Source organism: Cetorhinus maximus, chromosome 23 (genome assembly GCF_964194155.1).
Source record: "Cetorhinus maximus chromosome 23, sCetMax3.hap1.1, whole genome shotgun sequence".
NCBI lineage: Eukaryota > Metazoa > Chordata > Chondrichthyes > Lamniformes > Cetorhinidae > Cetorhinus > Cetorhinus maximus.
Genome location: NC_135901.1, coordinates 55691689 through 55760217, shown reverse-complemented (window position 1 = coordinate 55760217; position 68529 = coordinate 55691689). Strand labels below are relative to the sequence as shown.

The 68529-nt window shown below is 43.2% G+C and overlaps 2 gene segments (V, D, J or C); both read right to left on the bottom strand.

Moving 5' to 3' along the window:
- Positions 1-40290: 40290 nt before the first annotated feature.
- On the bottom strand, positions 40291-52614 carry LOC144698058 (Ig heavy chain C region-like). The segment is given in 5 exon segments: positions 40291-40765; positions 41260-41565; positions 45178-45489; positions 46400-46699; positions 52596-52614. Coding segments are annotated over 5 exon segments (1329 nt in total).
- A 33-nt stretch (positions 52615-52647) lies between these two features.
- On the bottom strand, positions 52648-54401 carry LOC144698343 (igW heavy chain V region W26-like). The segment is given in 3 exon segments: positions 52648-52686; positions 53800-54168; positions 54295-54401. Coding segments are annotated over 2 exon segments (399 nt in total).
- Positions 54402-68529: the final 14128 nt, after the last annotated feature.

The following is a 68529-nucleotide window of genomic DNA, read 5'->3' as shown; positions in this document are numbered from 1 at the left end:
ACTGAGGCAGCGAGTTAAAGCTTCAAATTGCCAACACTGAAATGACAATTGTTCTCTGTCAGTTTCACTCTTCGAAAAGAACAGGTGAGACATTGATTGTTGAAACATGGAAACAGTCTGATCCCACCCACTGCAGACACATCCATGTCACCAGGAACCAGCTGTCATACAGCTGGGTCTCCCTTCGAGCTTTTTGGTGCCTTGCCTGTTATTGGTTTTCATTCCTGTTCTGCCAGATTTGTGCACAGATGTAGTGCAGTTGTGTTGAAAGGTTACAGACCTGAAATAAAAAATATGTTTTTCTCGCCACAGACGCTATCAGATCTGCTGAGAATTCCAGAATTTTCTGGTTTCTTTTATTTCAGAAATCCAACATCTGCAGCATTTTGATTTTCTTTAACTAATTAGTGCAAAGAATGTGGAACCCATGACGAGAAGAGTTTGAGGCCCAATTTTCAGCTGAAAATGTGTAAGTAAACTCGTCGGAACAAGCTGAAAATTGAACTCTATTGCCCCAGTACTGACACAGCAACACAGTCGCACTAGTGCGAGACCATCCAGATACTTTACGTGTACAAAGGGATTTATTCAGTTTGCAAAGCAGTAAACACACCAACTTTAATATTCAAAGGATTTAATCCACAGTCAGAGCATTCCTACTGGCAAGACACGGTTTAAATGTTCCATGTATTGTGAAAAATACCCCATCTGCTGAGACTCCATTGAGTTCAGATCTAAGTACTACATCCAGGAGAGAATTATGGCGGATACAGAGCATTTTAATTGCTGTATCAATTGTTTCGACAATTTTATATCATCGCCCTATGGCACCCATCGTATTCTGATTACTGAACTTGGGTATCGATTTTACAACGTTACCGTTCAATGGCGGAGTGGACACCCAGCAATCGCTGCGGGACAGAATGTGTCCTATCCTCATTAGAGCAGCAACTCCGCACATGCGCATTGCGGTGTATGATTGGAACATGCGCATTGTGGTCTCTTTCATGAGCATGCGCAGTGCGGATCTGTGACTTAAGCTGCTCAGAGCGGGTGAGAGAATGTCGAGTGGAACAAACTAACAGTTAGTGGGTGTGTGAGGAGAAATGGAGCCAGCGGAGTGGGCAGGGAGGCTTCATAAAGACACAGTGCAGGCCGAAGACCCGAAATAACAAGGTACCGGTCTTGTGTTTGCAGAAAACGGGCCGAAAAAGTCTGGATTTCTCTCTTCGCCAGGCCCAGGGTAACGGCCGCCATCTTTATAGGGGGCAATGTGCAGCAGGGCGCATGCGCGGTCATCCTGGTCCAGATAGCAGGAGAAGACAATGTTGTGCATTTATATCCATGGATTTTGGAAACTCCTTTTACAGGGGGTTAGAAGGGGAGGATTTAGACAAAGTAATCTCAGACCAAGAAAAATGTTTGTCTCTTCGCAATTTCTATCCTGCACTGACAATGACGGATTTTGTTAATTCCATTCACAGGATACCAGAAGATGAGGTTTTGCAGATTGGAAATTCAAACCAATCATCACATCAGAGTCTGCAAGAATCAGTCGATTCATCCGGACCTGGATATTATCGGTCTCTGAGTGTAAGCATTGACTTCCAGGTCATTACTGCTCACTGTGTGAACTTTTTTCCTCATATCCCCCTTGTAGATCTTCACAAAATCTTTAAACTGTCTCCCATAACCCTTTTACGATCAGTTAACGGAAATAGTTTTTCTTTATCTACCTCATATATACCTCAGGACCCTTCCATCCTTCATAAGGTGTGGTGATCACTGGTTTGTACAGACCCAGATGTTCTGTGTCCGTGTGTGTGACATCATCACACATCGACAATTACACAGTGACATCATCACACGTCGACAATTACATGGTGACATCATCCGCTCCCCGGGTATTTCCTCAACTGGGAGATTTTTCTCTGACTCCAGTGATTCTGATATCTTTCCAACTGCAGGCTCCAGCAGGAGATTTTAAAATTGAAAACTGAAATTGTTTCAGAGGTGAGTATTTTTCACCACTCAGCTACAACTTTTAGTTTAGGTTTTAGTTCTACGCTCTGTGTCTGTGAGAGGTTCCATGACTGGTGTGACTCATTTACCGTGGTTCTGAATCCATGTCCATCTATTGCTCTGTTTCACCTCTGCCCTCCCTGATCACCTCTCTGCCATTGTCTAACTCCCTCTGTCCCTAATACTGGGTGTATTTTAGCTCTGTTTAGGGTTTTACTGCTACTTCTACCAACTGTGTCTCAATGAGGTTTCCTCTGCTGCCCATCCCGACCATGTGTTGCTGTCTTACCAGCTTTATCTTCCCACAGTACCTTCCATAGTCAAGAATTGTTTTTCCTGCACTATAGTCCATTTCTCTTCCACTTCTGAGCTTATGTTAACCAAACAAATTCTGCAGCATGTTTATTCCCTGCAAATGATTCTGCACACCCTGAAACATTAACTCTGTTTCATTCTCCACAGATACCAGCAAACATTGTGACCCCCAGTTGCCTGTCGGGAAGATGATGTTTGACCTTCTTGAACCGCTGCAGTCTGTGTGGTGAAGGTGCTCCCACAATGCTGTTAGGTAAGGAGTTACAGGTTATTCACCCAGTGGTAATGAAGGAACAGTGATATATGTTCCAAATCAACAATAATATTTTGTGTTTATATCGCACATTTAATGTTATACTGTTTTCTGCGATATTTCACGGAAATGTTGCGAAACAAGGTTTGACCCTGAGCCACAGGAGGAGATGTTCGGGCAGGTGACCAATAATTTGGTCAAAGAGGTCGGTTTGAAGGAGCATCTTAAAGGATGAAAATGAAGTAGAGAGGTGGAGAGTTTAGGGAGGGAATTCCAGAGCTTGGCCCTTGGAAACTGACAGAATGGCAATCAGGGATGGAGTGATTAAAATCAGGAATTCTCAGGAAGTCTGAATTCGAGGAGCGTGGATATCTCGGGGGGCGTTGTGAGCCTGGAGGAGGTTACAGAGATAGGAATGATCACAACCATGGGGAAAACAAGGATGAGAATGTGAAAATTTAGGTGCTTCTTAAATGGGTGCCTTCAAATCATTTGTATAGTTTGTGAATGGCTGTGGGCCAAGCAGTGATCCTTGGAGTACCCCACAAGTAACAGCCTGTCATCCTGAGAATAAGACGTTTATTCCGACTCTCTGTTTCCTGTCTGTTCACCAATTCTCAATCCATTGCAGTATATTACCCCAATCCCATGTGCTTGAATTCTGTTTACTGACATCCTGTGCTTTGTTCTCTAACCTCCTCCCTCTGTCTCTCCCAATCCCCTCTCTCTTTTTCTCTCTCTGTCACATTGAATTCTCCAGCCCAGCGAGTTGTGGATGCTCCATCATTGAATATATTTCAGGCTGAGATGGGGAGATTTTTGGTCTCTGAGGGAGTCGAGGGATATGGGGAGTGGGTGGGAAAGTGGAGTTGAAGCCCAAATTCAGCCATGATCATATTGAATGGTGGAGCAGGCTTGACAGGATGTTAGATCTTTTCTCGTTCTTATTTCTTGTGTTCTTATAGAGGCCAGAGTCTTGTGTAGGCCCAGACCGGGCGGCAGGTTCCCTTCCCTGATGGGCATTAGTGAACCACTTGGGTTTTTATGACAATCCAGCAGTTTTCATGGTCACTTTTTCCTAGTGCCGGCCCCACAAATTCCCAGATTCATTCAGCTCAATTTCACAACCTGCCTTTGTGTTTTTGTGGGTTCTCTATCACTCCCTTTTTTCTGTTTTAAATCAATTTCATAGGGTGTTAGGAGAGGATTTTCAGTCGGGAAACTCAAACCAAACATCACTTCAGGATCTGAATGAGTTGCCAATTTATTGTAACCTGAATATGATTGGATTTTGAACATGGAAGGAAAAAGCACCGTTCACAGTGGGGAGAAACCGTACATGTGTTCTGTGTGTGGACGAGGCTTCAGCCGATCATCTGGCCTGTTGAGACGCAAGCACAGTCACGGGGAGAGTCCGTGGAAATGTGGGGAGTGTGGGAAGGGATTCAGAACCCCATCTGAGCTGGAAACGCATCGGCGCAGTCACACTGGGGAGAGACCGTTCACCTGCTCCGAGTGTGGGAAGGGATTCACCCAGTCATCCAAACTCCTGAAACACCAGCGAGTTCACACTGGGGAGAGACCTTTCAAATGCACAGACTGTGGGAAGTGCTATAAAAGCTCCTGGGGTCTGATGTCCCATCAGCGTGTTCACACTGACGAGAGACCATTCAGCTGCTCTCAGTGTGGGATTGGGTTCAGGTGGTCATCTCAACTCACTGTACACCAGCGCACTCACACTAGGGAGAGGCCGTTCACCTGCCCTCAGTGTGGGGTGAAATTCACTGATTCCTCCACCCTGCTGACACACCAGCAAGTTCATGAGTAACGACAGTGATTGGATTTTGCTGTTAATCACATCCAGGACTGAACTGTGTTCAATGGGGTTTGTTTATGCTGATGTTAGTAAACCCCAACTCGGTTATAAGCTTTAATGACCTGGCTAAAAATCAAATCAATCAGCTTTGTGCTGAATGCAAACTTTGTTTTAATAGCTCTAACACAAGTCAGTTCCTTTTGAGGGGCTCTCCCTCTCTCTCTGTCTCCTCCATCCTCACCATCAACAAGTGTGAGGAGCTCATGGAGCTTCTTTGTCACTAAGATTGAGACAATCTGATCAGCTGCCTCCCTCCCTTCCACTAACCCACCGGGACAAAGTGTCTCTAAAGATCCCCCTTGTCTGAGCCCTGAACCCACATCTTTCTTCAGATTCTCTCCCATCTCTCTTCCTGCCCTCTCAGTGTTCATCTTGTCCATGAGACCCACCTCCTGCTCCATCGACCCTATTCCCACTAAACTGCTGATTACCCAACTTCCCCATGTTCGCTGAGATTGTTAACATTTCTCTCTCTTCAGTTACTGTCACTCTCTCCTTCAAATCTGCCATCACCACCCCCTCCTCAAAAAACAACCCTTTCACCCCACCGTCCTTACTGCCCCATCTCCAACCTCCCTCTCTTCTCCACACTGTTCCAACATGCTGTCACCTCCCAAATACTGGGATTCTCAGTGTGAACAGGGTAGGATGTGTTTGGAGACAGGATGTCCCAGTTCTCCACCCTGGGATTGTCAGTGTGAACAGGGTGGGATGTGTTTGGAGACAGGATGTCCCAGTTCCCCACCCTGGGATTCTCAGTGTGAACAGGGTGGGATGTGTTTGGAGACAGGATGTCCCAGTTCTCCACCCCGGGATTCTCAGTGTGAACAGGGTGGGATGTGTTTGGAGACAGGATGTCCCAGTTCTCCACCCCGGGATTCTCAGTGTGAACATGGTGGGATGTGTTTGGAGACAGGATGTCCCAGTTCTCCACCCTGGGATTCTCAGTGTGAACAGGGTGGGATGTGTTTGGAGACAGGATGTCCCAGTTCTCCACCCTGGGATTCTCAGTGTGAACAGGGTGGGATGTGTTTGGAGACAGGATGTCCCAGTTCTCCACCCTGGGATTCTCAGTGTTAACAGGGTGGGATGTGTTTGGGGACAGGATGTCCCAGTTCTCCACCTTTAAAGGGACAGGGAGAGGACCAGCTGGACTGAATGACGCTGCTTTATGACATCACTGCAGTGCCTAGTAACCATTCTCCCTGAGCCCTGCTGATTATGGGCTGGCTTTAGCTCAGTGCTGTTACAGGGAGGGAAACAGGAGGAGGATTCGAGCCGTGTGGAGCTCAGGATTAATGGGGAGAGAAACAGGATCAATTTCTACCTGACTGCGTTAGAAATGTCATTGTCCCGGATACTCCCTGTCCCTCAGTATCTGTCTCCGGGGGACAGGCTGATGGGTTTACTCTGTATCTAATCCATGCTGTGTTTTCTTGGAGAGTGTTTGATTCTGACAATAGTTGCTCACCTCGATGATGATGAGATAAACACATCAGCTTCTTCCCTAGACACAGATCCTGAAGGACAAGAAGTGTCTGTAATATTCTGGACCATGTCCTTGACCCAGTGTTGAACTCCTTGCTCACATATCCTTTCATCCTGCTTAGTTCTGATGAAAAGATCCCCAGTTTCTCCAGTCTCTCCTCATGGGAAAGAGAAGTTGCAATTAAGTTAGAAACTCAGACAGGAGTTTCACAGCAGACAGGTCACCATGAGAAAACATTTCATTCCACAGTCAGTTGTTATCATCTGGAATACACTGTCTGAAAGTTTAAAAGCAAAATACTGCAGATGCTGGAAATCTGAAACACAAACAAAAATTGCTGGAAAAACTTCTAAGGCATTGACATCTTTCTTCAAATAAGGTGACCAGTATTTACACAGTACTCCAGATGTGGTCTTACCAGTGCCCTGTATCACTGAAGCATAACCTCCCTACTTTAGTAATCAATTCCCTTCACAATAAACAATAACATTCCATTAACCTTCCTAATTACCTGCTGTACCTGCAAACTAACCTTTTGTGATTCATACACAAGGACACCCAGATCCCTCTGAATCTCAGAGCTCTGCAATCTCCCACCAGTTAGATAAGCTTCTTTATTCTTCCTGCCAAAATGAACAATTTCACATTTGCCCACATTATACTCCATCTGCCAGACCTTTGCCCACTCATTTAACCTATCTATGTCACTTTGCAGCCTCTTTAATGTCATCTCCACAATTTACTTTCCTACCTATCTTTGTGTCATCAGCAAATCTAGCCACCAATCCTTCATCCAAGTCACAGCCACATTCTCAAGGGCAACTAGGGATGGCCCCGCCAGAAAATCCCACAGCCCATAAATGAATTTTTTATAAGTTCAATGGTGCTGCGGTTACCTAGCAATCACCAAGAGGCAGAATGTGCTCTATCTGGATGTGATTAATAGTGACACTAACAGGAGAATTGGGCACATTTAGGGGAACAGAGAGCAAATAGAAACTATTTATGCTGGTTAGGCAGTCTTTCCTCATCTCATTCTATCAACATAACCATCTATTCCCTTCTCCCTCTTGTGCTTGTCCAGTTTCCCCTTAAATAATATTGGATGTGATTCCATCATTGGACAACACTTACTAAACAATCCTGATTGTGCCAAGAGTTATACAAACAACCAATTTAAGATTATCAGTCAGACTCACTGTGTGGCTCACTTACACATGCTAGAAGCTACATATATTCACACACAGGGCCCTGTGCTTTGCAAAAAAAGAACACATCCATGCATTGCGCCTTTCCCAACTAAACAAAAGCTATACGATTCACTTTACCCTGTGGGTGTACCTACACCACATGGACTGCAATGGTTCAAGAAGGCAGCTCACCACCAACTTCTCGAGAGCAACTAGGGATGGGCAATAACTGCTGGCCCAGCCACTGAAGCCCACACCTCACGAATGAATTAAAAAAACTTTCACCGCTCCCAGTGGTAGTGAGTTCCACTTTCTCAACACTCTTTGGGTGAAGAAGTTTCTTCTGAATTCCCTATTGGATTTCTTGTTGACTGTCTTATTTTGATGGTTATGCTCTTCCCCACAAGAGGAAATGTTCTCTCTGTATCCACTCGAACAAAACCTCTCATCATCTTAAAAACCTCGACTAACCTCAGCCTTATTTTCTCAAGAGAAGACAGACCAAGCATGTCAATCCTTTCCTGATATATTTACCTTCACATTTCTGGTACCATCATTTTAAACCTGCTCTAGGCCTGATCCAGTGACTCAATATCTTTTTCTATAATATGATGACCAGAACTGCCCTCTTCATTATGGCTGGTAAGATTTAGGTTCGGGAGTCACAGATTACCCAAAAACGGGGTCGAGCTCAGAAGCGATTTGAAAGTAGTTTAGTGAGAAGCAACAATTTAAATATTGTCTGACAGGTGAGAAGGGTTTACTGGTCCCGGAGGACAAACGGACGGATGATGCAGAGTGAGTGCTGGTCTCTGTAGCTGGTGGTGACAGTCTCCTCTGAACGGTTAACTGGTGTGAGCCAGAGTGTGGGTGTTGGGTTGAAGCCAGTGTGGATCACGTCAATATCTCTGTGCTCTCAAGAGCCTGTTTTAACCTTTACACAGACAGTTGGTTTACGGATGGGTCATGAGATCCAATTGTATCAGGGTTAGAAATGTCTTGTTTCAGGGCCTGTGCTAGAGACATGTCCTTGGCAGAGATAACAGGCCTGTCCTGTGTTTGTCAGCCAGCAAGCTGCTATGGAAGCTTTCTTCATGAGAGAGAAAATAAAGCTACTTCTTCAATATTCCATATACTTCTGAAAATGTTATAAGGTTATTAGGCAGTGATTTCTTACAGTCCAATACTTGGATTGAACTTGTCTCCATTCCTGTGTCGAGGGGATTTCTGTATCAGGCGGGAGGGGTAACATTTGGGAACTCTCGATTCTCCACCAATTCCCATTCCCCTTCCTGATGGATAACGGAGGTGTCACTGTGAACAATGTGCAAGTCAGTAAGAATTGTCAGCAAGGATTAATCAGCACTTTCTAATTGGAGATGTTAATCAGTGGAACCTCTCAGGCACTTAATTGTAGAGTTTGTACCAAAGATCAATTTAGGATTGAAGTAAAAGTTCAGAATCTTGTTGTAAAGTAATTTCTGATGAGAGTTCCTGAATTATGGGGAAAGATCAGAGATAGCGGTTCTTAAAGGGACATTGCAGCCCCGACAACACAATCAGCTATAGATCCAGAATATTAAACTCCAGCCCAGTTACAAGGATTATTAACATCAGCAGAAACAAACCCCAACTGTCAGAATGAGCATGGTTCAGTCCTGGATGTGATTAACAGCAGCAATAACAACAGAATCCAACTCCTGCAGTCACTTCTGAACTCGTTGGTATCTCTGCAGGTGTGGTGACTGAGCGAATCCCTTCCCACACTCGGAGCAGGTGAATGGCTTTTCTCTGGTGTGAACTTGCTGGTGTACATAGAGGCTGAATGAAGATCTGAATCTTTTTCCACAGGAAGTACAGCTGAATGGCCTCTCCTCAGTGTGAATTCGCTGGTGTTTCAGGAGGTCAAAGGACCGAGTGAATCTTTTCTCACATACAGAGCAGGTGAATGGCCTCTCCTCAGTGTGAATGCGCTGGTGTACAGTGAGGTGGAATGAAGACCTGAATCTCTTTCCACAGGAAGTACAGCTGAATGGCCTCTCCTCAGTGTGAATTCGCTGGTGTTTCAGGAGGTCAAAGGACCGAGTGAATCCTTTCTCACATACAGAGCAGGTGAATGGACTCTCCACAGAGTGAACTCGCTGGTGTGTGAGTAGGTGAGCTGACTGAGTGAATCCCTTCCCACACTCGGAGCAGGTGAATGGCCTCTCCCCAGTGTGAACTTGCTGGTGCACATTGAGGTTGGATAAAGACCTGAATCTCTTTCCACAGGAAGTACAGCCGAACGGTTTCTCCCCAGTGTGAACCTGCTGATGCTTCAGCAGGTCAGAGGACCTAGTGGATCCTTTCCCACATACAGGACAGGGGAACGGCGTCTCCCCAGTGTGAACCCATTGGTGTGTTCGCAGGTGGGATGACTGAGTGAATCCCTTCCCACACTCGGAGCACGTAAATGGTCTCTCCCTAGTGTGAATTCGCTGGTGTACCAGCAGGTCGGATGATGTAGTGAATCCCCTTCCACATTTAGGGCAGGTGAATGCTCTCTCCTCAGTGTGAACTTGCTGGTGTCTCAGCAGGTGGGATAACTGAGTGAAACCCTTCCCACACTCGGAGCAGGGGAATGGCCTCTCCCCGGTGTGACTGCGTCGATGTTTTTCTATCTGGGATGGGTAATTGAATCCTTTCCCACGTTCCTCACATTTCCATGGTTTCTCCATGGTGCAGGTATCCCTGTGTCTCTCCAGGTTGGATGATCAGTTGAAGCCTTGTCCACACAGAGAACACGTGTACAGTTTCTCCCCACTGTGAATGGTGTGATGTGTTTTCAGGCTGTGTAACTGGTTAAAGCTCTTTCCACAGTCAGTTCACTTGAACACTCTCACTCGGGTGTGTGTGCGTCTCAGTGCTTTTCCAGTCACACTGATGTTTGAAATCTTTCCCTACAGACAGAACAGACAAACGATTCTCTGTCCACATTCAAAGGTGATGATATTCAGGTCCTGATGAATCGAGTGACTCTGTCAGATCTTGATGTGATGTTTGGTTTGAGTTTCCCATCTGCAAATCCTCCCCTTCTAATTCTCTGTAAAAGGAGTTTACAAGAGCCATCACTGTCAGTACAGGATAGCAATTCAGAACACACAATTCTAGTTTCTATGGACCATTTTTTCCTCTCTTGTTTACTCAAAGCTGCAAATCCCCGTCCCACATACTCTCCCTCCTCCCTGTGCTGAAATCCAAAGAGTTCTGGATAATTCTTTCTGTATCTTTTAAACAAACTTGTACAACTGGAGATAACAACATGTCTGATCATTCACTTCAGTGATTACTCGTGACAAAACATTAATCTGAAACCCGCTGACCGACCACACAGAATAGCAGATGTTAACCTTGTGTCCAAAACTCACAGTGTGGAGATTTAATGAGCGATTGTGAAGGTGGTTTCTTCAAACCTCCCAGGGTTTCCTTCCTTCCTTCTCTTCCTCTCTAACTAAGTTAAACCTGGGATCAGTCTCATGGCCCATTCTGGTTACTGCTTCTCTTCCTGATGACTAATTAACTCCAATTAAACACTGAGAAGACTGAAGACACTGTTTTCAGTCCCTGCTCCAATCTCCATTTCCCAGATACCAACTCCACCCCTCTCCCTGGGAACAGGCTGAGATTAAACCAGTCTGTTCACTCGGTGTTATATTTGATCTCGAGATGAGTTTCTGACCTCATATCTGTGCCATCACTAAGATCGCCTGTTTCCAACTCTGTAACATCACCCAACCTCATGATGGCTAAAAATCTAATGAAGAGGGAGAAAATTGATTGTGAAAGTAAATTGGCAAGAAATATAAAAACAAATATAAAGAGCTTCCACAGGAATATAAAAGGAAAGAGAGTAGCTAAAGTGAGCCTGTTTCCACCTCTGTAATATCACCCGACCTCACCCTGTCTCAGTGTATCTGTTGCTGAAACCCTCATCCTTGCCAGTGGTACCCCCAGACTCGACTATTCCAACACACTCCTGGCCGGTCTCCCATATTCTACCCTCCATAAACTTTAAGTCATCCAAACGTTTGCTGTCCTTGTCTTCACTCACAGTGAGCCCCGTTCCCCTAACACCCCTCTGCTTCCTGACATGCCTTGGCTCCTGGTCAAGCAGCAATTTGATCTTAAATTTCTCGCCCTTGTTTTTAATTCCCTCTATGGCTTCAGCCTTCCCTATCTCTGTAAATTCCTCCAACCCCAAAATCCTCTGTGATATCTGCGCTACTCTGAGTCTGGCCTTGTACATTCCCTATTTTAATCGCCCCACCATTAGTGAACTTCAGTTCCCTCGTTCCCAAGCTTTGAAATTCTCTCCCTATACCTTTCCCTCTGTCTACCTCACTTTCCTCCTTAACACTCGAGTATTGTAAAAAAAAAAGAGACATCCTGTCAAAACTTTCTATCTTGTACTCATCAGGACAGACGCAAGAACACTGAATTTCAAAGATTATCAGCCGGGCTCATAATGTGGCTCACTTATACTTGCTGGAAGCTACATATATTCATACACAGGGACCTGTCTTTACAGGCAGGAGGATCATGTCCAGGCTTGGAGCCTTTTGTTGAATTAGGAACATAGGAACAGGAGGACATTTAGCCCGTTGACCCTGCTCCGCCATTCAATAAGATCATGGCTGATCGAGCACTTCAATGCCTTTTACCCACACTATTCACATAATCGCTTTGATTATTGTTAATCAGGAATCTATCAATCTCTACCTTAAACATTCTCAATGACTGAGCTTCCATGGCCCTCTGGGTTAAAGAATTCCAAAGATTCACAACCCTCTGAGAAAATAAATTTTTCCTCATCTTGGTCCTAAGTGGCTTCCCCTTATTGTAGATTGTGTCCCCTGGTTCTGGACAAAATTAAACAAAAGCATGGGGGATGGTTGTTCCCTGGTGCATTCTCCATGGCAGAGCTTTAACCAATCAGAGCTGGCTGGCCAACCAGTCACCACCCTTTCCTCATGCAGTATAAATTGTTTGCTTTGAAATTTAGTATTCTTGCATTTGTCCATATGAGGACATCATGAACATCTTCAATAAAAGCAAAAAACTGCAGAAGATGGAAATCCAAAACAAAAATAAAAATACCTGGAAAAACTCAGCAGGTCTGGCAGCATCTGCGGAGAGCAACTCAGTTAAAACAACTTCAATATGTCTTTTTTCACCAATATCTAAGTTCTGTACTACTGAGTGACTGTGGGTTTACATTTCTTTTGTTGCTGATCTTGAAGTGCCGCACATTGTATGAATATCTCCCTCGGGTCCGAATGAAATTCCTGTTGCTCATTTGACGCTGTAAGGAGGCGGTTCAACCAACAGAGGACGCTGGTGAGAAGTCATCGCAGCTACCATGACTCAGGAGAGAATCGAGGAGGACCCACTGTCAAAGAACGGAATAGCCCCAAACATTACATTGCTGTAGTGTTTCCATCCCTCCCTCCTCCTCAAACCTTAAAAAAAAGAGAGGAAGAGGCAGTGCCTTCAGGAGTGCACCAGACCTGTGAGGGACACTCTTCTGAAAGTGGATTTTAAAGAAAAAGCAGCTGATTGGTGAGTAATCCAGGGAGCAGACTCGGAGGGAGGAGCACTGGAGCGGTAAGTATAAACCTAGCTTACCTCGGGGATTCGCGGCCTTGTCTCCAGGAAGCAGACTCGGAGGGAGGAGCACCGGAGCGGTGAGTATAAATCTAGCTTACCTCGGGGATTCACGGCCTTGTCTCCAGGGAGGAGCACCGGAGCGGTGAGTATAAATCTAGCTTACCTCGGGGATTCGCGGCCTTGTCTCCAGGGAGGAGCACCGGAGTGGTGAGTATAAATTTAGCTTACCTCGGGGATTCACGGCCTTGTCTCAAGGGAGCAGACTCGGAGGGAGGAGCACCAGAGCGGTGCTCTCGGGTCACAGAGTAACTGAAGCCAAAACTGAAAAAGTGATGTCACAGCAAAGCTGTGACCTGATTGGTTGGTAGGAAATTTGCACCAAATTTGAAAAAAAAACACTGCAAAGCTAATTAATAAATTAATTATCTAAGTAGAGATGGCTGGGCAGGTGATGTGCTGTAGCTGTATGATGTGGGGGCTGGCAGATCCCATTGCGAGCCACAGTGACCACATCTGCAGCAAGTGTTTGTTGCTGGAGGAACTCCGGCTCAGAATTGATGAGCTGGAGTCCAAGCTCCGGATGCTATGGCACATCCGGGAGGGGGAGAGTTACCTGGACACTTTGTATCAGGAGGCGGTCACACCCGGTAGATTAAGTACCTCAAGTCCGGTAAGTGGTCAGGGTCAGGAGGGTGTGACTGCAAGTGAGGCAGGTAGAGGGATCCTGTGTTCAGGAACAGAGGAGCCTCAGTTCTTGACCTTGTCCAACAGGTACGAGGTACTTGCTCCCTGTGTGGATGAGGAACAGGGCTGTAGGGAGGATGAGCCAGCTGACCACGGCACCGTGGCGCAGGAGGCCATTCAAGAGGGGGGAGCAAAAAGACAAGTGGTAGTTGTAGAGGATTCTATAATTAGGGGAATTTATAGCTTCCTTTGGAAGCAGGATTGAGAGTCCCGCATGGTATGTTGCCTGCCCGGTGCCAGGGTGAGGGACATCTCTGACTGGCTTGAAAGGATATTGGAGAGGGAGGGGGAGGATCCAGTTGCTGTGGTCCATGTCGGGACAAATAACATAGGTAAGACTAGGAAAGAGGACCTGTTTGGGGATTATCAGGAACTAGGAACTAAATTAAAGAACAGGTCCTCAAGGGTTATAATCTCCAGATTACTACCCAAGACACGTGAAAATTGGCATCGGGGCGCGAGAATAAGGGAAGTAAACACATGGCTAAAGGAGTGGTGCGGGAAAGAGGGGTTCCATTTCGTGGGGCGCTGGCATCAGTATTGGAACAGGAGGGATCTGTACCATTGGGACGGTCTCCACCTGAACCGATCTGGGACCAATGTTCTAGCGAAAAGGGTAAATAGGGTGGTCAAAAGGACTTTAAATTAGAAAGTGGGGCGGGGAGGAAAGGGTAAAACTCCAAGAAGTATGACTAATGGGAAACAAAGCAGCAGGTTAGCGTGTGGGGGGGGGTGGATTCAACTTCATGGAAAATTATGAAAAAACTGAAAAGAAAGGAGAGCCCAGGAGAGGCTATTAAAGTCTCCAGAACACAAAATAGGACGGAGTGTTTGGAAAGGGCTAGGAATCTAACTTCAAGCACATCAGATAAAGGGACGACAATGAGAAAGGGGACAGGAAATACAGGACTGAAAGTGTTGTATCTGATTGCACGCAGTATACAAAATAAGGTAAATTAACTTGTGGCGCAGATTGAAATTGGCATGTTTGATGTGGTGGGCATCACGGAGACATGGCTGCAAGGGGATCAGGACTGGGAGCTAAATATCCAAGGATATACATCCTATCGAAAAGATAGGCAGGTTGGGAGAGGGGGTGGGGTTGCTTTGTTAGGAAGAAATGAAATTAAATCGATAGCAAGAAATGATGTAGGGTCAGATGATGTAGAATCTGTGTGGGTAGAGTTGAGGAACCGCAAAGGTAAAAAAAAACATAATGGGAGTTATGTACAGGCCTCCGAACAGTCAGGATGTGGGGCACAAGATACACCAGGAGATAGAAAAGGTGTGTAAGAAAGGCAAGGTTACAGTGATCATGGGGGATTTCAATATGCAGGTAGACTGGGAAAATCAGGTTGGTAGTGGATCCCAAGAAAAGGAATTTGTGGAATGTCTACGAGATGGCTTTTTGGAGCAGCTTGTGGTGGAGCCCACTAGGGAACAGGTAATTCTTGATTTAGTGATGCGTAATGAGGCAGATTTGATAAGGGACCTTAAGGTGAAGGAACCCTTAGGAGGAAGTGACCATATTATGATAGAATTTACCCTGCAATTTGAGAGGAAAAAGCTGGAATCAGATGTAATGGTATTACAGTTGAATAAAGGCAACTACAGAGGCATGAGGGAGGAGCTGGCCAGAATTGACTGGGAGATGAGCCTAGCAGGAAAGACAGTGGAACAGCAATGGCAGGAGTTTCTGGGAGTAATTTGGGAGACACAGCAAAAATTCATCCCGAGGAAGAAGAAGCATACTAAAGGGAGGACGAGGCAACCATGGCTGACAAGGGAAGTCAGGGACAGCATAAAAGCTAAAGAGAAAGCATACAATGCGGCGAAGAGTAGTGGGAAACTAGGGGATTGGGAAGCCTACAAAGACCAACAGAGGACCACTAAAAAATAAATAAGGAGGGAGAAGATTAAATATGAGGGTAAACTAGCCTGTAATATAAAAGAAGATTGCAAGAGATTTTTACTTATATAAAGGGTAAGAGAGAGGCAAAAGTGGACATCAGGCCGCTGGAAAATGACGCTGGAGAAGTAGTAGTGGGGAACAAAGAAATGGCGGAGGAACTGAATAGGTACTTTGCGTCAGTCTTCACATTGGAAAACACGAGTGACATCCCCAAAGTTCAAGAGAGTCGGGGGGCAGAGGTGAGTATGGTGGCCATTGCCAAGGAGAAGGCGCTAGGAAAACTGAAAGGTCTGAAGGTGGATAAAGAACCTGGACCAGATGGATTACACCCCAGAGTTCTGAAGGAGATAGCTGAAGAGATAGTGGAGGCGTTAGTGGTGATCTTTCAGGAATCACTGGAGTCAGGGAGGGTGTCAGAGGACTGGAAAATCGCTAATGTAACCCCCGTGTTCAAGAAGGGAGTGAGCCAAAAGATGGGAAATTACTGGCCAATTAGCCTGACCTCGGTCGTTGGTAAGATTTTAGAGTCCATTATTAAGGATGAGATTTCGGAATACTTGGAAGTGCATGGTAAAATCGGGCAAAGTCAGCATGGTTTCATCAAGGGGAGGTCATGCCTGACAAATCTTAGAATTCTTTGAGGAGGTAATGAGTAGGTTAGACAAAGGAGAGCCAATGGATGTTATCTACTTGGACTTCCAGAAGGCCTTTGACAAGGTGCCGCACAGGAGGCTGCTCAGTAAGATGAGAGCCCATGGTGTTAGAGGCAAGGTACTAGCATGGATAGAAGATTGGATGTCTGGCAGGAGGCAGAGAGTGGGGATAAGGGGGTCCTTCTCAGGATGGCGGCCGGTGACTAGTGGAGTTCCGCAGGGGTCAGTGTTGGGACCACAACTTTTCAGGAACTGAGGGCATCCTGGCTAAGTTTGCAGATGATAAAAAGATAGGTGGAGGGACAGGTAGTATTGAGGAGGTGGGGAGGCTGCAGAAGGATTTGGACAGGTTAGGAGAATGGGCAAAGAAGTGGCAGATGGAATGCAACGTGGGGAAGTGTGAGGTCATGCACTTTGGTAGGAAGAATAGAGGCATAGACTATTTTTTAAATGGGGAGAGAATTCAGAAATCTGGAGTGCAAGGGGACTTGGGAGTCCTAGTCCAGGGTTCTCTTAAGGTTAACTTGCAGGTTGAGTCAGTAGTTAGGAAGGCAAATGCAATGTTGGCATTTATTTCGAGAGGACTAGAATATAAAAGCAGGGATGTGCTGCTGAGGCTTTATAAGGCTCTGGTCAGACCGTATTTAGAATATTGTGAGCAATTGTGGGCCCCGTATCTCAGGAAGGATGTGCTGGCCCTGGAGAGGGTCCAGAGGAGGTTCACAAGAATGATCCCAGGAATGTAAGGCTTAACACATGAGGAACGTTTGAGGACTCTGGGTCTATACTCGATGGAGTTTAGAAGGATGAGGGGGGATCTGATTGAAACTTACAGAATACTGAAAGGCCTGGATAGAGTGGACGTGGGGAAGATGTTTCCATTAGTAGGAGAGTCTAGGGCCCAAGGGCACAGCCTCAGAGTAAAGGGAAGACCTTTTAGAACAGAGATGAGGAGAATCTTCTTTAGCTAGAGAGTGGTGAATCTATGGAATTCATTGCCACAGAAGGCTGTGGAGGCCAGGTCATTTAAGACCGAGATAGATAGGTTCTTGATTGGTAAGGGGATCAAAGGTTATGGGGAGAAGGCGGGAGAATGGGGTTGAGAAACTTATCAGCCATGATTGAGTGGTGGAGCAGACTCGATGGGCCGAATGGCCTAATTTCTGCTCCCATGTCTTATGAACTCGCTGGTGTATCAGCAGTGGGATGACCAATTGAATCCATTCCCACATTCCCCACATTTCCAGGTTTTGTCCCCACTCTGAACGGTGCTTTTTTCTTCCATGTTCAAAATCCGAAGATATTCAGATTATGATAAATTGGGCGATTCCGTCAGATCCTGATGTGATGTTTGGTTTGAGTTCCTTGACTGCAAGTTCTTCCCTTCTCCTACCCTCTGAAATTGGTTTAAAACAGAATAAAAGGAGAGAGAAAATCCACAAAAACACAAAGGCAGGTTGTGAAATTGAGCTGAATGAATCCGGGAATTTGTGGGGCCAGCACAAGGAAAAAGTGACCATGAAAACTGTTGGATTGTCATAAAAACCCAACTGGTTCACTAATGTCCTTCAGGGAAGGGAACCTGCCACTCAGTCTGGGCCTACACAAGACTCTGGCCTCTATGGGAGGGGGGAGAGAGAGAGACAAAGAGAGAGACAAAGAGAGAGAGAGAGAGAGAGAGAGTGAGCGAGTGAGAGAGTGGTCAGAGCAGGAGAGAGCAAATGAGAGGCATGTAATTTGCCTAAAACCCAACCAGAGCTTTGACGGAACCTCCACCTATAGCAGGGGTGGGGAATCCACGGCCCGTGGGCTGGATCTGGCCCGTTGCTCAATTTTATCCGGCCCGCAGCAAGAGTTCTAAAAGTAAAATTAGCTCCGATGCTTTGTGTAGAGTCTGAACACAGCACCAGATCTCCCTATTGCCGAAATGACTTTGTTTTCTTGCTGTCTCAGTCTCTATTTTTAGTGAGATCTGTACAAACTCATCATGACAGCACGGCTGCTCGTTTGTCTCTGTAACTGACCACGATGCTGTGGGAAAACAATGAAGTCCCGGGTGAACTTTCAGACAGTGTTAGACTTCTGGGTTAGGAAACTCGCCGTCCAATTTCGACAAAAAGAATGGCACCTGGAACGGTGAGAAACATTATGTTTGGCTGTGGTTGATGTTCTGTGGGAAGAGCTCCAAATCAGCAGATGACAAGTTGACAATGCAGTTCTATGTACTAAAGTTCCAGCCACAATGTTAATTTTTCTGTGTGTGTGGCCCGCAACTGATTTTGTCTATGTGTGAATGGCCCGTGATAAGAAAAAGGATCATCAACACTGACCTGGAAGGACCAGGGTAGCAGGTATATGTGAACACCATCACCTCCATGTTCCCCTCCAAGTCACACACCCTCCTGACTTGTCTGACATCCAGTACTGGATGAGCAGAAATTTCCTCCATTTAATTATTGGGAAGACTGAAGCCATTGTCTTCAGTCCCCACTACAAAGTGCAATCCAGAACCAACGATTCCATCCCTCTCCATGGCAACCAGACTGTTCACAACCATGGTGAAATATTTTACCCCAAGATGAGCTTCCAGCCACAAATCCACATCATCACCAAGACCGCCTATTTCCACCTCAGTAATAAAAACAGAAATTGTTGGAAATACTCAGCAGGTCAGGCAGCATCCGTGAAGAGAACAAGAGTTAATGTTTCAGGTTCTGATGAACCTTCCTCAGAAATGGGGAAAGATAGAAATGTAATAGGTTTTGAGTCAAGGAAAAGGAGATTGTGAGGGAAGAACAAAAGGGAAGGCCTGTGATCGGGTGGATCCACCTCAGTAACATCGCCCGGCTTTGCCTCTGCCTCAGCTCAACCATTTCTGAAACTCTCATCCATTCCGTTGTTCCCTCTAGACGTGACTCTGCTGACACTTTCCTATCCAGCCTCCCACATTCAACCTCCATAAACTTGAAATCATCCAAAACTTCACTCTCTGTAATCACAGACTCATAGAATTGTTTGAGCAGTGAAGATCATTCGGCCCTTCCTGTCTGTGCCAGCTCTCCAAATGAGCAATTCACTTAGTGCCATTCTCTCAATTTCTCCCTGTAACCCTGCACATTCTTCCTTTTCAGGTATCATCCAATTTCCTCTTGAATACCTCAATTGAAGCTGCCTTCACCACACTCTCAGACAGCACATCTTAACCACTCACTGTGTGAATAAGTTTCTCCTCATGTCTACATTGATTCTTTTTTCTTAAATCTGTGCTCTCTCGTTCTCGATCCTTCTACCAATTGGAGCAGTTTCTCCCTCTCCACTCTGTCCAGACCCCTCAGATTTGAAGATGTATTCAAAATCATAAGTAAGTCTCACTCCCACATCACCACTCTGCTCATTGCCCTGCACAGGCTCCCAGTGAAGCAACACCTCAATTTTAAAATTCTCATCCTTGTTTTCAAATCCCTCAACAGTTTCTCCCTCTGTTTTTCCAGTCCCTATGATGATTAAAATCATTTCCCACAGACATAACAGACAAACCTTATTCCTTCCATATTCAATGCTGATGATAGTCAGGTCCCGATGAATGGAGTGAATCTTTCAGTTCTTGATGTGATTCTTGAATTGAGTTTCCCGTCTGTTAATCCACCCTTTCTAATGCCCTGTAATAGAAATTTACAATAGCCATCACTGTCTGTCCAGGATAGAAATTGAGAAGAGACAAACATTTCTCTTGGTTTGAGTTTGCTGTGTGTAAATCCTCCCCTTCTAAACCCCTGGAAAAGGCGTTTCCAAAATCCATCCCTGTCAATCCAGGATAGAAATGCGCAACATTCTCTCCTCCTGCCACCTGGACCAGGATGACCGCGCATGCGCCCTGCTGCACAGCCGCTCCCCCGGGCCGAGCAGATGGAGATTCAGCCATTTCCAGTCTGTTCGCTGCAAACGCGGGACCGTTAGTTTCTTATTAAGGCTCTGCGGCCTGCACGAAGTGTTTATTAAACCTCCCTGCCCAGTCCACTGGCTCCATTCCTCCCGCCCACCCACTAACTCTGTTATTCTACTCCAGTCGCCATTTTCTCACCCACTCTCTGCGGCTCCAGTCACAGGACTGCATATGCGCATGCTCAGCCCAGATCCCGCAATGCGCAGGTGCCAATCACACTCCGCCATGCGCATGCGTAAGACCCTGGCGCTCTGGATAGGGCACATTCTGTCCCGCATTGAATGCTGGGTGAGAGGACGTTGTTGCATAAACAATAAATTATGATAATCCGATGCCGTAGCTGCCCCTGCAATGAGGACAGGGCACATTCTGTGTCGCTCCGAATGCTGGGTAATAGTCCCGCCATGGAAAAGAGAGTGTTGAATAAATAATTATGTTTTGTGATTTCATTGCGATGGAACCATAGGGGCAAGATATCAAATGATTAAATCCCTTGATTGATAAACCGAACTGCACACGCCCTGCACCATAGTTCTGTCCTGAATGTAATTACCAGCAGTTAGATGTGAACTCACTGGAACCTCAGTAGATCGGGTGAACATTTGATTTTTTTCCCCCCAGACAGGGGACATTTCAACTACGTCTTGCCATTATGAATGTGCTGATTATGAGTGAAATGCTTTGAACTTTTAAAGATGGATTGTTAATATAGTTAAAGGGCAATAATGAACCAAATGGCAATTTTTATGACAATGATCATCACCGTTACTGACACTGGCTGTCAATTACACACTTTGATTGATTCGTTGAATTTAAATTCCACCAGCTGTGATCCTGATTCCCAACGAGAAAATGCTGAAAGTACTCAGTGGTCATGCCGAGGCTGTGGAAAGAAAAACAGTTAATAGTTCAGGTCACTGAACTTCAAACAGAGCTGGAAAATAAGTTAGTGGTTCAACCGATTTTAGGAAAATACACAGACAGGGAAATGAGGGGAGGGAGGAGAACAAAAGAAAAGGTTTGTGATTGGATGAATTCAGGAGAGATGAAATAACAAAAGGGATGATGATACAAGACAAAAACTATTGTAATGGAATGAGTAAATAAACAAAAGGTAGGAGAGTCATTCTGTACCTGTTGTCTATTTCTGCTCTGATTTGAAATGTGTTGTTTTGCTGTTGACCCATATGACTTCTATCCCACAGTGAAAACTCTTAATCCTTCTCCACCAGAGGTTTTATTGAGCAAACACACGCAATCATACAAGAAAAGTGTCATCATTTTTAAACATTGAAATACCAAAACATAGAAATATTTACAACCCAGAAGCTGGCCATTCGATCCATCATGTCCATGTCGGCAGAAAAAGAAGAAGCTGAAGAAGGGTCATTCAGACTCGAAACATCAGCAGAAACAGACCACCATGAAAATGGTTCAGTCCTGGATGTGCTTAACAGAAAAATCTATTCCGTGCCTTACTCGTGAGCTCGCTGGTGTTTCAGGGGGCTCGATGACTGAGTGAGTCACTTCCCACATTCAGTTCATGGGAATGCTCTCTCTCCAATGTGAATGCGCTGGTGCACAGTGAGGTTAGATGATTGTCTGAACCCAGTCCCGCAGTGAGAGCACCTGAATGGTCTCTCGTCAGTGTGAACTCACTGGTGTGTCATCAGGGTGAATATTTGAGTGAATTCCTTCCCACACTCGGAACAGGTGAATGGCCTCTCCCCAGCGTGAGTGCGCAAATGAGTTTCCAGCCTAGAAAGGTAACTATATCCCTTCCTACCATCCCCACATTACCACAGTTACTCCCCGATGTGATAGCGCATGTGTTTAAACAGGTCAGATGATCAGATGAAGCTTCATCCACATACACAACATGTGTACGGTTTCTCCCCACTGTGAACGGTGCTTTTTCCTTCCATGTTCAAAATATGATGATATTCAGGTTACGATTATTTGGGTGACTCCAACAGATCCTGGTGCGATGTTTGGTTTCAGTTTCTCGACTGCAAATCCTCTCCTTCTAATACCCAGTGAAATTGATTTAAAACAGAAAAAAAGGAGTGAGAGAGAACCCACTAAAACACAAAGGCAGGTTCTGAAATTGAGCTGAATGAATCAGTAATTTGTGGAGCTGGCACAGGGGAAAAGTGACAATTAAAGCTGCTGGATTGTCATAAAAACACTGGTTTATTAATGTCCTTCAGGGAAGGGAACCTGCCACCCGGTCTGGGCCTACACAGGACTCTGGTCCATGTGGGAGGAGAGAAAGATGGGGCAAGGGAAATGGACTATGCACGTCTATAACTCAACCAGAATGTTGACAGAATCGTCCCAGCTCAAAGCCCACACCAGCCAGAATACAAGGGCAGTGGGTGCATGGGAAAACCATCATCTCCAGGACACACACCAGCGAGTTCACACTGGGGAGAGGCCATTCACCTGCTCCGTATGTGAGAAGGGGTTTAACTGATCATCTAACTGCTGAGAAACCAACGAGTTCACAAGTGACAGCAGGGGCTCGATTCTCCTGTTATTGCTGCTCTTAATCACATTCAGGACTGAACCATGTTTATCCTGACAGTTGGGGTTTGTTTCTGCTGATGTTAACAATCCCTGTAACTGCAGTAGAGTTATATATTCTGGCAATCAGATTACATTACTTTTTAACATTTACTCTTCAAATTAAGTACCTTTCTTCTGCCTGTTCGCAAGGTTTTGAAAGATGGAACCAAACAGTGATTTACTTGAACAAAAAAAAAAATACCTGGAAAAACTCAGCAGGTCTGACAGCATCTGCAGAGAGGGATACAGTTAACGTTTTGAGTCCGAATGGTTCTTCATCAGAACTAGGGAATAATAGAAAAGACGTGAAATATAAGCTGTTTTAAGGTGGGGGTGGGGGGGTGGACAGGTAGAGCCAGTGATAGGTGGAGATTGCCAAAATATGTCATTAAGAACTGGAGCATGCGCAGACCGTGGAGACAGAAGGTAAGAGCGCTTGAACGAGCCGATTTAAAATGCAGGTTTTACAAAGACTGAGTGCGGATTCAGAGCCGAAAATAAACGCGTAAAGAAAAATGGGGCCGATGGGTGGGCTGGGAGGCTTCATAAACTTCATAAAAAAATTAGTAAAGACAAATGTAGGCCACTTACTGTCCGAAAAAGGAGAATTTATAATAGAAAACAAGGAAATGGCATAGCAATTAAACAACTACTTTAGTTCTGTCTTCACAGAGGAAGACACAAATAACTTCCCAGAAATACAAGGGACCCAAGGGTCCAGTGAGAAGGAGGATTTGAAGGAAATTAGCATTACTAAAACAATCGTGCTGGAGAAATTAATGGAACTGAAAGCTGATAAATCCCCAGGGCACCATAATCTCCATCCCAGAGGACTAAAGGAGGTGACCATGGAAATAGTGGATGCGTTGATTGTCTTCTTCCAAAATTCTGTACATTCTGGTTGAGTCCCAGCAGATTGGAGGGTGGCAAATGTAACCCCACTATTTAACAAAGAAGAGAGGGAGAAAACATGGAATTACAGATTGGTTAGCCTGACCTTGGTAGTAGGGAAAATGCTAGAGTATGTTATAAAAGATGTGATAATAGGACACTTGGAAAATATCAACGGGGTTAGACAAAGTCAACATGGATTTATTAAAGGGAAATCATGTTTGACAAATGTACTTGGAGTTCTTTGAGGATGTAACTAGCAGGATAGATACGGGAGAATCAGTGGATGTGGTGTATTTGGATTTTGAGGAAGCTTTTGATAAAGTCCCAAACAAGAGGCTAATGTGTAAAATTAAAGCACATGGGATTGGGGGTAATATATTGACATGGATTGAGAATTGGTTAGCAGACAGGAAAGAGAGAGTAGGAATAAGTGGGTCTTTTTTGGAGTGGCAAGCAGTGATTAGTGAGTTACCACAGGGATCAGTGCTTGGACCCCAGATATTCACAATATATATCAATGATTTCAATGAGGGAACCAAATGTAATATTTCCAAGTTTGCTGACGAGACGAACCTTGGGAATGCGAGCGATGATGAGGGTGTTAAGAGGCTTCAAGGTGATTTAGACACGTTGAGTGAATGGACAAATACATGGCAGGTGCAGTATAACGTGGATAAGTGTGAAGGTATCCACTTCGGTAGAAAAAACAGAATGGCAAAGTATTATTTAAATGGTGATAGATTGGGAAATGTTGATGTTCAAAGGGACCTGCGTGTCCTTGTACACCAATCACTGAAAATAAGCAAGCAGGTGTAGCAAGCAGTGAAGAAGGCAAATGATATTTTGGCATTCATTGCGAGAGGACTTGAGTACAGGAGCAAGGATGTCTTGCTGCTGCTGTACAGGGCCTTGGTGAGACCACATCTGGAGGATTTGTGTGTAATTTTGGTTTCCTTACCTCAGAAAGTATATACTTGTCACAGAGGGAGTGCAGCGAAGGTTCACCAGACTGATTCCTGGGATGGCAGGATTGGGCCAACAAGGCCTGTATTCATTGAAGTTTAGGAGAATGAGAGGAGATCTCATTGGAATGTGTAACATTCTGACAGGGATGGACAGACTGGATGCCACAATTGTACCTCAACTGAAATTAGTTGAAAACCCCAACGATTACTGCCCTATTGTTTTTGCACTCAGAAATCTGTCTACATATCTGCTCTTCTAACTCCCTTCCACTATTTGGGGGCCTATAGTGCACGCCTATCTGATGTGATTAAAGAGGCAGTGGCAGCATTTATATGAACATGAAAGAGAATAGTAGCAGACTTCAAGAGGATACAGTGAGCCTGGTGAAATGGACAGACTCATAGCAGGATAACTTCAATTTTGTGATATGTGTCGTGATCCATTTTGAATGTTAGACTGAGGAGGGCAATATGAATGAAATTTTCCAATGTTACAGTGGGTGCATAGAACAGGGAAAGTTGCAGTTTCATTTCTGTCTTGCATTCTATCTCTTTAAGATTCAATTTTGGGCTTTAGCCCTGAAAATTTCATCCTGAAAGCTGTTAACAATTGCTGTAGGGAAATTTGTCAAAAGCATTTTTCCTTCAGGAATTCATGCATTGTGGAAATGTGAATTATCTTTGTAGAAAGAGGATATGCGGGGGTTTGAATGGACATTCCGGTTTTAGGTTCATTAAACTGCAAATTCAATGATGTCCCTTTGAAATACGCTGGTTACAGCAAGTACCCCGAGACAATTAAAAGATTTCACACTGTCTGGCGAACTGTCAATTCTTCAGAAACATGAAGGAAGCAAAGAGATTGTAAAATACAAAAGGTGAGCTTGCAGCTAACCATTGATTTGAAGGTGTGAGTCTTGTTCAGAATGTGTCACATATTTTTAAACCTGGAAACCTGGGCTGATCCGGAAAGCAGGAATTTTTCAAAAGCCACACTGGGTTGCTGCGAATTAAAATACTTTTTTCTCTAAGAATAAAAAAATGAATCTGAAATTTTAAAATATCTCCTGGATGGAATGATTCACACCCTTCTGCTTCTGCAAAACCCATGCCTGTGTGTGTGTGTGTGTGTGTGTGTGTCTGTGTGTGCCTGTGTCTGTGTGTCCAAAAATTCACTGTAGTTACTAATGCTTTAAGATAACATGATATAATGCCACATAGGCAGCATTGCAAGCAGTGTAGCATAAGATTGAAAAGGGATAATAAAACCTTAAGTGAAAGGGAAAACCTGTGTTAAGATGGAATTCAATGAAGGCAAATGTGAATTCACCCACTTTGAACTGAGAAAGGATTGAAAGATTACTTCTTTAAATGTCACAAAGCCTGAAACAGGTCCAAAGAGCCTTGAGGGTCCATCGGTTTGAGTGCAGCATAGCTTTACCGGGTTGATACCTGGATTCCAAGGGTTAGAATTTAATAGGATCAGGGTGATTTGATACAAGTTGTCAAAATATTAAAAGGACCTTATGGGTTAGATGAGGAGAAACTATTTCCACACGTTGAGGAATCTTGGACAATGGGGTCATAGTGTAAAAATTAAAGCTTTCAGAAGTGAAGTTGGAAACACTTCCCCATGTAAAGGGCCGTAGAAATTTGGAACTGTCTTCTGGAAATTGCAGTGGATACTGAGTCAATTTTTAGTTTTTAAATATAAGAATGACCTGATCTGATGCTTTCAGAAATCCAGGTATTTTTCGGTACATCTCTGTTACTTGCTGACTGTGTGTGTCCGTGTGTATATCTGTTCGATTGTGTGTGTGTGTTTATTTGTGCATCTATTTGTGCATATGTGTGTGCATTTGTACCTGTGTGTGTGTGTTTGCGAATCTATTTGTTTGTGACTGTTTCTGTGTGGGCATGTGTGTGTGTCCGTTTATGTGTGTGCATGTGTATGCCTGTTTCTGTGTGTGTTCTCATGTGTGCGTGTGGGTGACTGTGATGTCTGTGTGTGTGTCTGTGTCTCTGTGTGTGTGTATTTTGCTCTCTCTGTACCTAAGCATCCACCGACATCATTTCACCATTTTAATTTGGTTCATGGTGGCCATTTTTACACCAAATTCCTGTTTCATCACAGCAAGACTTCCTTAATATTGTACAGCAATTTATGGGACAGCGTAGAGGGAGCTTGACCCTCTGTATAACCCTGTGTTGTTCCTGTTATGAAAGTGTTGGATGCGACAGTTTTACTCCGTATCTACTTCAGCGTTATACCTGTCCTGGGAGTGCTTGATGGGGACAGTGTAGAGGGTGTTTTACTCTATATATTAATCCGTGCTGTACCTGTCCTTGGAGTGTTTGATGGAGGCCGTTTAGCAGGAACTTAACTCTGTACCTAACCCCGTGTTGTACGAGGCCTGGAAGTGTTTCGTTGGAACTGTGCATTGGGACCAATATTCTGTGCACAATTATACCTTGTGCTATAGCTGTCCTTGGAGTATTTGATGGGGACAGCGTAGAGTGAGTTTTCCTCTGTGTCTAGCCCTATGCTGTACCAGAACTGGGAGTGTTCGACCAGGAAAGTGTAGAGGGAGCTTTACTTCATTTCTAACTCGATGCTGTCCCTGTCCTGGAAGTGTATCTGGGGATAGTTCAGACAGTTTGTGCTTTCATTTGTGTCTAACGCGATGCTCAGTCAGTAATGGGAGTTTGTTGGGAGCAGTGTAGACGGAGCTTTACTCTGTTCCTAACCCGTGCAGTACCTCTGTACTGTAAGCAGAGGAACTCACCTTGAATTTGTCAGCCTTGCTTCGTGGAATACTTTTGTATTGGTTGGGAATCTTGACCCAGTGAAATTTTTGCCACTATTATAAGAATATATATTATAACACCTTCTGGTAACATTAAGGTTCCCTGAGTACTGAGTGGAACAAATCATTCCAAAATATATTATTCCTTGGTGATTGTATTGTCTAAATCCAGCTGTGAATTCTCTCCCAGTGTTATTAGTTTTGCACTGACAGGGAGGGGAATAGAATTCCGTCTCCCAGTGATTTTCCAGATTTAACAATTAAAGGTTTTAAATGGAATCTTTATGGGGGACATTGAGGTGATGAGGCGTGGGGGGTGGGGGGGTGGTGTGGGGGGGTGGTTAGAAACCTCCCAAATCTAGAGCACAATTGATGTCAAGGAGCGGACAGGACAGGAGAAGGCAAAATAGGGAAGCTTATATCAGACACTGAGAGCTCCCACACACAGGCAAGCACAGGCACAGAACAACACACTCACACATACATACACACTCTCACATGATGGTGCAGCCAATCATTAGGAAGGCAAATGGACTGAGTGTCTTTATTGCCAAAGAGTTGGAGCACATGAGCAAGGAAATGTTTGATGAGGGCAATTTTAGAGGGATTTGCTCTGCAGCTACCCCATTCTCTGCATACCCTGGGAGTGTTTGATGGGGACAGTGTAGAGGGAGCTTTACTCTGTATCTAACCCCATGCTCAACATACCCTGGGAGTGTTTGATGGGGAAAGTGTGGAGGAAGCTTTACTCTGTATCCAACCCCGTGCTGTACCTGTTCTGGGAGTGTGTAATGGGGACAGTGTAGAGGAAGCTTTACACTGTATCTAACCCCATGTTGTACGTGTCGTGGGGTGTTTGATGCAACAGAGTGGAAGGAAACACTTCCACACGAAAAGGGTCGTAGAAGTTTAGAACTGTCTTCGCAAATTGTAATGATACTGAGTCAAATTTTAATTCACAAATCTACGATAGACATGATCTGATCCCTTTCGAAAATCCAAATTTGCCACTGTTCCTCTCTGTCCCTTGCTCAGTGTGTGTGTGCGTGTGTCTGTGTGCGCGTGTGTCTGTGTGCGCGTGTGTCTGTGTGCGCGTGTGTCTGTGTGTGCGTGTGTCGGTGTCTCTGTGTGTGTGTCCCTGTTGCTCTACCTGACAGCCTGTAGGTCTTCACATACATCATTTGGCCATTTTAACCAAAGTTCTGTTTCATCACAGCAAGTCTTCCTTAATTTTGTACACCAATTGAAGGGACTTTGTAGGGGGATCTTGACCCTCTCTATCAAACAATCACCAAATCACAGAATCACACAGTGCAGAAGAGGTCCTTCGGCCCATCGAGTCAGCACCGACACGTGAGAAACACCTGACCTACCTACATAATCCCATTTACCAGCACTTGGCCCATAGCCTTGAATGTTTTGACGTGCCAAGTGCTCATCCAGATACTTTTTAAAGGACGCAAGGCAACCCGCCTCCACCACCCTCCCAGACAGCGCATTCCAGACCGTCGATAACCCTGTGTTATACCTGTGCTGCAAGCGTCTGATGGAACAATGAAGAGGAAGGTTTATTCTGTTTCTTATTTCTGCTGTACCTGTCCTGGGCATGTTTGAAAGGGAGATTGCAGAGGGAGCTTCACTCTGTACAGTCCCTGTCCTGGAAGTGTTTGAGAGGAGATTGTAAAGGAAAATTTACTCTGTATCTAACCCTGTGCTGTACCTGGTCTGGATGTGCTTGATGGGGACTGTCCAGAGAGTGATTTATTCGACATCAAGTCCCTTGCGGTTTCTGCTTTGTAAGTGATTGATGGGGAGAGTGTAGAGAGAGGTAACTCTGTGTCTAACCCCATGCTGCACCTGTCCTGGCAGTGTTTCATGGGGACAGTGTAGATGGAGATTTACTCTGTACGTAAACCTGTGCTGTAGCTCTCCAGGGGCTGATTAATGGTGACTCTGTATGGGGAGCTTTAACCTGTATCTAACCCCAAGCTATATCAGCCCGAGTGTTTGAGGATAGAGTGTAGAGAGAGCTTTATTCCATATCTAACCCCGCGCTATGCCTGCTCTGGGAGTGTTTGATGCGGACACTGCAGAGTGAGCTTCACTATCTATCTCACCCCGTGTTATACCTCCCCTGGGTGTGATTGATGGGGAAAGTGTAGATGAAGCATTGCTCTGTATCTAATCCCGTGCTGTACCTATCCTGTGAGTGTTTAATGGGGACAGTGTAGAGGGAGATTTACTCTATATCTAACCCTGTGCTGTACCTGTCCTGGATGTGTTTGATGGGGACAGTGTAGAAGGAGGTTTACTCTGTCTCTAACCCTGTGCTGTGCCTGTCCTGGAAGCGTTTGATGGGGCTGTGTACAGGGAGCTTACTCCCCACTTGCCTGGATGAGTGCAGCTCCCACAATACTCACGAAGCTTGACACCATCCAGGACAAAGCACTACAATTGTTTGACACCCCATCCACAAACATTAACTCCCTCCACCACCGACGCACAGTAGCAGCAGTGTGTAGCATCTGCAAGATGCACTGCAGGAATTCACCAAGCCTCCTTAGACAGCACCTTCCATACCCACGATCATTACCATCTAGAAGGACAAGAACAGCAGACACATGGGAACACCACCACCTGGAAGTTCCCCTCCAAGTCACCCACCATCCTGACTTGGAAATATATCACCGTTCCTTCACTGTCGCTGGGTCAAAACCCTGGAACACCTTCCTAAGAGCACTGTGGTTGTACCTACACCACGTGGACTGCAGAGGTTCAAGGATGCAGCTCACCACCACCTTCTCAAGGGCAATTAGGAATGGGTAATACATGTTGGCCTTGCCAGTGACACCCCATGAATAAATTTTTAAAAATAGCCCCGTGCCGTACCTGTCCTGGGAGTGCTGATGAGGGCAGTGCAGAGGGAGCTTTATTCTGTTTCTAACCCCGTGCTGTACCTGTCTTGGGAGTGTTTGATGGGGACAGTGCAGGGGGAACTTGGATCTGTATCTAGCTCCCATGCTCTACCTGCCTTAGGAGTGTTTCTGGGGACAGTAGTTCAGACAAACAGAGCTTTCCTATGCATATAAGCCGGTGCTCATTCAATACTAGGAGTGCTTGATGGGAGCAGTGTAGAGGGAGATATATCCTGTATCTAACCCGTTCTGTCCTGTCCTGGGAGTGATTGAAGGGGACAGTGTAGACGACACGTTACTCTGTACCTAACCCATGCAGTACTTGTCCTGAGAGTGTTTGATGGGGACAGTTTGGAGGGAGCTTTAATCTGTATCTAACCCCGTGCTGTACCTGTATTGCGTGTGTTTCATAGGGACAGTGTAGAAGGAGCTTTACTCATTCTCTAAACCTGTGTGGTACCTGTCCTGGGAGTGTTTGATTGGGGCAATGTAGAAGGATCTTTCCTCTGTATCTAACACCGTGCTGTACCTGTGTGGGTACGTTTGATGGGGACAGAGTAGAGGGGTATTTACTCTGTATCTAACACTGTGCTGTACCTGTGTGGGTGCGTTTGATGGGGACAGTGTAGAGGGAGATTCACTTTGTCTCTAACCTTGATCTGTGTCTGCCCTGGGAGTGTTTGATGGGGACATTGTAGAAGGATCTTTACCCTTTGTCTAACCCCGTGCTGTACCTGCCCAGGGAGTGTTTGATGGGGGCAACGTAGAGGGAGATTTACTCTGTATTTAACCCATTGCTGTACCTGTCTTGGGAGTGTTTCATGGTGACAGTGTAGAGGGAGATTTACTCTGTATCTAATCCTGACCTGCACCTGCCCTGGGAGTGTTTGATGGGGACAGTGTGGAGGGAGATTTACTCTGTACCTAACCCCATAGAGTACCTGCCCTGGGAGTGATTGATGGGGGCAATGTATAGGGAGATTTACTTTGTATTTAACCCCGTGCTGTACCTGTCCTGGGAGTGTTTGATGGGGACAGTGTAGAGGGAGATTTGCTCTGTGTCTAACCCTGACCTGTGCCTGCCCTGGGAGTGTTTGATGGGGGCAGTGTAGAGGGAGCTTTACTCTGTGTCTAACCCTGTGCCGTACCTTCCCTGGGAGTGTTTGATGGGGGCAGTGTAGAGGGAGCTTTACTCTATATCTAACCCCGTGCTGTACCTTCCCTGGGAGTGTTTGATGGGGGCAGTGTAAAGGGAACTTTACTCTGTATCTAACTCCGTGATGTCCCTGTCCTGGGAGTGTTTGATGGGACAGTGCAGATCGAACTTTACTCTATTTCCAACCTTGTGCTATACTTGCCCTGGGAGCTTTCCGAGGACAGTTCAGGCAGACAGAGTTTCACTCCGCATTTAACCCTGTGCTGTAACAGTACTGGGAGTGTTTGATAGGACAGTGCAGATGTAGCTCCAACCTGTGCTGCAAGTGTTTGAGAGGAGGTTGGAAAGGAAACTTTATTCTGGATGTAACCCTGTGCTGTCCCTGGCCTGGAAGTGCTTGATGGGGACTTTCTAGGGAGAGATTTATTCTACATAAAATCGCTTGCAGTTCCTGTACTGGGAGTGTTTGATGGGGACAGTGTAGAAAGAGCTTTATTCCATATCGAACCCTATGTTGTACCTGTCCTGGGATTGTTTGATGTGTCGGTTTAGAGTGAGTCCACTGAGTTTCTAACTCTGTGTTGTACCTGTACTGGGAGTGTTTGATGGGGACAGTGTAGAGGGAGCTTTACTCTGTATCTAACTCTGTGCTGTACCTGTACTAGGAGTGTTTGATGGGGACAGTGTAGAGGGAACTTTACTCTGTATCTAACCCTGTGCTGTACCTGCCCTTGGGGTGTTTGATGGTGACAGTGTAGAGGCAGATTTACTCTGTATCTAACCCTCTGCTATACGTGTCCTGGAAGTGTTTGATAGTGACAATGTAGAGGGAGCTTTACTCTGTTTCGAACTCTGTGCTGTACCTGTCCTGGGAGTGTTTGATGGGGACAGTGTAGAGGGAGACAGAACGCAATGTATTGGTTAAGGGTTTTCTACAGTTTAGACGGAGGTGTAGAATGCTCTCCCCCAGGGGCTGATCTCAGGACCTCTCACATAGAGACCCCTCGAGCCTGGTCGATCATTCCCTACTCAGCCTTCAGTGTCCCTCCTCTGGATATTTCACCTGTGGATTCATACAACACACACAGCAAAATCTATGATATGATGGGAAGCAGCAAACACTGTTACACTCAGTACACACGGTACCTTAATGCTGCAATGTTATAAAATCTAGTCAGGTAACTGTCATCGCACAGGGACAACATTTCGCTGGCTCAACATTCTCCCTCTCTCCCTCCCTCTCACCCCATCCCTCACCCCTGCTCCCTCTCCCTCCCTCTCGCCCCGTCCCCATCCCTCATCCCTGCTCTGTCTCTCTCCCTCTCAGCCCGTATTTCTGTCGCCCCCTCTCTCTCTGTCACACTCTATCTTTCTCTTGCCGGCTCACTCTCTCTCTCCCCCTCTCGCTCTCTCTCAGTTTCTCTCTCTCCCCCTCTCTATCCCCATCTATCTCTCTCTGTGAGAATCTGTCAAAAATCCAAAAACATCTGTCAGACATTTTAGGTTTGTTCACGGTGGCCAAGTTATGTTCGCTCAGCACTGGGACATTTATGACAGAGTTGACTCCTCACTCATTAGTAATTTAAATGTGACAGAGACACAGCTTTTCAGCGCACGTTTCTCCCTCCATTTTCCCTCCATTTTAAATATGGGGAAGGGATCTCACACCTTTTTAAAGACGGAGAAGGGATCTCCCTCCTTTTTAAAGACAGAGGAGGGATTTTTCTCCATTTGAAAGATGGAGAAGGGTTCTCCCTCCACACACTCACTCTCAAACACACACTCTCTCCCACACACACATTGTCCCTCACACTCACTGTCCCTCAAACACACATTCTCTTTCACACACACACTCTCCCTCACATAAACCCACTCTCCCTCACACACTCTCCCTCACTCGCACACTCTCCGCATCACACACACAATCCCTGCCTCACACACACTCTCTCTCCTTTACACACATGCTCTCTCCCTCACACACAATCTCGCTCACACACACACTCTCCCTCACACACACATTCTCTTTCACACACACACTCTCCCTCACACAATCCCACTCTCCCTCACACACACTCTCCCTCACTCGCACATTCTCTGCCTCACACACACACACCCTCTGCCTCAAACACACACATTCTCTCGCTCACACACACACTCTCTCCCTCATACACAATCTCCCTCACACATACACTCTCCCTCACACACACACTATCTTAAACAAATTCTCTCTCTCACACACTCTCCCTCAAACACACACTCTCTCTCTCACAAACACTCTCTCTCACACACGCACTCCCCCTCAAACACACGCTCTCCCTCACACTCATTCTCTCTCTCACACACACACACCCTCTTTCACACACACTCTCCTTCGCACACAAACTCCCTCACACGCTCTCCCTCAAACACACACTCTCTCTCACACACGCACTCTCCCTCAAACACGCACTCTCCCTCAAACACACACTCTCTGTCACACAAACACACTCTCTCTCACACACACTCTCCCTCAAAAACACGCTCTCTCTCACACACATACTCTCCCTCACAAACACTCTCCCCCACACACACTCTCCCTCACACACACACTATCTCAGACAGTCTCTATCTCACAGGGAGAGTGAATCCCTGGAGTGATGTTCAGTTAGCTCAGGGAGATTGTGTCAGAGGGAATGGAGCATGGAGAGAGGATCCCTGGGGTGATGTTCAGTCAGTTCAGGGAGATGGTATCAGAGGGAATGAGCTGATCAGGGAGACAGTTCATTATCAAAGCTGAAGGGAGAATGACAGGGCTAATGGACTTAACAGAAAAGGTGGAAGTGCACGGCCAATGTGTTTACCTGGACGTGGACCGTGTATCGGTTTAACAGAAAGGGGTGGGTTTGGGTTGGGTGCGGGAAATCACTGTTTGTGTATTTAAGAGAAAATGCGAAGCCAGTGTCTCAGTATCCGATCGGCTCCAGGATCTGGGAACAAGCCTCATGTTTATGTTTACTTGCTGCATAACGTGGAACCCCGTCTTTGGCATTTTCGCGGTTCTGTCCCCCCGGAATGTCCAAGAGACCTAAAGCTCTGTAATAATTTACAGGATTTGCACTCGATCATATATCAGTGCCAGGCACTTCCCAGTCTCTGGAGACTCTCCTTGGTTTGTGCTCCCTGTTCTGCCTGTGTTATTTATTTAGCCCGTGGATCCCCGCCTTCAAAGTGTTTAATCGGATAATGCAGAGGGATCTTTACCCTGTTTATGACCCTGGCTGCACCAACCGTGGGAGTGTTGAATGGGGCACTGTTAAGGAAGTTTTCTGCTTAAATATCCTGTCGTGTATCAGCCTCTGATGAAGCCGATTCCTGCTCTTTAGAATTGCCTGACATATGACTGTGGCCACCCAGAGTATGAGTGAAATCACTGAGGTGACCCTCCCAGTTCAATCATTCTACCTCTGGCAATTGCCAGAAACAGGCAGAGGTAAAGGCCTCGATACACCGATGGGCGGCCTAGTGGAGACTTGTGGGCAAATAGATCCCAGACAGGACCAGTAAAACTGGGAGAAACGTGTAATAGGGAAAATGGAACAGTGTCGATGGGTCTTGGAGAAAGGAATTCAGCAAAGTCACAGTTAGTTCACTTTTCATTCCAGATTTATTCGCAATGTCAGAGGATATTTTACAGGAAAGTTTATTTTAAAGTTAACAGAAGTGAGTATAACGCCTGAGGTCACATTGAGAACAGAACACATGCGCTCTAAGTTGGTAAACTGTATGTACCACTGGAACATAGATCAGAAAGAGAAAACAGCGGCTTAACGGAAAGGGAAGGGAACAATAGTGAATAAGGAATGAGAAAAGTTACTTAATTACAATTGAAATCCTAACTCCAGGGAAATTAGATGCTACAATTACATTACAACCATTATCATCTCGCACATTTCATACAGGGAAACGGAAATACTGTTACAGGTTCGGTTACAGATTCGGGATCACCAAGAGAACATATTTTAAATTGGAATACAGAGATCTTAATGAACAGCTGAGGAAAAGCTACTGGGTCCGAAATTCAACCGATCACTTGATCTGTAAAAGAGGGAGAAAATAATGAAGCAGATGTTTATGATCTGGTGCATTTATGTTATAGTTTTTAGTTGTTGAAACATTTAGAAAGTTTTCAAACCGCTTCTGTCAGATTGTAGTGTTAGTGGATTGAATCTTCTCACCTTCACCAGAGTGACGGCAGTGCTATAGAAAATGCTCAGGAAGAACAAGACAATGAATGTGGAAGCGGTTGTCCAGATGTTCCCGTTATCGTCCTCATTTTCTTCAATCCACATGCGGTCTGTGGAATCTGCAGGGATAGAACCGAGAAATTTTAATTACATTCTTATTAATCGAGGGTGTCTTGCTGTTTTTTTATATATATATTAATTGTATTGTATCTTCCTCAAGCAATTGGTTTGTTCTCTAATTCAATTTTCAATACATATCTATTAATGAATTAGTGACTCTCAGCAATCTCTGTCTGTTACTAACTCCACAGCTGTTCTCACTTTACATTCCTCATCCTTTCCCTATTGGAAAACGTGTTCTTTTCCCCTTCGACACCAGTTTATTTTGGAACAAATTTCGTACTGACCTATCTTTTGATTATATTATGATGGAAATTGCAGGAGGTTTACCAATTGATAACAATTATTTTAATGATAGGTACTGATAGCTACTAATTCCGAGACTCTGAACTCTGTAAGATATCTTTGGTGAATTTTCATCTTATTTGTTTATTTGTGATGGGAATGTTTGGCATATAATTAACTTAAATCAATTTACAATTAAAACATTGCTTCAGTGTGTTTCCTGGGTCTTTATGTGCTCCCAGAAATTTTTGGAAGATGTGTCCGTTAACAAAATATATTTGTATTATTCTTTCGTCTGTAGCTTGGCATTTGCCTTTGTTTTTTAATATTTGCATATGTGTGCAGGAGTATCTCTTGCTCTGCCTTTAACTGTGTTTATGTGCCATGTTATATGAGGGTTGATGTGTGTGTTCATGTGGCATGAGTGTTGATATGCTTATTTATGTGTGGCGCTCCTGTGTGTGTATGTTTGTTCATTTGTAAATGTGTGTGTATCAGTGTGTTAATGTGACTTTATGCGTTAATCTTTATGTTCACTTATTAATGTCTGTGTTAAAGAGTTTGTTTATTTCCATGCCTGTTAATATATCTGATATTGTGCCTTTTTATATTCTATGTTGGCTATGTTAATAATGGTGACCCCATGAGCGTGTGAGTATGTTAAGGTGTGCGTTTATGTATGCGTTGATGGATATTTATAACGATGTGTTTATGTATGTTTACGTGTCCATGTGTACTAAAGCGTGTGTTTATGTTTTTGTTTTTTTATGAGTGCGTGAATATATTCAGTTGTTTCTTGTTCTGTGTTTCTGAAAATGTTAGGTCTGATCATCTGTGTGTCTGTGTGCCCGTGTGTCAATGTTTTAATGTGTTTGTAGAAATGCCTATGTAAGTGTATTATTGTGTGTGATAGTGTGTCTTTAGATCTATATTGTTGTGTTCATTGAAGCATAGTAATGAACATGTTCATGTGTATGTTTACATGTCCTGTATGAGTCTGCAAACGGGGTTGTGTACATCTGTATTTGTGTCTGTTGTGTGTGTATATATGCATATGTGTTTGTGTGCGTACACATGTTTGTAAGTGTGTGACTGTGAGGGCATGTGTGTGAGAGAGTATCTGCGTTTTTAGGTGTGTGCGTGTGTGTGTGTGTGTGTGTGCGTGTCTGTGTGCATGTGTGTGTGTGTGGTGTTTGTGTGTGCACCTGTGTATGTATGTGTGTTTGACTGTTTGCTGTGTGTGTATATTTGTGAGTATGTGTTTGCATATGTGCATGTTTGTGGTGTTTTACTGTGAGTGTGCATGACTGCATGTTTTCTGTGTATATATGTGCTCTTGTGAGTGTGTGTGTGGGTTTGTTTGTGTGTATGCCTGTGTGTTTGCCTGTGTATGTTTATTAGTGTGTGGGTCAGTGTTTGCATGTGCATTTGTGTGTGCTTGTGTGTGTGGCTCTGTGCATAAGCATCTGTGTGTATGTATGCTGGTGCTTGTGTACGTATGTGTATGTGTGTGTGTGTCTGTGTGTGTGTGTGTGTGTGTGTGTGTGTATGCGTGTGTGTGTTTGTGTATGTGTGTCTCTTTTTCCTTGTGTGTGTATGAACCTGTGTGTGTGTGGAAATGTGTGTAAGTATATGCGTGTGTGCGTCTGTGTGTGTGTGTGTGTTTCTGTGTGCCTGTGTATGTTTGTGTGTGTGTGTGTGATCTTCTGCCTGTGTGTGTGTTTGTGGGTGTATATTTATCAGCGTGTGGAGGTGTGTGTTTACACGTGTCTTTTGATTGTGTGACTTTTTTGTATATGTATGTGTGTGTGTGTGTGTGTGTGTGTGTGCGCTTGTGCGCAGGTGTGTGTGCTTGTGCGTGGGTGTGTGTATATGCTTGTGTGATTGTGTGTGCTTGTGTGTGTGCGAGTGTGTCTTTGTCTCTATGTATATATGTGTGTTTGTGTGTGTGTCTGTCTGCCTGCATGTGGATGCCTGTGTGTGCCTGTATGTGTGCTCGTTTATGCATGTGTTTGAGTGTCTGTAAGTGCATGTGTGTACGCATATCTGTGTCAATGTCTGTGTGTGTGTGTGTGTGTGTATGTGAATGTGTGTGCTTGTTTATGTATGTTTGTGTGTGTGTGTGTGCCTCTCTGTCTGTCTGTGTGCTTTTGTCTGTCTGTGTGTATGTCAGTCTGTGTTTATGTGTTCGGGCATGTGTGCATGATCTAGTGGTGTGTGTGTGTGTGCTTGTTTATGTATGTTTGTGTGTGTTTTCGTTTGTGTGTGGATGTGTGTGCTTGTTTATGTATGTTTGTGTGTGTGTGTGTGTATGTGTGTGTTTGTTTATGTATGTTTGTGTGTGTGTGTGTGCGCCTCTGTGCCTGTCTGTTTGCTTCTGTCTGTCTGTGTGTATGTCAGTCTGTGTTTATGTGTTCAGGCATGTGTGCATGATCTAGCGGGTGTGCGTTTGTGTGTGTGTGTGTGTGTGCGTGTGTGTGTGCCTACCTTTGTGTACGTGTGTGTATGCAATTTTGTTTGTGTCCGCGTATGCGCTTGTTTGTGCTTGTGTCTGTATGTGTGCATATTTGTGTGTGCGTGAGAGAGAACTTGAGTCAGATTGTGTGTGTGCTTCTTTGCGTTTGTGTGTGCTTATAAGCTTGCGTCAGCATGTGGCTGCGTGTGTCTGTGTTTGTTTGTGTGTGTGTGTACCTTTATGTACCAGTGTGTGCATTATTTCTGTCAGTGTCTGCATGTGCGTGTGTTTGTCTCTGTGTCTCTCTGTGTGTGTTTGTCTCTGAGATGGAGAGAGACATCTTGTTTCAGAATGCATGAGTGTCTTTGTTGTGTGTGTGTGTGACCTTCTGCCAGGGTGTGTGTGAGTGTGTCTTTGAGAGATTGTGTGTGCGCGTGTGTGAGAGAGTCTGCGTGTGTGTGTGTGTGTATTTTTACGTACCAGTGTGTGTGCATTTTTTCTGTCAGTGTTTGTGTGTGCACGTGTTTGTGCCTGTGTGTGTGTTTGTCTGTGAGAGAGAGAGAGAGATAAATCTTGTGTTTAAATGCGTGTGTGCCTTTGTTGTGTGTGTGTGTGTGTTATCATGTGCCAGGGTGTGTGTGAGTCTGTCTTTGTCTGTGTGTGTGTATTTGTGTGCGTGTGTGTGTGTGTGTGTGTGTGTGAGCCTGTATGTGTGAGTGTATATTTATGTACTAGTGTTTGTGTGCATTTTTTTCCTGTCAGTGTTTGTGTGTGCGTGTGTTTGTGCCTGTGTGCCTCTGTATGTGTTTGTCTGGGAGAGAGAGAGATCTTGAGTCAGAATGCATGTGTGCCTTTGTTGTGTGTGTGTGCGTGTGTGTGTTTGTTTGTGAGTCCGTGTGTGTGTGTGTTTGTGTGCGTGTGTGTTTATGAGCTTGTGTCAGTGTGTGTGCTTTTTTTATTATTGTTCCACATATCTCTGAACATGAAAAACGTGGCCTGACCGTGAAGGTATGATCGATGGAGAACACTATTCTGTATTCTGTGAATGAATGTGTTTTCTGTGGGGTTCAATGAGACATCAAGCGATAGAATGCAAGAATTAAACAGAAGTACCCAGAAACATTAGGAACATAACTGGAAAAATGGGAAGGATTGAATCAGCAGTTCAGTTTTGGATTATGAGAAATCATTGGCATCTTATGATTCACAAGAACAGGAGATTGAAAAGCGTTTCAAAGATATCATGTTGCACCATGATTGCCATGATTGAAGATTACAATATGAGCGCAGGAATCTAGAAGCCGCCTTGTACCTGAACCCATATCATAGACAGCTGTTGACTTCTAAACCCTCTGCTCTGCGACTGGGAGTTTAGTGAGTTAATGTTCCCCTCTCCACTCCCTCTCGTTGGCTAAACAATTTCCCCTCCGGTTGTCTCTGTTGGGGAGGTGCTGGTACATTGCGTTAACTAATGCCGTCCCCTCTTTCTATGTTGGTTAAGTGGAGTAACATTTAGCGTTCCCGTGTGACCCTCACTTCAGTTCCCAGTGGGTGCGATGCGGCAACTTCCAGCTGGTAGAACTTTGAATGGATGGACATTAAACAGGAACAACGGGATCTAAATGCTGCTGCTGTGTGTGCTGGTGGGAAATGGGACATTGTCAGAATTCACCTCAGCGAGGGGCAAGTTGGTGAAGTAACTTTGCAGAATTCTGTAATGGATGAGAATTATTCTGTCTCTAACCCAGGGTGTATCTGAGCTGGGTGCACTGATTGTACAAGACTCGGGTCTGAGACCTGTAAATTCCCGACATCAACTAAACAGGCCTAACATTAGCAAAACTAGAAAACACAATTAATTAAGTAGCTGTGTATTTAATTCACAATTGGAGGAAAATACTTTATTATTTCTACTAAAGTACGAAATGTAAGCGATAGATTCTCATTGACATGAATTAACGGTGTCCATCAGTGCAAGGGAAATATTCACAAAACTCGGTTTACCGCTGGATTTATCAACCGTTCTGTTGATGATCTTCAAGGGAATCGCTTCATGTCCCACCACACAGGAGTAAGAAGCGCCGCTGGCCCACTCCTCCGCTGCAATGGATAACAGGCTGTACATGAAGAAGGAGTTATTGCCGTTCTCCGCCATCACCTCGGTGTTCTTGTAGTTCCCCGGATTCACCGGCTTGTCATTGATGGTCCACTTGACGAAGATCTCTCGGGGGGAGAAACCTCTCACTAAGCAGCTGAGGGAGATGAATCTCTGAGCGGAGACATCTTCAGCCGGGGGCAGGAGGACAGAGACGGATGGTTCCCGCGGATATTTAGCTGCAAAAAATTTACAATAAATGTCAAAAAAAAAACTGGAGAATTCCAGAGAAAATGACACCGGTGGTTAGATTGTGAGAGAAATGTGTTTTGTTTTGACTTTTCAAGATCTCCATTTTCCACTTTAGGGTCTGACCGGCTTTCTAGCTCGGAGCAGATGTGGATGCAATCATTTACACTGAGAATATGCGGGATTGGATTGGAAAGTTTCATCAGTAACAGGCCATTCGGCGGAACGGTTCTGTGCTGGTGTCTAAACTGTACACCAAGCTCCTCCCACCTTATATCATCAAACCCTGCAGTACAGTTTCTTGTTCATTCACCTACTTATGAATTTACTGCTGGAATGCTTCATGTACGGGCCTAGGGATTTTAGTTAGTGGAATTACCAATCAGACTAGCTCATTAATGCACTGTACACTAATTATTGGTTCTTAAACTTACACTGGGAATTTGCACACTAGCTCACTTATTGATTCATTCTCACCACTTACGTTCTTCCTTGTGGATGGAATTTCTTAAAGGAGTCGGCAGATCCTGATGGCTCACCACGCAGTAGAACTCAGCCCCACTCAGCCAGGCTTGTGTTGAGATATTCAGGTGGCTGACCACGCTGTTAGGATCCTTTCCCGGCTGGACAGCAATCTCTGATTTCAAAGGCTTCTGCTCTTGTGTCCAATTCACGAGGACTCCATAAGGGGCGTTACTCACAATGCAGGTTAAGGTCACTGTCGCCTCCAGTAAGACCTGTTCTATTGGCGGCGGCTGTAGAGTAATTACGGGATCGGTGCAGTCGGAAACTGTGAAGCAGAAATGAATGTCAACCAAAACATCATCTTCAGAATCAGAAACCCAGTATTCAGCTTTCACTCTCACGACGGGAATATTTATTTGACCTCTCCCTGCCATGTAAAGGCCATCATTATTTGAAGGTCAGTGACTTGCAATAATTCCGGGAGACTCCATAACATTCCATGTGTATTTCCAGCCAGAACCACTGGGACTGGATAAACCAAATGCCGGTGCAACAATGTGAATAAATTCAGGTACAATTGTTTTATAGACAGATTATCACACGTCCCGAAATCAAGGAATCAGTGAATGATAGAATGCTCACAGCACAGGAAGAGACCATTCAGCCCTCTATGTCTCTCTGTAAGGATAATGTGCGCCTTAACCCCATTTATCCTCCCCGTTCTGTCACGTGCGATAACATTTTCAAAAAAACAATGTTAATCTCTTTTTTTGAAATGTCAATTGATTCCCAGCCTCAGAAAATCTTGGGGAAAAGGAAAGTGATAATATTTCACAGTGTGAGGAAAATGTTGTCAAAATCGCCTTCCTCAGGATTTTCCTATCCCTAATTTGGAGGACTAAACATTTCTCCCCTTTTCCAATTTCATTAATTAACCGAAACACCGCAATTCGATCACTCATTAGACTTTTGTACTCAAAGGATTGCAGCCGAGACTATGCAAACTGCTATCAGCGCTGCTCAATCTGAAAACAGCAGCAGAAATAAAGTGCACATCTTTGTCGGAATTGAAGTCGTGGGCAATTACCAGTAAAGGCCTGCAGACATCGATCCTACTCACAATGTGATCAATCAATTTCGGATAAAATTAAAACCAATGACTCACTGTCCAACTTTTGAACAAAATGTCACCGTGTTTTGTGAGTTGATGGAATCCTGATCATCGGGGGATTCTGATTCAGAAAGAACATGGGTTCAATCCCCACTCCAGATGTTTGAACACAAGTGTAGCTGATACCAGAAATGTAGTACTGGTCGAGTACTGTATTGTGAGAGGTACCGACTTCAACATCAACTGTTAGGGCCCGGGACTGCCTGCTTTGTCAGTGTGACATCACATTTCCCCAAATTCTCCCAAGTTTTGCGTCGTCCACAAACATTTAAACTGTCCCCTGTAAACCAAGATCTAGATCATTTATATATATAAATATTTACCCACTTAGCTATTGTCCCTTTAATTCCATGATCTATAACTTTCCTCACAGGTCTGTTGTGTGTTGTATCGAAAGCCTTTTGGAAGTCCATATAGACCACATCAACGGCCTTGCCCTCATTAACCATCTTTGCTAACTCTTGAAAAAACTCCAGAAAGTTAGTTATACAGGATTTTCCTTTAATAAATCCATGATGAATCTTCCTAATCAATCTACATTATCCCATATGATATTAATTCCATCCGGAATAATTGTTTCCAGAAGTTTCCACACCACCGATGTTAAACTGACTCGTCTGTAATTGCAGGGCAGACTTTTATAAACTTTGTTGAACAAGAGCGTAATATTTGCAATTCTCCAGTCCTCCAGCACCTCCCCCAAATGCAGGGAACGCTGAAAAATTATTGTCAGTATCTCTGCAATTTCCACTCCCACTTCCCTCAGTTCTATTGGACGCATCTCACCCGGTCCCGGTGCCTTATCAACTTTAAGTGCCAACAGCTGATGCAATTCCTCCTCCTTATCAATTTTAAACCCTTCTAGTGACTGAGTTTCCTCCTCTGTCACCATGGCCTGGGCAACATCTACCTCGTAGGTAAAGACAGCTGCAAAGTATTCATTTAACACCTCAGCCATGCCTCTTGCCTCTATGTGTAAATCTCCTTTTTGATCCCTAATCGGCCTATTCCTCCTCTTACAACCCTTTTACCATTCATATGCTTATGGAATACTTTGGGATTTCCTTTTATGTTAGCTGTCAGTCTTTTTTCATTATCCCTCTTTGCTTCTCGTATTTTCTTTTACACATCCCTTCTGAACCTTCTGCATTCAGCTTGGTTCTCAAATGTATTTGCTACCCGGCACCTGCTGTAAGCACATTTTTTCTTCCTTAACTTAATTTCTATCCCCATTGCCATCCAGTGAGCTCTGGATTGGCTTCTCCTGCCCTTCCCCTTTGAGAGAACATACTTTGACTGTGCCGAAACCATCTCACCTTTGAAGTTAGCCGATTGTTCAGCTACTGTTTTTCCCACCAACCTTTGGTTCCAGTCTATCAGGCCCAGCCCCATTCTTGCCCCATTGAAGTCCGCTGTCTGCAAGTTGACTATTCTTACCCTGGATTGATCAATGTGATTTTCCACCGTCATCCTTAACCTTATGATACAATGATCACTGTCCCCTAAATGCTCCCCTCCTGTCAATTTATTTACTTGGCCCACCTCATTCCCAAGAACGATGTCAGGCAGTGCCTCCTTTCTTCTTGCACTGGACACTGCTGTAGGAAATTCTCCAGAGTATAATCTAGGAATTCTGCTCCCTCACTGCCCCTTACGGTACCACTATCCCAGTATATATTCGGGTAATGAACCCCTCCCCCCTCCATTATAACTACTCGATGATGTTTAAACCTCTCTGTTATTTCCATGCTCCTCTCTATCTTCCCACTGCCTATTCCGGTGTACACATTACACCCAGCAATGTAATTGCACCCTTCTTATTCCTTTGCACCAGCCAAATTGGCACTGTCCTTGAATCGCCTGACACATTTTTTTCTCCAGTATTGCAATATTCTCCTTAACCAAAAACGCCACGACCACCCCACCCCGTTTCTATGCCCTCTCCTGTCTTTTCTGAACATCTTGTAACCAGGAATATTTAACACCCAATTTTGCCCTTCCTTAAGCTTACCGTTATCTCCGTTATCGCCTTAACATCATAATCCCACAAGACAATCTACGACAGTAACTCCCAAATTTTATTAACTATACTCCGTGCATTCACATACATGCAGTGCAACACTGATTTAGGCTTCATTGCATGCTTCCTTCTCCTGACTCCATCTATTAACTGACTATACCCTCTTTGAGTGTTAGCTCCCTCTCCCAGAATTCCATGCACCCTGGTATTACTCTCTGACATTCACTCCTTGTTCCTACGCCCCTCCTGAGTTACTTTGAACCATCCCCAGCAGCAAAACCAAAAATGTTATTTAGTTCTAAAATCCAAATATTGCTGGAAATCTGGGAAAAAAAATCTAAATGATTAGCCAAAGTGTGTCTGTTTGCTGGACAACATGCGTCCCTCAACATACAGAATGAAATCAATTAATAAATAAATAAATCCAGTCAGCATCATGTCCCAGTTTATAGGAAACTGTTGTACAGCAAATCGCTGCTGAATATTCTACTTTACGACAATGAGCACATTTTCACGGTCATTCATTGGCTGTTAAGTGTTTTAGGACAATCTGATGCTGATAAAGACGCTGTGTAAATGATAGGATTACTTCAGTGTGTTTGTGTTTCCTTTGGAAGGAAACGCAAGCGGGCAAATTGGCAAATGGGAGACATTCTCTGAATTTTAATCATTCAAAAATAATTCTTGGCTTGGACAGAGATTGGCACCAAGAATGGCCTTGAAATTTCTTGGGTTGTGTCTCTTACCATCAGGTTTGGTGATGTTTCGGCTTTGAGTGACCCCTTTATGAGTGACCAGGCAGGTATAGAGCGTGTGACTGAACCAGTCCCCAGCGGGGACTGTCAGCTGACTGGTCGCTGAGAAGTTCCCGTTCACTTCAAAGCCGGGAGAGGTGACGAAGCCCGAGACCATGGCCTGTCCATTCTTCATCCACTTCACGTTGATTGAATTTGGACGGAAATCAACGATTGAACAGACGATGGTTGCAAATCTGCTGCTTGTGATTTCTTCACTGGGACTCACGGTGAGGAGAACAGTTGGATGATGCACCACAATATCTGCAAGAAAATTCATATTATTTGGAAATAATTTTGCTTCAAATCAAACAATTAAAAACTGTAAAACTATTTACATAAAATCCACAGGACAGAACCAGGCCAGCCGGCCCCATAGTTCAATGCTGGACTTTAGGATCCACAAGAACTTCCTCTCACTCTACTTCATCTTGCAGTATAAAAACCACCTTCTTTACAATCTCCCTCATGTATCTATTAAGATTCCCCTGAACAGGGTCTCAGTAACGTCTCACCTAGAAGAAGTCCCACATTCTGCTCATCCTTGGTGTAAAGAAGATTCAGAGTCGCCAATTGTTTTTTTGTTAACATTCTGTTGTAAACATGACTCTAATTCTTGTGTAATCTGTCAAATTATTTCAGAAGTCTGAGGACCTTTATTCGGTCCCACCACAGATTTTTATTTTGTCGAGAATAGACCACCAGCCTATTCGCTGTTACTTGACAGATGTAATCCATCAGCTCTGGTATTGTCCTTGTAAGTAGTTTAGCTCCTATTGTGACGTCCCTGTAGCATTCTCCTCACGTGGAAACCAGAACTACATACAGTATACTCGGTGTGATATGGAGGGGATAACTGCACACAGTACACCTATTGTGATGTGGAGACCTTAATTATACACAGTACACTACGTTGTGATGTGGAGAACAAAACTGTCCACAGTACAATAACTGTGATGCGGAGAATACAGGTATCCACAATACACTAAGTGTGATGTGGAGAATACAGGTATCCACAATACACTAAGTGTGATATGGGCACCTAAACTATACACAATACTCTCACTCAATTCTAACCCATGTGATGCAGAATTTGAACATAACTCATTTGCTGACCACGTTTACCCTTCACCCAGCCCCGGCCCTGCCGCCCTGTGCATCCCACAACACGAACCTGGCATTTCCTTCACCCAGACCGAGTCGCTCCGTCGAACCTCGCAGTAGATTGTGCTGCTTCCCACCTCTGATTCGGTGATGGTTAACTGGCTGCTCAGGGTGTGGGTCCCCTTCTTGTTCAGCACTGATGGGTAAGTCTTCAATCCAGCTGTGATCGTCTCTTGATCTTTCTTCCAGGAAACGCTGGTGATTTCGGGGGAGTAGTCCGCAGCCAAACAGCCGTAGGTCACGGAGCCAGCAGTGTTTGATTGTTCACAGGAGGAGAGGAGGGCGTAGAGGGTGGGGGGAGACGATGTCGCTGGGAAAGAAGAGTCAATTAAACAAGTTAAAAATTTGATTCGTGCTTATGAAATAAGCAAATTGTTCGAAGTTTAAGATTGGTATCATTTATTTCCAAAATACTCTGATCATAAACTGCATTTAGGAGTTGATATGCCCAACGGGACACGCCGCCATGATGGCCAGTCTTGTACACAAGATGAGGCACAAGTCGGAAAAGGGAAATACTGCACATGAGGCCACATAATTGCGAGTTAAATAAGGGATATTGTAACCTGGGCTTCCTCCAGCCCTTGCTCATCTGCTGAGGAAAACATCAATCATTCCTCAAACATTTTCACTTTAGACCCTTCCCCATTATTTCCACTGAGCTCTCGCTTAAAGTATTTTACTATCAACCTCTTATCACCAGCAAATGACTATTTTAATACAGCAACATTTAGCTATCTCTAGGCCAGGATGGCCGATTATCCTCCATGAAGGACATCAGTGGGCCAGAGGGGTTTTTAAACTAATCTATTCTAGTTTCATGTTCAACATGTTGTTGTTTTCAGGGGATAAACTTGGATGATGCTTGGCAGCATTTGCTCTAAAGATTCTGTAACTCCGACCGGTGGATCGACTAGGTTCATTACTTACAGACAAACTTTTAGCACTTTTATAAAGCATGACCCAGAGTTGTTCAATGAGACTATTTGATAGCATGGACGGTTGGCTTTCGGCCAATCACAATTCAGAATTAACTCTCCAAAGCTGTCAATGCTCAATGTGTTTACAAATAATCCATTATTATCAGCTATTTTTGTTAGATAAAAAGATAGATAGATACATAGGTAGATAGATAAATAGAGAGTTAAAGAGATCGGTAGATAGATAAATAGACAAACAGATAGATAGATCGATCGATCGATCGATAGAGAAAGAGAGAGAGACAGGCAGATAAACAGATGGATGGATGGATAGATAGATAGATAGATAGATAGATAGATAGATAGATAGATAGATAGATAGATAGATAGATAGATAGATAGATAGATAGATAGATAGATAGATAGATAGATAGATAGATAGATAGATAGATAGATAGATAGATAGATAGATAGATAGATAGATAGATAGATAGATAGATAGATAGATAGATAGATAGATAGATAGATAGATAGATAGATAGATAGATAGATAGATAGAAAGAAGATAGAGACAGACAGACAGACAAACAGATAGACAAGGTAGGCAGGTAAACAGATAGATAGATAGATAAACAGATAGATAGATAGATAGATAGATAGATAGATAGATAGATAGATAGATAGATAGATAGATAGATAGATAGATAGATAGATAGATAGATAGATAGATAGATAGATAGATAGATAGATAGATAGATAGATAGATAGATAGATAGATAGATAGATAGATAGATAGATAGATAGATAGATAGAGTGATAGAAGATAGAGACAGACAGACAGACAAACAGATAGACAAGGTAGGCAGGTAAACAGATAGATAGATAGATAGATAGACAGACAGACAGACAGACAGACAGACAGACAGACAGACAGACAAACAGATCGATATATGGATCTTTGCATCGATGGATGGAAAAACGGATGCATGAATAGATACATGTTCAGAAAAAGGCGTTTCATCTACACTGCACAATCAAATGTTCACAGTTCACAGACTGTTCTGATTAGATACAAGAGAGAAGAACATTGAAGTTCCACATCAAATTCACAGCTCTAGTAAAGCCCTTAGGACAACAGTAAAACTGCCTCTATGATAGTTCATCAAATGTCCTTAGGGCAGTTGGAATCTGGTTGTGCATTGAGTTAAGTTAAATTCATATTTTTCCAGCTTTCATTCCCACAGTAGTTTGCATTAGACAAGGAGTAAGGCACCATACTGTCCAATTAAGCTGCACAATTTATTTCCAGATTCGATCATATCGCAGAAGGTAACGTTACAGTCACTTCATTTAACTGTCCTGAAATTGATCTTTAGGTCAGGACAATCTGATTCAAATATTATCTGTTATTGAAAATGTTTAATCATCATCCCTTCATCAGAAACTTGGCTTTTTTTTTAGAATGAAATGTGCTTCAAATTAATGATCTGCTACTTCATTGGAGGAATTAAGGCATTTAATTTTACATACCTAATTCGGAGTACTCACGGCCAATGTGTTTGATAGTGGTTAAAGTTCCTTGAACATTGAGAGTGCCAACACGCTCATGTCAGATACAGAACAGGTGAATTATACTAAAACTCTCTTTGCACAGTCCTGTGAAGCGCTGTGTTTCAGAAATAGTAATGGTGGGATGCATTCTAAAACGCCCTCTATTCCGCATTGTTAGTTAAAACTTGCGCTTAGACTGGACCATCAACAAACCACCGGCTCTGATACAGCAAACACTGAACAGGAAAAATATCTTTCTACACGTTGCATTCCTTCTGAATTCAACAAACTGGGATACTGATCTTATTTATGAGACACCTTCTCAAACTTAAGAACAGACTTGCACCTTCCTCGGATATACAAACTTCTTATATAATGGTTCGAAATTAATTCCCTGAAATACAGGAGAATGAACCAGAAAGTTCACAAACAGCCAGCAGGCTTCTGATTCTCGCACAGTGACCACGCACATAGAAACAGAACAGACATAAACAATGCAAAAATCATTCTATTAAAGATAGATTTCTCCAGTATCCATTAATCCGTTTGAATAGATTAAAACTTCTGTAAATTTATGACCACGTCACTTCTTTGAAATGAAGCTGATTCTAAATTGAAAAACTCCCTTTGAGGGGCTGCAATATCTCCCTGTCTGTGTACAGTTTTCACAACAGCCTTAGAGTTAGTTTGGCTGAGAACAGGTTCATCAAAATAATTTACATTCATGGTAATTTATGTCTATAACAGGGACATTGTAACAGAACAAGAATTTAACAAATCGGGAGATAATTACACTGAAATCCGATTATTCACTGACATAATTTCAGAATTATGTGTAAGCATTGAAACTGCTGAGGCAATACACGAAGGTAATTAATTAAATTGTACAAAAACATCCAAAGGAGCTGAAGGCAGCTGAGTAAGAAACATGTTGCTTTCCAAGTTAACTGAAAATAATTTTTAAAATTCTCCAACCATGAGTTTTAACTTTAATCCTGGACTCAGCGCAGCACATTTGAGAGATTTTTTTTGTAATGAGTTTGCACTGATCTTAGATTCTATTTTCACATTGTTGATATTTTACCCTATTATGCCAAGTTAGTTAATAATTTTATTCTTCTTCTGATTTGTCTCTTGTTAATAATCGGCTTAATTAAATTAAGGTGACATTTCTTAAATTAAACAAATAATGAGATACACATTCGGACAAATATATTATCTTACTTTTAATAAATTAAGATGATCAAAAATTTATAAGAATGTGCTCCTATAACTACACCCGTGTAAGCTTTTCATGTTTGTAACTATGTTGGCAAGACATAAAAGCACTTCTGTTCTAAACGTGTATTTCACATGATAGAATTATAAGTGGGCAGCTTAACATTGTTCAAACACTATCCGGGTACTCAAATCGGTAATAAAAAAATGGATTGCGATATCCTCTAGTCACTAAAGCAGGACTCCGGAGTTTAAATATCATCCCACATTTCAACAGCATTTTTATTTTTAACAATTAATGTAGCCCTGGCAGTTTGTCGCCATTTTCGGAGCCTCCCCTAGATAATAATACAGCCAAGTTTCGATATACCATTCCCGTAATCCACATAATGCACGTAAATGAGTTTTAAATATATAATGAACATAAAATGCTGCGGATGCTGGGAATCTGATATAAAAACGGAAAATGCTGGCAAAACTCAGCACGTCTGGCAGCATCAGTGCAGAGAAAAACAGAGTTAACGTTTCGAATCGGTATGACTCTTCTTCAGATCTCTGCTTCTCCATGGACAGATGCTGCCAGTCCTGTTGAGTATTTTTTTCAGCAATTTCTGTTTAAATATATAATGCTACTTATTGAAATTAAGATCCACAACCATCAATGCAGAACTGAGAGATAACAGTTCCTCTGCATCACCTGAGACACTGAAACTCCACGAGCAAAAAGAACAACGATTTTAATGAGAATTAAAGGTAGCTTCCATTTAATTCAACCCGTATATCTCACAGCTTTGCAAGATTGGTGGCTGTTCTTCAATTCAGAAGTTACATTTAAAACTAAGCCAACCTGCTTCAATTGCAATGTTTGTCCATCTACAGCCTTATGCATTTTGGACTTTCTCTGAATTTGAATAGAATTATTGAGCAATTCATTAACTGTAAACTGTTTAAGATTGGTTTAGTGATAATGGTCTAAATTTGAAGGAACAACGCTGTTTGGCTGCACAGCAAAGGTTCAGCAACCCGGCAGATATATAAAATTAGCTAGCTGCAATTTACAAAACGCATTTAATATTGATAATTAATTTGCACCTTTCAACTTGTGTAAAACAGGGAGGAACCAATTAATTTAAAATCCCTGTTTGAACTAAACACTGCAGTGCGATCAGTGTGTATTATATTAAAAAAAAACAATGGAAATTGCTGGAACCTCTGCATTTGTCCAGCTGCTATTAATTGTGCTGCGTTTTGCAGCAGAGTTGTGGATAGCACAAATTATCTGCTAAATGTCTATCAATACTATTTTTTATTGTTGTAATCTTGGGAAATATTGCTGCATTATAGCCGTTTGAGTTATATTCATTTAACTCCTCATCACAGTTCAAATTCGCTGGTTATGCACTTTAACATTGCAGTGTTACTTCAAGCATTAGGTAGGAGTATCGGGTGCAAAATATTAATTGTTAAATCTGCAATTAGCACTAAAATAAAAATGCATCAATATATCTATCAATATTGATTTAAAAGCCTGCCTGCTTTGTAACTATAACCCTCCTTCATAATGGTTTAATCAGATGTGATCGACATTACATGTTTTAGAATCACAAAACAGGTCCATGAGCTGTAACTGTTCAAAGTAACCCAGGACCATACTCTCCTCAGCACTTAACATGAAATCACAACACCGAGGGACTGAATCCAACAACTGCTTAATTACCTAAGTCGTTTCAGCAGAATCAGGTGCAACATTTCAAATAAACCTCAATACATCGCACCGAAGTTGCCTTTCATTGAATAAGTCATTTATTGAAATAAACAGAAATATGAAACCATGGCAGAAGAATTATATTTCGATGGATCGTGTTTAATGCATTGTGTTGATTTTCACGGTATATTTTAGTAATATCGGGCGATATTACTGCATTTTAATGTTTCAATTTGTTTTCATTTAAACCAGACCCAGGCAGGAAATTTGTTAACTCTGTTGTTCTTAGTTATGGTAGCATTTCACTTATTTAAGATGAACATTCGTCAACATTATATTGATATTTCTCAGCGCAGTTAACACAAATAAACATGATAAGCATTTATTTTAAAACCCATAGTTTAATATGACATTTTTGTACTTGATAGCACTCGGTTTCCTGTCTACAATGTTATTTCCAACACTTTTAAACAAAATGTTTTCAGTCGATTAGAAAACTTGCAGCAATCAGATGTCACCGAGATTAAATATGGTAGAAACACCAAACTGTTTAGCAAAACTCATGTATTTAAAGTAAGCCAAGCACAAAGCCTCATCAGCAGACAAAAGGCAAATCACTCAAACAAGACCCCCAGAGCATTTTTTTTTTGCCGAGAAGCAGGAGAATTGTTCAATCCCTTTGCAGCATAATTCAATGAAACATTTTAAACACAGAATGCAAAGTTTCGGTTAACACATTAATGACTAAAATAAACAGAAATGTGAAACAATGAAGCAAATCCAACAGCACAGAATGAAGGCATGTTTCTTACCTGCAGTCACCGTCACCATGGTCCCTTGTCCCCAGTAGCCAGGATAGTCACAGTGTTACACTCGCTGGTCTGGGTCACACAATAACCAGTTCTGCACACAAGGGGAGAAATTCAATATTAATTTAAATGTTAAGAACCGAGAGGCAAAGTAAAATCATAATCGACTTTATCAAAAAAGTAAAATTGTGAATTATTTTTTAAAACTTTATAAATTACACTGTTTTATTTGTATTTCACAGAGTAACTGATGATCATGCATTGAAATCAACAACCAATGATTTAATAATTGACACTTTAGCACCTCTTGAAACCTGTCAGTTGGAGAGTTCCAGGCACAGATAGGGCTTTGTTTAATATAGTTGTATTGTAAGAAAAAATGCATTGACCCAAATGCAATCAATTAGCCCCGATGAGGTTTTTGCATTAACAGTAACGGCTGTGCCATCCAGTTGTATCACTGTGAGACGCACCATGTCAGAAACTGTGGCGGACAGGTAAATGTGAAATACAGAGATTCAAATCCACAGCGGTGTGAGAAACCTGATTCTGAATACTGTAGCAATACATCATTGTGATATTTCAGTTAGAACTCTTCATTATGTTAATAAAGCGGATCGAAATAAGCCTTTAACATCTATGCCCCTATTTAGCAAGACAATCAAAATTAGTAAAAACGGAGACTTTTATACATTTTTCGTAATTCAGTGTTCCTTCAAACCCTTATTGTTGGTCATATTTATTTTCTTTGACTTTCCTGGTGTGATACTGATCGCAGATTTGATCAAAGTCCCTCTCCGGGGTATTTGTATGAGGAGTTCGCTATACACAGCACCGTGACCCACTGTAGTACCACAATGACACGCACCAGCACAAATACTGCTCTCACTCACTGATTGTTGCTCCAAGAAATAAAACCTTTCAGTCAGCAGAAGATTTGCAGATTTTGATTACATTTCATCGAAGAGTTTTACTCAGGAGCAGAACTTTAGGCTAAAATTATCCCCATTCACATAATAATTTGCCAATATTTCCATTTGGCTCCTGGTCGTCAGTTGTGCACATTCTAAGCGGTAACTATGCTCTTTAATATACAGAGTTAGTCAATATTTTGTTTTTATTCTTCGCCACTTTATTGCTTTGGAAAATGTAACTTTTCAATCTTGGTTGAATCACATCTCTTAACCTATTTTGAGCTAATACTGACCTATGATTCGCTGTAATTATTCCTCTGCGGTTTCTGTACGAGCTCTGGACTTGTTCATGTCGCCGTGGTCTCTTGCACAGTAATACCTCGCGGTGTCGTCGGGTCTCAGATTTTTGATCTCAATGTAAGTTGTGGACGAGGTTCTTGATGGGATGATTCGACCTTCAACCCCAGGCGCGTAATACGTGGTTGACGAGGGTTTGTAGAAAGCAAGGAGCCACTCCAGCCCTTTCCCAGGAACCTGTTTAACCCAGTTCACATAGTAGCTGTCCAGACTGAACCCGCTCACTGAACAGGACAGTTTGCGAGATTCTCCGGGCTTGGCGGTCTCTGAAGCCGGCTGGGTCAGCACGATGGCGGATTGGACATCTGTTAGCGAATGGAAAAAATGTAATTACATTAGAAAACAATCAAATCAGTAAATGTAAATAGCAACACGATATCAGACAAGAAGCAGACTTCTATTGTATCAACCATAAAGTCAGGAATACTCACAGGTGGAGCAAGCCAAGAAGAAGCAAAGGCACAGCGCAAATCCCATCCTTCAGTCTCTGGGTATAACTGACTTGGGAGCGTGACTCTCCGTCGCAGCGACACCTGCGGATTGTGAACCCAGAGCTGAACCGTCCCGCTATTTATACCGGCTAGAGTCAAATAAGAGAGAGAGAGAGAGCTGGATAATGGGAGTCACTCTCCTCCCCCAGTTAACAGCCTGACTCCTCCTCTCTTTTCCTGTCTGGGTCCAGCTGTATAAACAATTATTAACCATTAATATTCCGTGTTCCACAAATGTACGTTTTTTGATTGTCTATTTATCCTTTGGGTTGTGATACTCTCTCTCCAAAGCAGGTTTAGTTTTAAATTGATTCAGGGCGAACCTTTATATTCCCAATAAACACCTCACATGTGCTCAGTGTCCAATTCCTCTCAGATGGACCTAAACGCTCCCATGGAATTATTTCGAAGGTGAAGGGAGAGATCCCCTGGGGCCAATATTTCTCCTTCAGCCAACATCCCAAAATCAGCTTATCTGGTGATTTATCACAGTGCAGTTTGCTGGATCTTCCTATGCGTAAATTCACGGTCGTCTTTCCTTGCAATACAATGGTGATTATATGTTTATAAATAAACAAATCTTCATTGCCTATAAAGTGCTTTAAGGTGTCCTGTGGTTGTGAAATGCACTGTTTAACTGCAAGTCTTCTTTATTTCCATTTTCCCCTATCTGTGGTCTAAAAGTTGCAAATGTTACTGATATTTGTCCAGAGAAAGCGATTATAGTTGTCCTAGGACATCGACAGTTTCGGAATAATGTCACTTAATTTCAGATATAATCCATCGTGAAATATGAATCTTCGCTTTAAAACAATTCCCGGTGAATCAATTTTCCACTGGATCTCAGTTCACCAGTGTGAATATTGTTCTTTCATTTCACACTGAACGATTCTAAATGGGATTGGTTGAGATTTACACCGAGGAATGTTTGTGTGATGAGGCTGAAACAGTCCAGCCGAACACTGTTTAGTTAAGAATTAAATCACCATGTCTACCTTTCTAATTGATGTGACATATTTATCCCACAAACTATGGGGAAATATTTAGCAATGCAGATAAAACAATATCGATCTGGGTGACCCCACTAAAGCATAAATTATATTCAGAGATTTGGGGCATCACGAGTTTGATTTTTTTTTTGATGTTGTTAATTTTCACCAAGGAAGATAAATCATTGAATTTATGGTGATATCAAACCTGTTGTGTTCAGCTTTTCAGGTGCCAAGACTAAATGTATAACGGGTTACATGTGAAAATATAAAGCCTGCCATTACAATTATACTAAAATTTCAGTGAATAATTTGAGTTCTCAGTCAGTCTCCAGATTGGGATTGTAACTCTGCCGTCTGCAGACCATTGGGTAAATTACAAAATTATTAAATGAATCAAACATTAGTATCAGAGTAGTTCATGTGTTCTTTATATCTGTGTGATACCAGCACAGCTGGCATTCCCTGTTACAGGATTGTAAAAGAACTTCCCAATTATCGGAATCAAATTGGCCTTAAATAATTAAAATCGCAAACTCATTGTATTGTTGTATTCACATTTAGTCTGTTCTGCACCTGCCATACACAAAACGCAGTTTCCTTAATATCATCTCATAAGAAATGCAATTTAGATTAACATTGCCTAACGATTCATTTGCTGATAAATTTATTCCCAGTTTGTTGAACAACACGTTCATCCCATATCTCTGCCCAACAGGCAGTGACAGGAATCCAGCATTCCACCATCAGGGAGGAGCAATAATTCACATTTCAATTTACAGGAAACATCTGTGGCTGCTGTGCAGAGAATTCAACAATCAGTTTCCTGCCCGCTGATCAAATATAGCAAGGCAACAAGAACCCAGGTGTTAGCAAAGGAACCTATTTATACACAGATCTTCCCAGCAACAATGTGCCCAAACAGTCCAGGCTCATCTTCATTGGGTATATGGACGTTCATTTCGAATGAATTCATAACTTGAGATTGATTCCCAGAAACTGTATCCTCTCTGAAGTACCAGTGTATGAATCCTAGGAAAGATTCTCAGGTCATGAGGCAATTGTGACAGAAACCAAAGGAATGATTTCGAGACCCTGGGGCCTATCTGACGCTCCAGGGAGCACAAATCCTGAATGTGATTCCTAGAGACTGGGGGATATCAGAAGCATCAGGGAGCATAAATCCTGGGGTTAGTATCAAGCACCTGGGCCCAGCAGACTCACCAGAGAACATAAACGCTGGGAATTGTCCCCAGAACCTGGATTTTCTGATGTATGGCCGTTTAGTTGTTCAAAATCTGGGAATTGTTTCTAGGTGCAGGGATTATCTGATACGAAGTGCCCTTTAATCACACGTCATATTAATGATTCCCAGGGGCTGGTCCCAAGTCACACAGACACACATTGAATCACAAGCCCTGGGCAGTATCTCCAGATGCTGGGCCTATTTGACACAGGCAGTCAAGCGAGCACAAACCCTAGGAATGATTATTTGTTACTGGTCCTATATGACACCGACAGACATGGGAGCAGAAACCCAATTAATTATTCCCTGTTTCTGGGTCTACATGACATAGGCAGTGGACTAAAACTCCCATCCATCTCTTTGTCACCTCTAGACCTGAATATTCCAATGGTTTCCTGACCATCCTCCCAGAGTCCACCTTCCATAAATAGGAGCTCAAGCTAAATGCTCTTGCCCGTACCCTAATGCACACAAGTCCCGTTGGCCCATCAACTCTGTTCTCCCTGATCCACGGCGGCTCTCGGTTAAGTAATACAACAGTAATAAGAATATCACCGTTGTTAAACTCCCTCCCTGGCCTCCACCACCTCTCCCCCGACCTCACCACCACCACCTCCGTCCCTGTCAGGTCCTTCAGCCTCACAATCCTCCGAGATCCCTTCCCTCCTCGAATTCTCACATCTTTTGCATCCGTGAATTTTTTCACTTGTTGCCTACTGCCTTGGCCCTAAGCCATGGAATTCACTCTTAAACCCCTTCTCCCTCTCTCCTCCTTTACGATCCTCACTATAAGTTACATCGTTGACCTAATGTATGGTCATCCGTCCTTGTGTCTCCTTACGTGACTCGGTGTCAAACCTGGCCTGTTAGTGGTCTGGTGAGTCAACGTGGAGCGATTTACAACATTAAAAGGGCTATATAGTTGCAAATAGCTGTTGGATATAATTCGATTTCTTTCTGACTGAAGGAAATTATAAGTGTTTTATGAATCTCAGGTCACGTATAGTGAGATTCTCACTTTTACTGCAACATGCCGAAATCATTACAAGGTCCCGTGAGATGCGTTGATGATCAACTAACAATCTGTCACAAAGAACAATGTGTTCATACACGTTATGCATGCTCCGATTTAATCACCTTTACAAATGATTTCTGAGGACAGACAGAAATTGCCTTGGTAACACAATGATCATTTACCTTTGCAGAATTCGCATAGAAACATTAAGAATGATGTGTTTAGACAAACAGGCACAGGCACACAAGTAAACAAACAGACACACAGAGATACAGGCAGACAAACACAGACGTATAAACACACACACACATACACACACACATACACACACAAACACACACACAAATGTTCCCTGATCAAAATTCCTCCCTTCAATTAACGCCAATAAATGTACATTAATATAAATTAACAGGGTTTGAACTACGTTGTCCTTTTCCTAATGTTTCTTTGCGCAACAAAGCTTCACTCAGACGGAATTCTTTGCATTTTTTATCCTTTGCCACCCCCTGTAGAATGTAATGATCTTTTATGTCATTGTAGCTTGTTTTTAGATGCGTTAATATAAGAGACAATAACTGATGAAGGCATTTTCCAGTAACATCAATGGCAATCTTTCGCCTCCAGGTGGCAGTGCTAGCGCGATTGCTTCGATGAAAACATACATACACTGCCTCAATTGTTACTCCTCCATAGCATGTCTATATTTATATCACAGCAGACCTTCACTCAGTTATTGCTGGTTCTACTTCATTCACAGATGTTGACATTTCTGTCGAGGCCGACATTTACTAGCCATACCTAATTGCCCTGGAGTGTGTGGCATAAATCCAAAAACAGTGCTGGTGGGAAGGGAGCTCTGGGGTTTTGACTCAATAACAACGAAGGAAAAAAATCTATATTTCCAAATCAGAATACTGTGTGTGACTTGGAGAGGTACTAGCAGGTGTTGGTGCTCCCATTCACCTGCTGTCCTTGTCCTTCTCTGTCGCAGAGCTCTCGGGTTCTGAAGATGCTGTCGAAGGATTTATCAGAACGGGGTGAGGAGCTTCCGTTATGTGGAAAAACGATAGAAATCGCATCCTAGAGCAGAAAAAGTTAAGAGATGTTTTGAAGGAAGTGTTCAAGTTTCTGAAGGATTTCGCAAGGCCATAACCTGACCATGTCTCCGTCCATATTATACTGGGTCCAGTCACGGATATTAGTGCAATAAACTCTGTGCCAATCCATCCTTTATACTAGGCACTTTTTCAGTTATTGCTGCACTGAAGCAGGTGTCTGGTTATATTGCACTCATCCATGTCCTTATTTATATTACACTAGACCCTTTCTCCTTTATTTTTGCACTATTTTATGCCCACCTTTAAATTGCATGAGGCCATCTCCCTGTTTATATTCTACGGCGTCTGCCATAGTCATTCATGCACTAAACAGCTTAGAGTGCAGGAGTCCTTATCGCTGTTTATGTTAAATAAGGCCCCTTTTCTGTTATGACAGCACTGGACACTCTGTTTAAATTAATCTATTGCCAATGTCAGTTATTGTGGTACAGCAATTTTTTTCTGTGTTAGGTAAATAGACAGATGGATGAAGGGAGAGGCATGTCTCATAATAATTAAAGGACATATATTTGACTGGGTGGGAGGATGGATTTTTGTTTGTTGGAAAAATACGTTTAGTCTTGGTCACAGCCATGAGGAGCTGTGTACAATTTCTCATTGCTCTGGTGTTATGTAACAGTTTTGTTGAAAGTACTGGTCGAATCTTATGACAATGTCGGAAATTTGAACTGGGTTGAGGGACTGAAGGAAAGGTGAGCCAGAGTGCACTGCAGTTTATACTGATTAGTGGAAATCTCTGTTGTGGCTATTGTACACCGTGTTTTAATGTTAAGGAATGTTTCTCCTGAGGTCCTTCACATTCACGTTTTCCGTGGCTACTGGTTGTGTGACCGAGCCTGAACATATATATATTTATATGCATCTATTTGTGTCTGTGAGTATGTCCATACAAAACACAACATCCCTAATGTTTGCAAGTTACATCCCCAAAGATGTAACTTCACCAGTTATTTTCACAGCATTTAATTCCCTTTCATTAAAAATGCTTTGAGTGGAATATAAGTGTAAATTTGTTTGTTGATACGTTTCTATCAACAACAGTACGAACGTCGACATTTTCACGATAGCAGTAATGGCAACGATTGGCCACCAGGTGACAGTGCAAGTTGGTTTGCCTAAATTATACCAAACCAGCACTGCCTCAGGCGGCAATAATTGAAAAAGGGCCTAGTGTAATGTAGGGATGGGCATGGATGGTTTATATTACATTAGACAGTCTCTAATGTTTTACTTGTTAATTATCGACGATTTGGAAGAGTTGTTAAGTCAAACATCCCTACCCATTCCCAATTCTCCTTGAGAAATGGCGAATTGCCACCTTCTTGAAAGTATCAAGCGGTTTGAAACTGCATGAATCCCAAGGCCCGCCCGAATTGTATCCTCGGCATAGGAATCACCATCATTTTATAATCCTTTGCAACTTCAGGCACTGAGACAGGGCGAGAGGGCAGCTAACGTTGTGCCCTTGTTCAAACGGAGAAACGTATAGACTGAGTAAGTACAGGACAGTGAATATAATCTTGGAGCCGGGAATAGTATTGGGAAGAGAACATTCTAAGCGACAGGGTGCATCTACATTTAGAATGACACTGACTAAGCAAAGCTGGACAGCAAGAATTTGTGAAAGGAAGGGCGAGTCTGACTATTATGGTTAAATGTTTTCAAGGGATAATAAGGAGTGCCGATGGATACAATGCATTCGATGTAGTCTATGTGGATTTTAAAATGACCAGGTTCTACATGGCAGAGCGGTTCCGAAATTAAAAGCCAATGTGATCCAAGGCAAAGCGGCGAGGTAAATCCAAAATTGGTTCAATGCCAGGAAGCAAGCGATAAATGACACGGGGTGTTTCTTTAAATGGGAGTGGTATCCCCCAGGCCTTAGTAATAGGACACTTGCCTTTTCTTGCATAAAACAGTTACTTGCACTTGAAAAGAGCATGATTAAGAAGGCTTTAGATGATACATAAATTGGCTGTGTGATTAAGAATGAAGCAGAAAGCTGTACACTGCAGGATATCGACCAGTCAGGTAGACATAAGAATGGCAAAAAGATGATTGCAAGGTAGACCATTTAAGGAAGGCTAACAAGATAAAGGAATAAACAGTAAATAGGAACATAAGAACATAAGAACTAGGAGCAGCAGTTGGCAATTCAGCTCCTCGAGCCTGCCCCGCCATTCATTTAGATCATTGCTGATCTCATTTCGGCCTCAACTCCAATTTCCCACCCTCTCCCCATAACCTTTCAACCCATTACTAATTAAAAATCTATCTATCTCCTCCTTAAATTTATTCAGCGTTCCGGCATCCAGTGCATTCTGAGGTAGTGAATTCCACAGATTCACGAATGATACGACACTGAGAAGTAAAGTGGGACTATAGAATGCAGAGATTCATAAAGGGGTCTGGACAGGTAGATAAGGTGAACAAGAAACAGATGGGATTCTTGTCTTTATTCTCCGAGGCATAGAGTATACGAGTTGAGACGTTCTGCTGGAACTGTGTAAAACACTAGTTAGGCCAGAGTTAGAGTGTTCGGTGCAGCCTTGGTCCAGGAACTATAGGAAAGATTTGATTGGACGAGAAACGTTACAGCGGAGATTTACGATGACATTACCTCGGCTGCAGGAGGTTTGCTATTTGGGAGGATTGGTTAGGTTTGTTTACTTTTGAACAAAGGAAACTGAGGGAAGACAAGGCTGAAGTGTATAAACTATGAAGGGTCTGGAGAATGTGGATACAAAGCCCCATTTCTCCTTGGTTGAGAGTCAATGATAAGGAGGATCAGAAGAAATAGGAGGAGGATTAGTCCATTCAGCCCTTCGAGCCTGCTCTGCCATTCAGGAACATCAAAGCTGTTCTGATTTTGGCCTCAACACCAGTTTCTTGCCTGCCTCCCTTAACACATGAATCTCATGTTGATCAAATATCTGTCTAACTCAGCCATGAATATATTTAATTACTAGCCTCCATTGCGTTCTGGAGAAGTGAAGTCCAAAGACTAATGACTCTCTGAGAGAAGAAATTCCCCCTCATCTCCGCCTTAAATTGAAGAAGACCGATTTTGAAACCGTGTCCCCTAGTTGCAGATTCCCCGGCGAAGTGGAAGCATGTTCTCAGCATTTACTCTGTAAAATCCCCTCAGAACCTTTCAGGTTTCAATCATATTACCTCGCATTCCTCTGCTCTTCAGTAAGTACAGGTGCAATCTGATGAACTCTTTCTCATAAGGCAACCCCTTCCTCCCAGGCATCAGCCTAGTGAACATTCTCTGAACTGATTCCGATGCACATATATTTCTAATAACAGAGACCATAACTGTACTCAATACGCCAGGTACTTTCTCACCAATGGCAACTACAAATATATAAAGAATTCCCAGCTTTAATAGTCCATACCCCTTGCAATAAAAGGGATTATTCTATTTGCCTCCCTAACTCCTTGCTGTGCCCGCGTGGTTTCAATGATCCGTGTACAAAGACACGCAGATCTCTCTGCACTGAAGAATTCTGCAGACTCTCAATTTAAATAAAATGTTGCATTTCGACTTATCCTGCAAAATTAGGTAACTTCCTATTTTTCCAACCTGATATTCCATGTGTCAAATTTCAGCACAATCACTTAACTTACCTAAATATCATTGTGGCCTTTTTGTATCCTCCTCAGAACCTGTTTCCCTTCCCAGCTTGGTATCATCAGCAAATCTGGCTATAATACAGTCGACCCCTTCATCCAAGAGTAAATAGGTCATGGCAAATGTTTTCACCCAAAGGATGAGAGAATCTGAAACTTATGATGTGAAATGGTTGTAGAAACTTGAAGTGAAACAACCTAAAAGGTTACAGACCAAGAGCTGGAAAGTTGGACAAGGCTGGTTACTGCTTGTTCGCTGGGCTGAAGGCCCCTCTTCCGTATTGTAGATTTCTATGACCCTATTATTCATTGCTGTTAGATAGGGAGTTTCAGGGTTTAGCCCCAGCGACAGTGAAGAAATAACGATATATTTCCAAGCCAATGTGGTATTTGGCTTTGAGGGGAACTTATAGGTCTGTCCATAGGTCTGTTACACTTGTTCCTCTAGGTGCTAGCAGTCAGGGGTTTGCACGATGCTGTCAAAGGACAGTTGGCGAGTTGCCACAGTGCATTTCGTAGACGGTGCAGACTGCTGTATTTGTGCAGTGGTGCTGGAGGGAATGGGTTTATAAACGGCGGATGGGATTGCCAATCAGGCGCGATGATTTTTCCTACATGGTGTCTTCCTTCTTCCGAATATAAGAACTAGTATTAGGAGAAGACCATGTGGTTCCTCGGGCCGGCTCTGGAAGTGTGTTGTTGGAACTGCCCTGATTCAGGCAAGCTGAGATATTCAATTACTTCCCTAAAGTTTGCATGGACATTGTGGACAGATTGTGGGGAGTCATGAGGGGCGTCACTGGCCATACAATGTGCTGCCTCTGACCTTTTCTAGATTCTTCATATATGTTGCTGGTTCAGTTAACTTAATTTACTGCTGTGGACCCCACAATGTTGCTGGTGTTGGATTCCACGATGGTAATGTCAATGAATAACAACTGGAGATGGTTAGGATCTCTCTTGATGGAGATGGTCACTGCCTGGCACTTGTAACACGTTATGTCAATTTCCACTCATCAGCCAAAGGTTTAATATTGTCCAAATGTTTTTTTTTTCCTCTGCATGGAGACATGAACTGCTTCAGTATCTGAGGAATCGTGAATGGTGCTGAAAATTGTGCCAAAATTCGTGAACATCGCTACTTCTGGCAAATAAGGTCATTGATGAAGCAACTGAAGATGGCTGGGCCTAGGACACTTTCCTGAGGAACTCCGAGAACGATGTTCTGACGTGAGGTTTCTGTCCTCCAGCAACAGCAATCATTTTCATTTGTGCTAGGTATGACCCAATGAGTTTTCCCCTTGATTCCCATTGACTTCAATTTTGCTAAGGATCATTGGTGCCACAATCTGTCAACTGCTACCTTGATGTCAAGGGCATTCACTTTCATATTAGAGGTTCAGCTGTGTGCCTTTGTTCAAATCAACAACGTGATGCAGTCGGGAACTGAAAGGTCCTTGTGAAGCCTAATCTGAACATTGTTGAGCAGCTTGTTGGTGATGAACTGCTGTTTGATTGCTCCGTCAATGACACCTTCCATCAGGTTGCTGATGGCTGAGAGTAGAATTATTGAGGGTCAATGGGCCGCATTGGGTTTATTCAGCAATTTTTCACCATGTTACATCTTGATCAGGCTGACACCCCATTTTTAGATGCTCTTGTTGCTGCATCTGGCCTACTCTTCTGAGTTCATCGTTGAACAATCGTTGATCCCCTGGCTTCATCCTAATGGTAGAGTGAGGGTTATACATCCCATCACGTGCATATTGTAGGGGGGATAAGAATGTTGCTCAAGCTAATGGCCTCACTGATGCACAGTTTTAAACTGCCAAATATTCTCCAAATCTATCGCATTTAGCACAATGATTATGCCACACAGCGCAATCGGTGGAGCTTTCAGTCTGAAGATGGGTCTTTGTATCCAAAAGGAAAGTGCAGTGGACACTGCCACCAATACTGACGTGGAGAGATGTATCTGTGCCAAGTTGAGTAATGAGCGCCGTCTCAAGTAAGTTTTTCCCTTGTGTTCTCTCAACACCTTCCGGGGGCCCGATCTGGTAGATATGTCCTTCATGAGTCGGCCAGCTCAGTCAGTATTGGTATCGATCCATTCTTACTGATGGGCATTGAAGTTCCATTCCCTTTTCTGCTCTTAGTGTTTCACCAGAATTGTGTTCAACATGGAGACGCACTGATTCATTAGTTGAGGTAGGAAAGTAACTCGAAATAGAAAGGAAATGTTCCACTGTCGCCTGCTCTGCTGCCAGGAGTATTCATGACTCCTGGAGTCAATCTTGATGACCCCCAGGCGCACTCCTTCCCGACTAATGTCCCGCCAGCACTTGTGGGTCAATCACGCGTGGGGATATTGGTTAGAAGGTATTAATATTGAGCAGGACTATGTCAGGCGGGTGTTCCACTAGTCTGCGTTCAGTGTTTCTCAGTTGTGGTAGATGTCCTCAGATGATTGTGTGGAGAATTTTATAGAGTTAATAGGCTGTCTGTATCTTTGCCTGTGCCTCGGTTGATGCCATTTGGCTTTTCTGACAGTACTCACGTTTCTGATTCTCGTAGCCGTTTAATAAAAATGACTGCACACAGAGAATTATTAGAGGGAAATTAAAAGTTTATCTGGAATCCTGTCGGGAAAAAAAAAAACATTTAAGGGGCGAATGTATTTCCGAAACGGAGATTTATATATCAGGTGTGTTTTGATGAGTCTGAGAGATGCGCTTTTCCCATTACTGATATTGGATGTATTTTTAATAGTTCAGGTGTATAAACTTAACTAAATTTAAATTCCCAAAAGCTTTGTTAAAAGTTGAGCTCATGTAATATCTGTTTGTGTTACATAAGGCCCTTTTACAGTTATTGCTGCACTAAACTGTTTATGTTTATATTTCATAGGACTTGTCTCAGTTTTTAATGTAATGGGCCATGTTTAAGATTATTTTAAACCAGGCCCTGTTTCAGTTATTAAAGAACTCGTGCAGCTTACCATTTAAGTTATACCAGGCCCTATCTCTGGTTACATTACACTGGACCCTAAATCAGGCACGACCTGGCCGTGGCGCTGCCACAGATTCACAGCGCAGAAGAGGCCCTTCGGCCCATCGAGTCTGCACTGACACGTGAGAAACACCTGACCTGCCTACCTAATCCCATTTACAAGCACTTGGTCCATAGCCTTGAATGTTATGACGTGCCAAGTGCTCATCACTAACCCAGCCACCCAGAGGCCCAGGTTCATCTTCTGGGAACATGGATTCAAATCCCACCACAGCAGCTGGCGGAGTTTAAATTCAATTGAGACAAGAGCCGTTCAGAAGCTGGGAATACTGCAAATGCCTGTCCACAATCTACAAGGCACATGTCAGGTGTGTGGTGGAATACTCCCCAATTCTCCGGGCAACCAGGGCAGCAGAAGCACAGGAACAACATCAACTGGAAAGTCCCTCTTTCTTCCCGATTCTTGGGTCCAAATCATACAACTCCCTTCCGAGAAGCACTGTGGGTGTCCCTGCAGCACGTGGACTGCAGCGGTACAAGAGGTTTGCTCACTACCACCTTCTCAAGTACAATTGTGTTTGGCTATTGAATGTTGGTTCAGCTGGAAAAGCCCAAATCCTATGACTGAATAAAAAAAATGGAAATGGAACTGGATCATTACAATTATCATTGCTGTAAACGCATCTGGTTCACTAATGAACATTCGGTGAAGTAAATCTGCATCCTTCCCCAGTCAGGCCTAAATGTGACTCCAGGCCCACAGCACGTGTTTGACTCTTAACTATCCTCCGACTCTGAAAGTGTTTAGCAAGCTATTCAGTTCCAGGACAGCGGAGCATGGGGGGGAATGCTGGCCGTGTCAGAGACGCTCACAACTCCTGGATGAATAGAGAGAGAAAAATATTCCAGCCTAGTGAATGATTAAAAACAACATTTCCAGAAGTACTCCCTCCTGTGTTTCCATGAGTATTGTACATAATTATTCCGGGAACTATGTTTTATAAAGCATTTGAACGTCGCAGAGAAGATGAACAGGAGGTTGACGCGAATGTTACAAGACCTTGGAGATCTTGAATCGTTTTCCTTAGAATAGAGGATGTTAAGAGGGGCTTTGTTCGAGGTATTTAAGACCATGAAGGCTGTTGATACGTAATGACTGGGTCATGCCTTCCTTTAAATTACACATGATTCTGCCTCAGATAATAGTGCAAAAGGCCTAGTCTCAATTTGTGTTTTACACTAGGCCCTGTTGGAGTAAGTGCATTGATGCATACATCTATTCACATTAGACAAGACCGTCTCCCTGTTTGTATCATACGAGCCACTGAAAAGGTTATTTCGCATTAAACTGTCTATATTACGCTAGATGTTGTGTATCTCAGTCTCTCTATCTGTCGACCCATCTAGCTGCGTATCTGTCTCTTTGTCTGTCAGTCTATCTATCTACATTTCGAACCATCCATCTAGCAATTTCAGATCATCTATTACCGTTAACATTTCATGATGCTGACGTCTTTTTCGAGTTCTTGTGTGGAAAGTGCCTATTCAGATTCCAAAGTGAGTTTAGCTTCCCTCAGAATTCAGTTCGAAAGTGGATTATATCACCTGGAGAATAAAGGACATCGATCCACCATTCTCTCTGTTTGTTGGCAAGTGATTACTTGTGCGTCACTGGAGTGTGTGATAATCTGTGCAAGTGATGGTGAAAATGTAAGTGTACCTATACCTGGCGTGAGGATAATAAACCTGTAATTCTGTCACTTGGAATGGAATGTAACACTTTCCACAATGAAATTCAATTAAAAAATAATAATTTGTTTCTGTTTCCATTGTCTTGTTAACTTCACTATTTCCTCACCAGTTTCCAATACGTTTGCCTTGACACAATTCAATGTTTACTGGCGCGGGTAAAGTGTTAGCTGAACAGAAACATGGTATAGGGCAGTAATAACCGAGTAGGAGCCACTGTAAAATATAAAGACATATATTTTCCGGTGCAATTTTAACAGAAACAATAGGGTAAAACATTATAAATAGAGACAGGTTCCAGAGCAGTAACAACAGAGACAGGATCCAGTGTAATATTAACACATACATGCTCCAGTATAGTAATAACTGAGACGTGGTCGAGTGCGATATAAACAGACACGGGATATGGTTCACTAATAACTGAGACAGAGCGTTATCTAATATAAATAGAGAAATGCTGTAATGTAGTAATAATTGATTCGGTGGCCGGCCTGAAACAGAGGCTTGATTAGCACAGAAATAACTGTGTCAGAGCCTAGTGTAATAAAAATACAAATACCAGATTATGTATCCTTAAATTTCACAGGTTTCAGCAACACTAAAACCGTGACTTGAACTCAAAGAGTAATAACCGAGGCGGGATCTGGTGTGATATAAAGGGAACCAGTTGCTGGCGAAATATTTCTCCTCATCGCCCGTTTACAAATCTGCCAATATTAAGCTATGTTCACTGGATATTGACGCAATGAATAGAAGGAATTGGTTTTCTCTGCTAATTCTCTCAAAACCTCTCATCATCTTGGAAATAACCATTAGGTTTCTGCTTAATCTTCTTTATCACAAGCAGAATGCTCCTAATTTGTCCAATTTATCGGTGTTACTAAAGACCCTTATCTTTGTTAACAAACTGGTTATCCTCCTCTGTACACTTTCTGAGACCTCAACTCACTTCATAGGATCTGAAAATCATAGATATGTGCGGCACAGAAATAGGCCATTCCGCAACCCCTGTCCATGATGGCCGGAAATGACCCATCGAGTCTAATCCCACTTCCCAGTTTTTGCTCCAGGGCGCTTGAGGCTACAGTACTTCAAGTGAACATCCAAATATATTTTGATATGTGATGAGGGATTCGGCCTGGAACACCATTTCATGCACTGAGTCCGAAACACCATGAAACACTCCTAAGGATAGACAGGGGACAGTTCAGACGCAGAGTAAAGCTGCCTCTATGTTGGTAAATTCCGGGGCGAGGCACAGAGGAAAGCTCTCTCTAAACTATCCCACCAAACACTCCCAGGACATGTATAGCGCTGAATAGACACAGGTCCCTCTATATGATTCGATCGAATGCTCCCAAGAATGGTGCAGCAGTATCAGATGCAGTAAAAGATCCCTCTACAATGTCCCAT